The sequence below is a fragment of the Squalius cephalus genome, assembly GCF_949319135.1.
Source record: "Squalius cephalus genome assembly, chromosome: 18".
NCBI classification, from domain to species: Eukaryota; Metazoa; Chordata; class Actinopteri; order Cypriniformes; family Leuciscidae; genus Squalius; species Squalius cephalus.
The window spans coordinates 17,665,276-17,725,443 of record NC_137139.1 but is presented as its reverse complement, the minus strand read 5'-3'; the positions used below and the strand labels follow the sequence as shown (position 1 = coordinate 17,725,443).

At 39.6% G+C, this 60,168-nt stretch overlaps 3 protein-coding genes across 4 annotated transcripts; 1 reads left to right on the top strand and 2 right to left on the bottom strand.

The window, feature by feature from the left end:
* Positions 1–1,112: 1,112 nt before the first annotated feature.
* Positions 1,113–30,695, top strand: pm20d1.2 (peptidase M20 domain containing 1, tandem duplicate 2). Of its 2 annotated transcripts, none has more exons than XM_079849075.1 (13): positions 1,113–1,395; positions 1,587–1,673; positions 3,719–3,957; positions 4,053–4,139; positions 4,208–4,341; positions 4,430–4,549; positions 4,726–4,801; positions 4,895–4,956; positions 5,452–5,530; positions 5,617–5,688; positions 6,039–6,204; positions 6,284–6,383; positions 6,459–6,612. In XM_079849075.1, exons 1-13 carry the CDS (start codon positions 1,176–1,178, stop codon positions 6,586–6,588), a joined length of 1,572 nt encoding a protein of 523 aa, XP_079705201.1. In that variant the 5' UTR covers positions 1,113–1,175; the 3' UTR covers positions 6,589–6,612. The 2 variants fall into 2 exon arrangements, with proteins under 2 accessions (XP_079705201.1, XP_079705202.1); XM_079849076.1 differs by lacking the exons at positions 6,039–6,204; positions 6,284–6,383; positions 6,459–6,612 and adding exons at positions 29,992–30,157; positions 30,275–30,374; positions 30,452–30,695 and having other exon boundaries at positions 1,139–1,395.
* On the bottom strand, positions 21,466–29,551 carry LOC307145684 (acidic mammalian chitinase-like). Its single transcript, XM_079849077.1, has 11 exons — positions 29,427–29,551; positions 29,309–29,335; positions 28,860–29,064; positions 28,663–28,719; positions 28,403–28,568; positions 24,131–24,255; positions 23,867–23,990; positions 23,047–23,229; positions 22,842–22,958; positions 22,626–22,758; positions 21,466–21,731 (listed from the first exon to the last, which is right to left on the bottom strand). Exons 1-11 carry the CDS (start codon positions 29,452–29,454, stop codon positions 21,577–21,579), a joined length of 1,320 nt encoding a protein of 439 aa, XP_079705203.1. The 5' UTR covers positions 29,455–29,551; the 3' UTR covers positions 21,466–21,576.
* A 16,337-nt stretch (positions 30,696–47,032) lies between the features above and the next one.
* On the bottom strand, positions 47,033–51,093 carry LOC307146273 (acidic mammalian chitinase-like; the record flags this gene model as incomplete). The annotated part of the gene is made up of 11 exons (XM_079850171.1): positions 47,033–47,500; positions 48,300–48,432; positions 48,516–48,632; positions 48,733–48,915; positions 49,549–49,672; positions 49,810–49,934; positions 50,039–50,204; positions 50,299–50,355; positions 50,491–50,695; positions 50,950–50,976; positions 51,069–51,093. 11 exons carry the CDS (start codon positions 51,091–51,093, stop codon positions 47,226–47,228), a joined length of 1,437 nt encoding a protein of 478 aa, XP_079706297.1. The 3' UTR covers positions 47,033–47,225.
* Between the last annotated feature and the right edge of the window lie 9,075 nt (positions 51,094–60,168).

Here is a 60,168-nt window from a genome sequence, read left to right as displayed (position 1 = left end):
TAATCTAAACTATGCCTCATTTTAAGTCCTTGTTGTTTTTCACCTGTCTGTCTCCTATTGCCTGTTATCTTGTATTACCTGCCATTTATGATTTTGCCTTGGAGATGGTTCTTATGTAAATGATCACATTAGCCACTTACTGAGTTTTCTAAACTGTAATGCAGAAAAAATAATGTTAATTGTCTCACCAGTGTTGTTATTGTAAACTAAAAATCGTTTTCGTTAATTGAAATAAAGCTGAAATAAAATATAGATATTAGGTAAAAAAACTTTAACTTAAAGTTAGGCTAAATGAAAATTAGAAATATTTATGTATTTTTCTTAACAACAAACTGAAATAAAAATAAAGTTAAACAAATAAAAATTAAAAACACACTAAATTAATACAAATTTAAATATAAATACTATTTTTTTATTATTATGCTTGCATAAAAAAGTGAAAGATAGGATGGTCAATTTACCCCCAGATGGCTCATTTTACCCACTGACTGGGATCAACTTACCCCTAGCCTGGGGTAAGCTGAGTCACATGAACACTTTTTTTTCTGAGGTCATATTTTCAAGGCTCTTTGTCATAGGTGCATTTTTTAATGTTCAGTTTATAGGCAACATCCCAAATTAACAGTGGATGTCTTCATTGTACTTCTGTCTCAATTTCCCTTGCCTTGAGATCCACATAAGTAAAAACTGGCTCATCTTACCCCACTCTCCCCTATAAATTAGAACAATAGGCTATATAAACAAACATGGTAACACTTTACAATAAGGTTCATTAGTTAACATTAGTTAATGTATTAACTAACATTAACTAACAACGAGCAATACATTTGTTACTATATTAGTTAATCTTTGTTAATGTTAGAGCTACATGTTAAATACAGCTGTTCATTGTTTGTTCATGTTATTTCACAGTGCATTAACAAATACAACCTTTGATTTTAATAATGTATTAGTAAATGTTGAAATTAATATTAACTAAGATTATTAAATGCTGAAGAAGTTAACTAAGGTAGTTAACTAATGAACCTTATTGTAAAGTGTTACCACAAACACTCTATGGCTCTTTAACCTGTGATTCTAATCCACAGCAGCAGAGGGCGATCGTACCCTCTAATCACATCAGTGAGGTATTATGAACCCTGGTTATGAAATGACTCTTTCGTACTTCCTGTAACATGACAGGCCATAACACTCGTTGGAAATTATTTAAGTTTCTTAAAGTGCTGCTGTTTAGTTTCATATTTTTGATTACAGTTTTGTTCCTTGTTGCCACAGTTAGGACGTTTACATTTGATGTAGGCGCGGGGCTTCAGCTGGGAAAATGGGAAAATACAACAACCATTTCTCTTCATTTAAGTCCACAACAGAGGAAGAATCTGCTGGCAAACTTCAAAGGTAACAAACAACGTAGAAATATTGAGTCGCAGATCGCGCCGTTTGACATTCAACTCGTCACGTGCCGTAAATAGATTAGGTAGACATATAGATACAGTTAATGGAGATAAGGGATGGGTGCTGCATGTAGATATTACACATGTAATTTTGATGTAATTGATTCAAATGTCTTGTTTTCATCTCTTTCATAGCGGCCATACAGATTCCCACCGTGTCATTTACTGAGACGAATGTGAACACGAGCGCGCTGCAGGAGTTTGACGGGCTGCTGAGGAGGGGTGAGACTGAGACAACATGCGTTACACAACAGCATCAAACAGAGCTGTCAACGCAAGATTACTTAACCTGCCGCTAATTGTGCCCTATTATCTTTTTTAAGCTATTAAATCACAAAAACTTGGTAATAATGATTAAATATGCTTTACAAACTATTATGTGGCAGAAAATAAACTCACCTAAAGGATTATTAGGAACACCTGTTCAATTTCTCATTAATGCAATTATCTAATCAATCAATCACATGGCAGTTGCTTAAATGCATTTAGGGGTGTGGTCCTGGTCAAGACAATCTCCTGAACTCCAAACTGAATGTCAGAATGGGAAAGAAAGGTGATTTAAGCAATTTTGAGCGTGGCATGGTTGTTGGTGCCAGACAGCCGGTCTGAGTATTTCACAATCTGCTCAGTTACTGGGATTTTCACGCACAACCATTTCTAGGGTTTACAAAGAATGGTGTGAAAAGGGAAAAACATCCAGTATGTGGCAGTCCTGTGGGCGAAAATGCCTTGTTGATGCTAGAGGTCAGAGGAGAATGGGCCGACTGATTCAAGCTGATAGAAGAGCAACTTTGACTGAAATAACCACTCGTTACAAGCCACAACACGCACAACCTTGAGGCGGATGGGCTACAACAGCAGAAGACCCCACCGGGTACCACTCATCTCCACTACAAATAGGAAAAAGAGGCTACAATTTGCACGAGCTCACCAAAATTGGACAGTTGAAGACTGGAAAAATGTTGCCTGGTCTGATGAGTCTCGATTTTTGTTGAGACATTCAGATGGTAGAGTCAGAATTTGGCGTAAACAGAATGAGAACATGGATCCATCATGCCTTGTTACCACTGTGCAGGCTGGTGGTGGTGGTGTAATGGTGTGGGGGATGTTTTCTTGGCACACTTTAGGCCCCTTAGTGCCAATTGGGCATCGTTTAAATGCCACGGCCTACCTGAGCATTGTTTCTGACCATGTCCATCCCTTTATGACCACCATGTACCCATCCTCTGATGGCTACTTCCAGCAGGATAATGTCACAAAGCTTGAATCATTTCAAATTGGTTTCTTGAACATGACAATGAGTTCACTGTACTAAAATGGCCCCCACAGTCACCAGATCTCAACCCAATAGAGCATCTTTGGGATGTGGTGGAACGGGAGCTTCGTGCCCTGGATGTGCATCCCACAAATCTCCATCAACTGCAAGATCCTATCCTATCAATATGGGCCAACCTTTCTAAAGAATGCTTTCAGCACCTTGTTGATTCAATGCCACGTAGAATTAAGGCAGTTCTGAAGGCGAAAGGGGGTCAAACACAGTATTAGTATGGTGTTCCTAATAATCCTTTAGGTGAGTGTGTATATATATATATACATATATACATATATACTAAATATTTTAAATGACACAATTGACAGTCTACTGAACTGACAAGTCAAGACAAAATCTTTTAATTATTAACCTATTTTAATAAAAAAAAATTTTTTTACACATATTTTAGATTTGACAAGCACTGTTTATTTAGCTGTTGTGACAAAATAGATCAAATAAATGTTTTTTTTCCCTGAAATTTATGAGAAATGTAAGTTTACCTATAATTACTTTCATTTTATTAGACCTTTTGACCTAGTATTTCATTAATATGTAATGATTTTGTATACTTTAAATATATTAAATACTTTACATGATTAATATAATAAAACATAATTGACATACTCATTAATCATTTAATTTTTGTTTCAATGCTTATTCCTCGAAAACAATATAATCACACAATTTGGCCTTTAAGCTTCAGACATGTCTTACATTTTGGTAGCAGGATAACAAAAATTCCAAACCCCATATAAAATAAATAAAAATACAATGTAAAAAATTAAACAAGCATTTTCTAAAGGTTAAGCACCTCATTTCACTGACACTATCACTATTTGTTAACTGTATTTATGTAGCTACTTTTATTTTAGGTAATTAGGTAATATTAGGTTTTGTATTTAGTGAAACTAAAGTAGTGTAATTTAAGACTTTAAGATTTAAGTTTCTGTCTCAGTTTTCCCAAAGGTCTTCTCATCATCCAGCCTGGTCAAACATGAGTTGGTGGGAAACTACAGCCACTTATTCACGGTTCCTGGGAGAGAGCCTGATCTGGAGCCGTACATGCTGCTGGCTCACATTGATGTAGTGCCGGCCGATGAGGCGGATGGGTGGGACGTTCCTCCTTTCTCTGCTCAAGAGCTCAATGGCTTCATTTATGGACGAGGAACCATCGACAACAAACAGTCTGTGATGGTACAGTGAATCAACGCTGCATCGCTCTTCATTCAAACAATTGCATATCTGTTTTTCCAACCTAAAGCTAACTGTTACAATGTTTGTTCTTGAAGGGGATCCTTCAGGCGCTGGAATACCTGCTCGAACGAGGTTACACCCCTCGCAGAAGCTTCTACATTGGTTTGGGTCATGATGAGGAGGTCAGTCTCAAGTTAACTAACTAGTAGTCACTTGTTTTGATGCATTTATTTATACGGTTATATGTCAGGTGAATGGCTTACATGGCGCAGTCAATATCGTGAAGCTCCTGAAGAGTCGAGGGGTGAAGCTCCAGTATGTTTTAGATGAAGGCCTGGCAGTGCTGGACGGTGTCATAAGTGGCCTGGATGGACCTGCTGCCCTGTGAGACTGTTATTTTGAGCAACTCTACTAGCAGAGTCATTTAATTATTGAATTAGTTTGTAATATTTGCCCTGTGTGTGTTTTGTAGGATAGGTATCAGTGAGAAGGGTCAGACCACGGTAAAGCTGAGTGTCAGCAGCGCTCCAGGACATTCATCCATGCCTCCCAGAGAGAGCAGCATTGGCATCTTGGCTTCAGCTGTCAGAAGGCAAGCAGAAACCCATAAAACGCTTCATTATTGTAAAACATTTGGAAATACTAAAGGATATATTGATCCTTTTTCTTCTTATTAGATGTTTTGTTTAGTGATTTATTTCTTGCTATTAAATTATTCTCAAAACAGCTTTATATTTAAATTATATTTTCGGTAATATCTTTTCCCAGGTTGGAGGAAAATCCGATGCCCAGACTGTTTGGTTATGGTCCTGAGCGTGGCACATTTGAACACCTGGCACATAAGGTAAAAGTGTTTAAGCAGAGGATTTTACTGGTTACATTTAATGAAATATGGACTTGCTTTTCAACAAACCATTTCTCTTATTTTATTTTGCAGTTTGGCTTGCCTCTCAGATTCATCATGTCTAATTTGTGGCTCTTCTCTCCGCTACTCAGCAGGTAGTTCATATTGGTTGTCTTAATGCTCACTACAGTCTCTAATGTCATATCAAAGTATATGGTTTCAAAGAAATTGAAAGAAATTCAAAGAAAATGGTTTCGACCACTGAAGTCAATTTAAGTGGACCTATTATGCTTTTTTACATTTTCAACATTCTTTAGTGTGCAATGCTGCTGTTTGCACATGAAAAAGATCTGCAAAGTTACAAAGTCCACTCCAAAGGGAGTAATTCTCTATATAAGTAAGCACTGTTTCTGAACTCCCTGAAACTCCTTGACTGTAGTCTTCAGAAGACTAGAGAGTGATGAAAATTCCGCTTTGCCATAACAGGATATATGTAAAATATTTAGCATATGATTTACCATATTAATAATGAATTGCATTTGCAACCAACACTAACTTTGTAAATAAACACCAACATAAGCTTTTAAAAACTCAGGAAAACCCTTGTCATTGTAATATAATAATAATACCGGTGTCCTTTTCATATGCAGGGTGTTAGAGAGAAAACCTGACACAAATGCCTTTGTTAGGACCACAACTGCTGTCACAATGTTTAACTCGGGTGTAAAGGTGGGGCACTCTTTTTTTTTTTTTTTTTGTAAGTTCACTAAGTTGTAGCATGAATGGAGTTCTGAATATTTCTCTTTCTCTTACAGATTAACATAATCCCGTCATACGCTGAAGCTTTTGTCAATTTCCGCATCCACTCAGCCCAAACATTACAGGAGGTGAGAGGTCACGCTGCAGCCACAGCTATGACTCATTCAGTTAGCCTTGAAGCACAGTTAGTCCCAGCTAGAGTTAGCTGAACTATTAACTTTTGCTCTTTACACCTTCTCAAACAGTTTCACATGAGTTACTCTGTTACTCTGAATAAATAACTGTAGAAGGATAGTTCACCCAAAAATGACAATTATGTTTGACTGCAAAAACTGTATGTCTGTCTTTCTATGGAACGCAAAATAAGAAGGTCAGGGGGGGTCCAGTGCTGTTTGTAACCCATAGTTTTTCAAAATATCTTCGTATGTGTGTGTTTGGAATGATGTGAAGAACTTTCATTTTTGGGGTCTTCTTTTAGGTTTTGGATTTGGTCAAGTCCACCATATCAGATGAGCGTGTGAAGGTAGAGATGGTCGATGGATTCGACCCGCTGCCCATCAGCTCCTATGATGAGCAGGCTTTTGGGTTCCAGATCATAAAGAAAACAGTGCAAATCATGTTTCCTCAGCTCACAGTGGCTCCTGGTAAGTGAAGTGATGCAGTTCTGCTTAAGTTCCCCTTATGAAGAGACACTTTTAACTGCTCTATGGTTTCCTCTCACAGGTATCTGTGTTGGCAACACTGACAGCCGTCACTACAAGGATATCACCCGAGACATATATCGCTTTGCACCATCGTGGTTCAAACCAGGTGATCCTCAGAGGTAAGCCACAGGAGAATGGCTCTTTGTATTAATGTAGTGGAGTATCCAGCTTGAGGGTACATTTTCCTCTTTTAGATTCCATGGTGTGAACGAGAGAATCTCCATTAAGAACTATGAAGAGATCGTGCTGTTCTACTTCCAGCTCATCCAGAATAATGACATCAGGAAGTTGCCGCCTCCTCACAGTAGCCAGCATGAGCTGTAAATGGTGGGATGTTACTTACACTAATCTCAAAGCACTGAGTGAAATTCTTGAAACAAAGCTCAAGGAGCTCAGATTGAAAATCTGAATAAAATGAATACCGCAGCTTTAGAAAGGAATTGAAGGTTGTGAAACATTTCAAACATAAAGATTAATCCTTGCAGTCCTTACTGAACGATTTAAAAACACATCACACGTTTGCTGTTTGTTAGGTGTTGACAGCAGGGCATGGGTGTAATTTTAATAATAAATATATATATATATATATAAATATAGCTGCGAGCAGCGATTACGGGCCCAAGCCGGTGGCACCGCAACCCCGGTGCCTTTACCTAAAGGCACCGGGGTGGCGGTACCGCCGGCTTTGGCCCTTCATCGCTGCTCGCAGCTATATTATATATATATATATATATATATATATATATATATATATATATATATATATATATATATATATATATATATATATATATATACACACATATATAAATATATAAAAGACAGAAAATATTACTTGACTTACCTTATTCTGATTTTACGATACACTCAAAATATTCCACACCAAATCCTTTAAATTTAATGTAAAAATAAAAATGAAAGTAAGCAGTGTTGGGTTCACGTAACCCTCTCATTAGAATCAAAATGTTTCAACATTTGCCATGTATTTGGATGCTAAACTATTCTTTATTATAGGCTTTGTTCTTCACTCTTGTTCCAATATTGATGGAAAAAATCATCCTCTTCACATGCGCAAAAATGTGCTTGGAAACATCACAGTGGAGCGGTGCTTACTGTGAATGTACGAATTGTACTACTGACTATTTAGAGCAGTGTAATTTTTATATGTTAGGTTGACTATTTTATTATTATATTTTATTAAGGCTATAATGATCAGGCTGCGATGTCAAGATTGCAATGCTGGAATGTGTGTGTGTGTGTGTGTGTGTGTGTGTGTGCGTGTGTGTTTGTGGCGTGGGCGCGATGGAACAGTGGACACATAAAAACATACTCCGTCATTATACAGGACGACATTCAAACTGCAAAGTGTTAACTTATATTTGTGTACAGTCGCAATAAAACACAACATTGTGCTTTTGTAAAATAATTTCAAGCAATCCACCCCCGAAAGGCGCTAATTTTAAAATTAAACTAAAATGCTCATGGCTGCACGGGCATTCATAACGGTGCGCATCCACGGCGAGGAACGAGCAGAACAGAGTGAACGTTTTTCAGTTAATTCCTACTTCCATAGGAATTAATTTGAAACGCTCGCTCAACCACTATCAATGTCAGTGCGGACGAACATATTTTACTTTCGTTTTTATGTTGGCGATTCAAAAGCCCCCAGCGGTGTCACACGTCGATTAACCGGTGGTAAAATATTCTCACCGTCACTAGTATATTTTTATGTAGATACAATAGGCCTACCTGATTTTGAACACAAGAGGGCAGTATAGCCCTATGTATGACTTGACTTTTATGGGACTAAATAGTACAATTACTATTTTTAAACTTATAAATATTTATTAGATTGAAAAAAAAGAATAAAATGGGTTTAGTTGTGATATTTTTATACTTTTATATAGAAATAAATGGTGTTTAATTACATTTTTAGAAGATGAGGCTTTTAGTTTCCTTTTTGTACATTACTTTAGTCCCTCACTATAGAAAAACCGTTTGAGATGTTTAATATCCGTTCACAATTTAGCATCTTTAATGTGTTTTCATCATGTTGAAAAAGTTTGGTGTGAATAAAATAAACCAGTTAGGAAGAGTAGCTAAAAACTCAGAGTCTGAAATATCCAAAAAATCCACATTCAAACCAAAATATCTGACTTCCTTTTGCTCTGAGCTAATAACTGTAAATTAGAAAGTTGTCCGGCTCGGTGAGACCAACATATATTGTGATTTTTTTTTAACTGTTGGTAAAACTAACCCCCCCACTTTTGTCAAAAACATTTTGAAAGTGACACACTTCCTGCTGCCAGTTGGTGGCGCTATAACTTTGACTCACAATAGTTACATCCATCTGATCGGCCTCTTACCACGAACACACTGCTGAAGTTTCATCAAGATCAGTTAATGTATGCAGAAGTTATTCCACTTCGTGTTTCTCTTTTCTCGCCATAAATTCGTTTCCTCGCCACGGCCAAACCGTTCGAAATATCAAAAATCCGTCCGCAATTTAGCATCCTCAATGTCTTGACTTCATGCACACCGAGTTTGGTGGGGATGGGATGAATTCTCTAGGAGGAGTACTTCACATTCCACAGCAAGCGTTTTCCAAACATCCCATAATAGCCGACTTCCTGTTGGGCTGGCGTGAAACTTGACAGAGGGAAAGTTGTTCGGCCTGATGAGATCTATATGTGTACCGAGTTTCATATTAATTCATGCAAGCGTGTTTGATATATGGACCAAGTTTTCAGACCCTGTTCAAGGTGGCGCTGTTGAACCCCCCTGCCACGCCCATTTCTGAAACTTTTCACATGTCTACTGGCTAATAAGTGTTATGTGTCTGTCGAGTTTCATCCAATTTCAAGCATGCGAAGAGTCTGAAAAGCATCCGAAAAGAATATTAAAGTTTGATGCGTTGCCGCGGCAACAGTATCTAAGATATAAATAATCCTTTCACAAGTCTACATCTGCCATGTATTTACATTATACACATAAAGTTTGAAGCAAATCGGGTAAAAATAAGAGGGTGATTTCAAAGCATTTTGAAAATGACAAACTTCCTGCTGCCAGTTGGTGGCGCTATAACTTTGACTCACAAAGGTCACATCCATGTGATCGGCCTCTTACAACGAATACACTGCTGAAGTTTCATCAAGATCAGTCAATGTATGCAGAAGTTATAACACACTTCCTGTGTCCCATTATTCGCCATAAATTCGTTTCCTCGCCACGGCCAAACCGTTCGAGATATCAAAAATCCGTCCGCAATTTAGCATCCTCAATGTCTTGACTTCATTCACACCTAGTTTGGTGGCGATCGGATGAATTCCCTAGGAGGAGTATTTCACATTCCATTGTATGCGTTTTCCAAACAACGTATAATAACCGACTTCCTTTTGGGCTGGTGTAAACTTAGAGCACGAAAGTTGTTCGGCCCGATGAGATCTATATGTGGACTGAGTTTCATATTATTACATGCAAGCGTGTTTGATTTATGGACCAATTTTTCAGACACCATTCCAGGGGGCGCTGTCGAGCCCCTGTGCCACGCCCGGGTACCAGCTTCAGTCCGGCCCTGATGGCCGCAGGTTCTGACGTGTGTGCAAAATTTCAAGAGTTTTTGAGCATGTTAAGGGCCCCAAAAGTGCCCAAGAAGTAGAAAAAAATAATAATAATAATAAACAAATATAGCTGCGAGCAGCGATTGCGGGCCCAAGCCGGTGGCACCGCCAACCTGGTGCCTTTAGTTACACTAAAGGCACCGGGGTGGCGGTGTCACCGGCTTGGGCCCTCCATCGCTGCTCGCAGCTATATTTATATATATATATATATATATATATATATATATATATATATATATATATATATATATCAGACAAGTAATATTCTTTGTCTTGTCACTTAAAAAAAAAAAAAAAAAAATATATATATATATATAATGACCTTTTTTTGGATGCTAAACTATTGTTTATTATATGCTTTGTACTTCACTCACGTTCCAATATCGAAGGGAAAAATGATCCTCTTCACATGCGCAAAAATGTCCTTGGAAAATTCACAGTGGAGCGGTGCTTACTGTGATTGTACGAATTGTACTACTGACTATTTAGAGCAGTGTAATCTTTATATGTTAGGTTGACCATTTTATTATTATATTTTATTAAGTCTATAATGAACAGGCTGCAATGTCAAGATTGCAATGCTAGTGTGTGTGTGTGTGTGTGTGTGTGTGTGTGTGTGTGTGTGTGTGTGTGTGTGTGTGTGTGTGTGTGTGTGTGTGTGTGTGTGTGTGTGTGTGTGCATGTTTTTCTGTCCCGGTGGGGACTTTAACCTGAATGCACACAGACTCATGGGGACTCGTATCACAGTGGGGACCTAAATAGAGGTCCCCATGGGTAAACAAGCTTCATACAGAATGAGTTTTTTTGGAAATGTAAAAATGCAGAAAGTTTTCAGTGATGGGTAGGTTTAGGGGTAGGGTTAGTGTAAGGATATAAAATATACAGTTTGTACAGTATAAAAATCATTAAATCTATGGAGAGTCCCCAAAAAGATAGTAAACCGTGTGTGTGTGGGTGGGTGTGTGTGTGTGGCGTGGGCGCGTTTGAACAGTGGACACATAAAAACATACTCCGTCATTATACAGGACGACATTCAAACTGCAAAGTGTTAACTTATATTTGTGTACAGTCGCAATAAAACACAACATTGTGCTTTTGTAAAATAATTTCAAGCAATCAACCCCCGAAAGGCTCTAATTTTAAAATTAAACTAAAATGCTCATGGCTGCACGGGCATTCATAACGGTGCACATCCACGGCGAGGAACGAGCAGAACAGAGTGAACTTTTTCAGTTAATTCCTACTTCCATAGGAATTAATTTGAAACGCTCGCTCAACCACTATCAATGTCAGTGTGGACGAACATATTTTACTTTCGTTTTTAAGTTGGCGATTCAAAAGCCCCCAGCGGTGTCACACGTCGATTAACCGGTGGTAAAATATTCTCACCGTCACATACCTAGTATATTTTTAAGTAGATACAATAGGCCTACCTGATTTTTAACACAAGAGGGCAGTATAGCCCTATGTATGACTTGACTTTTATGGGACTAAATAGTACAATTACTATTTTTAAACTTATAAATATTTATTAAATTGAAAAAAAAAGAATAAAACGGGTTTAGTTGTGATATTTTTATACTTTTATATAGAAATAAATGGTGTTTAATTACATTTTTAGAAGATGAGGCTTTAAGTGTTACTTTACTTTAGTCCCTCACTATAGCAAAACCGTTTGAGATGTTTAATATCCGTTCACAATTTAGCATCTTTAATGTATCTTTATCATTTTGAAAAAGTTTGGTGTGAATAAAATAAACCAGTTAGGAAGAGTAGCTAAAAACTCAGAGTCTGAAATATCCAAAAAATCCACATTCAAACCAAAATATCTGACTTCCTTTTGCTCTGAGCTAATAACTGTAAATTAGAAAGTTGTCCGGCTCGGTGAGACCAATATATGTACTGATTTTTGTAACTGTTGGTAAAACTAACCCACCCACTTTTGTCAAACGCATGTTGAAAGTGACACACTTCCTGCTGCCAGTTGGTGGCGCTATAACTTTGACTCACGATAGTTACATCCATCTGATCTGCCTCTTACCACGAACACACTGCTAAAGTTTCATCAAGATCAGTTAATGTATGCAGAAGTTATAACACTTCGTCTCCTCTCTTTTCTCGCCATAAATTTGTTTCCTCGCCACGGCCAAACCGTTCGAGATATCAAAAATCCGTCCGCAATTTAGCATTCTCAATGTCTTGACTTCATGCTGACTGAGTTTGGAGGTGATTGAATGAATTCTCTAGGAGGAGTACATCACATTCCACAGCAAGCGTTTTCCAAACAACCCATAATAGCCGACTTCCTGTTGGGCTGGCGTGAAACTTGACAGAGGGAAAGTTGTTCAGCCCGATGAAATCTATATGTGTACCGAGTTTCATATTAATTCATGCAAGCGTGTTTGATATATGGACCAAGTTTTCAGACCCTGTTCAAGAGGGCGCTGTTGAGCCCCCCTGCCACGCCCGTTTCTGAAACTTTTCACATGTCTACTGGCTAATAAGTGTTATGTGTCTGTCGAGTTTCATCCAATTTCAAGCATGCTAAGAGTTTCAAACGCATCCGAAAAGAATATTAAAATTTGATGCGTTGCCACGGCAACAGTATCTAAGATATCAATAATCCTTTCACAGGTCTACATCTGCCGTGTGTTTACATTATACACATAAAGTTTGAAGCAAATCGGGTAAAAGTAAGAGGGTGACTTCAAAGCATTTTGAAAGTGACACACTTCCTGCTGCCAGTTGGTGGCGCTATAACTTTGACTCACAATAGTCACATCCATGTGATCGGCCTCTTACAACGAATACACTGCTGAAGTTTCATCAAGATCAGTCAATGTATGCAGAAGTTATAACACACTTCCTGTGTCCCATTATTCGCCATAAATTAGTTTCCTCGCCACGGCCAAACCGTTCGAGATATCAAAAATCTGTTCGCAAGAATTCATCCTCAATGTCTTGACTTTATTCTCACCGAGTTTGGTGGCGATCGGATGAAATCCCTAGGAGGAGTATTTCACATTCCATTGTATGCGTTTTCCAAACAACGTATAATAACCGACTTCCTGTTGGGCTTTTGTAAAACTTAGAGCACGAAAGTTGTTCGGCCCGATGAGATCTATATGTGTACTGAGTTTCATATTATTACATGCAAGCGTGTTTGATTTATGGACCAAGTTTTCGGACCCCATTCCAGGGGGCGCCGTCGAGCCCCCCTGCCACGCCACGGTACCAGCTTCAGCCCGGCCCTGATGGCCGCGGGTTCTGACGTGTGTGCAAAATTTCAAGAGTTTTTGAGCATGTTAAGGGCCCCAAAAGTGTCAAAAAGGCAAAAAAAAAAATAATGAAGAAAAAAAAAAATAATAATCCTTACGGAAACAATAGGGCCTTCGCCCTTTCAGGGCTTGGGCCCTAATTAACCCTGCACTTAGGTTTACATTACATTCAGGCATTTGGCAGATGCTTTTACCCAAAGTGGCTTGCAGTATACAGTATGAATAGTATAAAGAGTCATGCTACATACATACTGTATGTCACAGGTGTCAAACTCAGTTCCTGGAGGGCCACAGCCTTACAGAGTTTTGTTCCAACCCTGCTTCAACACACACACACCTGCAGTTTTCAAATAAGCCTGAAGGACTTGATTAGCTGATCAGGTGTGTTTAATTAGGGTTGAAGCTAAACTCTGCAGGGCTGTGGCCCTCCAGGAACTGAGTTTGACACCCCTGCTGTATGTATTTCTATTTGAACTATGTTAGTTATAACCCTAAGTAGTGATTTTGTCATTGCATTTGTCATGAGTAACGTCTGACCAAATAATTATAAGTTTGTTGACTAAATGCAAACATAAGAAACCCTGACCAAAAAAAAAAAATTGCTAAGCACAATTACACTTCAACTGAGTTCCTTCACTGAAAAAGAATAAGCTAGCTATGCGAATAAATCAGACAAAATGGGCATTATAATGACGAATGGATCAATATTAAGTGCTGATTAGTTTTCAAGATTAATAGAATTTTCACAATTTTGAGTGTCACTTTTTGTGTTTGAAAGTGTTACTGGTTTCAGGGGACATGATAGAGCTTGGAAAAAAAAACATCTCACTAGTTATCTCTGGTTACGAAAACACACAGTTTATATTTCTGACTTTACATGGTCAGACATGCTGCTTTGGTGTTTTGAACCAACTCTTCTTAACTTTTATTGAAAGTTATTGAGTGATTTTATTGAAAGTTAGTACATTAGTACAATTTCAAAAATTGTAGTATGGGCCAATAGATTATCATTAGATCTTGTGTTAGACTGTGATTGATTATGTCTGTCTCCATAAACATTTGTTTCGGATATCACGTGAATCACAAAGCTGTAGCTCAACACCAGGTTATTGTTATTGTTTGTTAGAATGTTAATTTGAATTCTTAGTTGTTTGCACTGAAATGGTCTGAAAATTACATTGAATGTGTTGCATTGATTTTTTTGATGAAATTTATTTAATTTCATGAACGTTAAGGTTAAATGAATAAATATTTTTGTTAATACAAACATAGATGTGTTTTTTCTTATTCTGTATTTTTTTCTGATAAATATTCTAACATTGTATCTAAAAATATCGTACCTAAAAACGTTTAAAAATTAACCACGTCACAACGGTTACTTTAAGACAGAAGTTTCTGCTAAATATTCTAACATTGTATCTAAACATATCTTATCAAAAAAAAAAAACATATTTAAAAATGAACCATGCTACAATGGTTACTGTAATACCGAAAATCTGTAAGACTAAACACAAGAGCTCTCATAAAAAAACTGACAGCTTGCAACAAAATAATAAATTGCTAATCTGAAGAAAAGATTTCGGTCGTTTTGCGGTTTCTCCCGGAACATGATTTCACCCAAGGTGGGAGACCCGGCCCACATGAGAATGTGCGACATCGTGTCCCTAATGAACAAATAATTGAAAGTATTGGATACCTTGAATAATCAAATATCTAAATTAATACATAACCAATGTTTATGATTAGTTCCTAATAAGTAAAAGTCTAAATTTGATAATACATTAAAATTGGAATCAGATTAAACACAGAGCTAGAATCAAATTAAAACTAAATTAATTGAACTTAAAAGTGCAAGTAAAAACCTGCACACAGAATACCTTCACCCACGCTGCTGAGGTGCAGTCACACTCTAATGTAAAATAAGTGGACAAGTGCTGTTTTTTTAATCAGACAAGTTAGACTGTGCCCCCTTTTTTAGACCCAACAAAATATTTTACGAAAGTAGTATTATATAATTGACTGTCTATGTTAAATTTGAAGACATTAACACAATACTTAAAGATAAAATGTGAAATTATTGCGCCACTAGTGGCCCTGAATAGTGAAACCGTGATAACAGATAATAGATAACGATAACACAATGAAACCAAGTAGCTTAGACTTCTTTTACTGTTTCAATGTTCAAAGTATACATGGTTACACAGCGCCATCTACAGCATAAGAAAACAACTGCAGGATAACCCAGTTACCAACACTAAATACATAACATTTCCTCCCAACTTAAAGGAACACGCCGACTTTTTGGGACTTCAGCTTATTCACCTTATCCCCTAGAGTTAGAGAAGTCCATACATACCTTTTTCATCTCCGTGCGTGCTGTAACTTTGTCTGACGCACCCACCGCTAGCCTAGCTTAGCACAAAGACTGGAGGTAAACAGCTCCAGCTAGCATACTGCTCCCAATAAGTGACAAAATAACGCCAACATTTTCCTATTTACATGTTGTGATTTGTATAGTCACTGCGTGTACAAATAACAAGGTCACATGAGACACAACCATCTTCTAACCGTATACATACTGGGAACTATATTCTCAGAAGACGAAGCACTGCTACTTCTGCGGAGTGATTTACTCCAATTCTGAGCGAACTCTCTGCTCCTCACCACGGGGCTTCTCAGGTGCTGCGAACAAATCACTCCGCCCAAGTAGCAGTGCTTCGCCTTCTGAGAATATGTGACAATGTTATTTGTACACGCTGTGACTATACAAATCACAACATGTAAATAGGAAAATGCTGGCGTTATTTTGTCACTTATTGGGAGCAGTCGGGTCAATTTTTTTACTTTTTTACTATTTAAAAAAAAAAAATTACAGATTGGGCTTTGGTCGGACTCGGGCTCATTTAGCTGTTCTCCTGCATTAGGTGACAGTTGACCAAAAGCTTCATTTTGAAAGAGTTTTGATTTGATTACCGAGCCTGAAGCCTTCAACAGTGGATGCTATTCTTTTTCTTCACAACGATCGCGAATAAACAGTGAATGAGCTTACTCAGTTCAACAGATATTTTTTCTTTATTATATTTTTATTATTATTTAACGTTAGCTAGTTGGCGAAGAGTTCTTTGAAACGTTGTTCTTCAGCAAAGTTACTTGACATCAAAAAAAGGTAGGCCGTAAATCTTTATTTACTGCTGGATCACATTTGGCTATATAATATTCTCTACTGCATGCTTATGCTTCTCTGTAATGGACAGTCTGTATTAATATTTGTGGGCATAATTGTCAGTGGTAGTTGTTATGTTTGAGGCCTATAATAAAATTTTACCTAGTAGTGTGTGTGTGTATGTGTGTGCGTATAGCAGAGACAGTGCGCATCAGAGAGCGCGCGTCAGAGAGAGCTCAAAGTGATATTGATATTGGTCTCGGGTCGGGTTCGGGCTGAAAAATTGCACACGTTTTCGGGCTGGGGCTGGATTAGGGCTTGAACACCACGGGCCAGGTCTCGATTAGGGCTGGATGTTTTGCCCCGTGCAGGGCTCTAGGCAGTATATGCTAGCTGGAGTTGTTTACTTCCAGTCTTTGTGCTAAGCTAGGCTAGCGGTGGGTGCGTCAGACAGAGATACGGCACGCACGGAGATGAAATGGTATGTATGGACTTATCTAACTCTGGGGGATACGGTGAATAAGCCAAAGTCCCAAAAAGTCGGCGTGTTCCTTTAAATCAAGGGTTGTCAAACACAACAAAGGAAATATTTATTTTCTTGAATTCAACTTTTACCACTGCTTAGCAAACACGTCTTAGCGAACAGGTGGTCTAGTGAGACAGGTAGGATATCGCTTAATAGTCTCTCCCGTTTGTACAGTCCCCAGGGGTGATTGTTCAATGTTGCCTGACCCTGGTTTGTCAATCATCACCTCAACAAGATTGTCATGATTTCACTAGATACTCATGTCTTTTCCCCGATGTTCTCCTGAAGCGGATGTGCCTGAAAATTATCAGGACCAGCAGGAACTTCTGGTTCCATCTGGGTTTCAGAGGATTCAGTCCCTTGTTTCAGTAATTGATCTACATGACATTTCCAGATTCCAGAAGCACCCACGTTGACGATGTAGGGGACAGGTTCCGTTTTGGATATCACCACTCCAGGTATCCATTTTTCCCCCTTTCTGTAGTCAAGAGCAAGAACGGACTTTCCAGCACAAAATTCTCTGAACTTAGAGTGTTTTTGATATCGTAACTGTTGGGGATCCTGGGACTGACTCACTGTTTTGGCGAGACTAGGTTTTAGAAGATCCATCCGGGTTCTTATTTTGCGATTGAGGAATAGCATTGCAGGTGACTCCTTTGTGGTAGCATGAGTGTTTCTGTATGTTAATAGGAATCCATCAAGTCTCTGTTGGATTGGAGCTGACCCTTTTGGAGCGTGTTTTAGAGCGTGTTTGAATGTTTGGACACAACATTCAGCTTGCCCATTGCTAGAGGGGTGATATGGGGCAGATCGAATATTATTCTGTCCCTGATGCAAGTATGTTGCACCTCAACAGATAGTTAAACAAGATGAGGGTTGAAGAAAAAGTCGAAACCAAAGAAGTTATTTTTCGGTGTTTTACTTTGAAATCTTCAGTCCCACAACGTACATTTTTGTGAAACTACAATACAAACAGAAAATGTACATTAAGTATTAAGTATGAATAACAGTAAATTGTAAGAAAGATAACAATAATCTTATTTGAAAATGTACAGCAAATGTTTTCTTAAATCCTATGAAATACTCTTTTTTTTATTTTTTTTTTAACATGGATGATATTAAATAAACTTACAGACGATGGCCTCTTTGGCATGAAATAACAGAAGAATATATCTTTTATCAGAGAGACATCTGCTGCTGCATCACTGCTGTGGTGAAGTGAAAACTAAGATGGCCACCACAACCTCTAACCTAAGTCACATGATGCATCTTAACCAATTAAATAAAACAAAAATTAAATGACTACTTAAATAGTCAGAACAAATATGTTGCACCCCATTACCTTCAGGAAAAGTGAAAACTCCTCAGCACAAAACTGTGGGCCGTTGTCACTGACAATGATATTAGGGATGCCATAATGACTGAAAAGTCCTCGTAAGACTTGAATGGTTTTGTTGGTGGTAGTACTGTCCATAATTGAGACTTCTATGGGGCAGTCATGGCCTAGGGAGTTGGACTGGTAACCCAAAGGTTGCTGGTTCGATTCCAGAACTGGTGGGAAATGACTGAGGTGCCCTTGAGCAAGGCACCTAACCCCTAATCGCTCCCCGGGCGCCACACAAAGGCTGCCCGCTGCTCTGGGTGTGTATCCACGTTTGCAGTGTGTGTGTTAACTACTCACTACTCTGCTCCTAATGTGTGTGCATTAACTTGGATGGGTTAAATGCAGAGGTCAAATTCCAAGTATGGGTTACCATACTTGGCCGTCACGTGTCACTTTCACTTTCACTTTCACTTTCTGGCCATTTGGAGTGCGCATCAACAACAATGAAGTACATATGAACTGGCCAAATCCATGGGTGAAGTGGTGCAGGACAGGGAGCATTTTGGATACGCTGACAAGACTGGCATGCTTTGAACTGAGATTCGATCTGTCCATCAATACCCAGCCACCAGACATAGCTACGGGCCAGATGTTTCATCCTTACCACCCCAGGATGGCCCAAATGCAGATCAGCTAACACCCGGTAGCGAAGCTTGATTGGTACCACGACACGACTTGCCCACATTAAACATCCTTGAACAACTGTGAGCTCATGGCGACGTGTTACAAAGGGTAGCAAGTCTTGAGGTACCTCTTCAGATTTTGGGAACCATCCAGTTGAAACCATGTCCAGCACAGGTGACAAAGTGGGATCCTTTAGGGTGTCACGTCTAATTTCAGGACTACTGACAGGCAGGGTGGCTATCTGAGCAGCATAGAACACATCCACCGTGTCCGTTTTCCCATTGTGTGTCACTGGTAATGGCAGCCGTGACAGTCCGTCTGCATTGGCATGTAAGGCTGCTTTCTTATACTCAAGGACATAGTCATGGGCGGCTAATATCAGAGCCCATCGTTGCATTCCAGCTGCTGCCATGGATGGAATGCTCTTGTTGGGACTGACAATAGCCGTTAGAGGTTGATGATCAGTAAAGAGGGTAAACCTTCTTCCGTATAAGTACTGATGGAATTTGCGAATTCCAAAAATTATACTCAGGGCCTCATGCTCAATCTGAGCATAATTTTGTTCTGCTTTACTGAGTGTCCTAGACGCAAAAGCAATTGGCTTTTCCTCCCCATCGGGGCACACGTTATATCACAGCCCCTCCCCATATGGGGAAGCATCACAGGCGAGACGAATAGGTAATTCTGGATTAAATGTGTGAGTACAGCTGAAGTAAGGAGATCCTTCACTTTCTGAAATGGTTGTTCACATGCCACGCTCCAGCACCATTTCTTTTCTTTACATAAAAGAGCATTGAGGGGGTTCAAAATAGATGCCAGATTTGGAATGAAACAGCCATAGTAGTTGATCATCCCAAGAAAACCCAGGGCAATCCCAAAGGGTAAGCGGTTATAGCAGAATAGCCCTTTTTGAGTGAATATGGTGAGTAGTTTTCTTGACTCGTGTGCCACTGGCATTTGCAAGTAAGCGCTTGACAAGTCCAGCTTACTGAATAATTGACCACCAGCCAGAGATGCAAAAAGATCTTCTATGCGTGGAATTGGGTAGTGATCAACACAAATGGCTGGGTTGAGTGTCACTTTAAAATCACCACACAGTCTCACTGAGCCATCTTTTTTTATAACTGCTACCACCGGTGTCGCCCACTCACTGTACTGCATTGGTGAAATCACTCCCATCTCTGTTAAAAGTGTCAATTCAGCCTCCACTTTTGGTCGAATAGCATAAGGCACTACCCGTGGCTGGTAGAATTCTGGAGTATGGTCAGGCTTGAGTGTAATTTTTGCCTCAATTCCTTTCATGATGCCTAGTTCTTTTCCAAAAACTTGGGAGTGTCATTTTAACACACTCTCCATAGTGTCTGTGACTCCATGCTTGACTGTTTTTATGTCAATGCCAATTTAGTTTAGCTCTCAGCCATTAATGGTGGTGCATCACTGTTAACAACATACAGAGGCAATCGTGCCAACTGATTGTTCAACTTCACCGCTACACTGATAACCCCTACTGGCGCTTGTGCTTCACCGGTGTATGTTTTTAAGATTATGTCCGTTGGCTGCAGTGGAATATGCTGCTAGTTACTGTCATATTTTCCTTTTGAAATCAACGATACTGCAGCGCCTGTATCCAATTCCATTTCAATAATTTTCCCTTCAATTTCTGACGTTACACAAATGTGTGCCAGTTGCTCACTTCTAGTCACCATATACAGTGACATTTCCTTTTCGGTGTCTGTAATGGACTCACCACTTTGTTTTCCACCTGTGTCCAAATGATGCACCCGTCTCTTATCAACTTTACTACGTCGATTACTTGACTTAAACTTACTCTCAAAGTTCCGTTTATGTCTGCACAGTCGTCTGATGTGGCCTTTCTTTCCGCATGAATGGCAGGCTTGGTCCTTGTACCAGCAGTCCTCGTCCGTGTGGTTCGTTTTTCCACATCTCTTACAATCATGTCGCTGTTTGGGCGAGGAAACATGCATTGCATTGACTTTAAGGGAACTGCTGAGCTGCTGTGCTTCGCGGGTGACGGTTTCCGCGCAACAGCTATATCTACTGCTTTTTGAAAAGTAAGTGCAGCCTCTGTGAGAAGTCACTTTTGTATCACCTCGTTGTTTAATCCACAATCAAATCTATCTCGAAGGCCATCTTGCAAATGTTTACCGAAGTCACAATCTTCAGAGAGTTGTTTTAACACTACTACGTACTGTGCAACTGCTTCTCCTTCCTGTTGATTGCGTTTGTGGAAACGGAATCGCTTAAGGTGTAACTTAAGGACGACATAGCGTTAAAAAGGTTTCGGGAAACGCAGCCCATAACACTTAACAGCACTGGTACTAGTTTTTCCTCATTGATATAATTTGCCTTTGTGAAGTGGTCAAACCGTTCAATATATGTTGTCCACTGTTCGATGGCCTCGTTAAAAGCATCAATATGCCCTATAGTCGCCATCCTGAATTGGCCCACTGTTCGGTTGTTGCTAGTGTCTTCTGCAACACCGTGCACTCTTCATCTATGTCAGCAAGTACACTCGGTTACGTTAATCTTCTCAATATTAAGGTTAATGTCAATATTTCCACTCCTCGTCGCCAATTTTGTTGTGTTTCTCAGAACATCATTGTGTTCTGAGGAGCTATAGATAACAATAACACAATGAAACCGAGTATTCTTAGAACTGTCTTCTTTTACTGTTTCAATGTTCAAAGTATACATGGTTACACAGCGCCACCTACAGCATAAGAAAACAACAGCAGGATAATCCAGTTACCAACACTAAATACATAACAATGAGGTGTAGAAGAGGTGGTGGATGCTGTTGTTGAGGTCCCAGAGAGCACATCGGTTGTATTTGGAGGGAGAGATGGAAACTCTGGAGGAAGAAATTGGAATTTGATGTTTTATCTTAAGTTTAAGATAAAATCTGGTAAAATTATTAATCTGGTTTATTACACGGCTCCCTGGAATACTGGATTCTGACTGGTTAATCAGTGGTCTGATATTTCCTAATATTTAAGAACATTAACATTAACATGGCTACGGTTAAGCATGCAGGTAATATTATGAACCACTTTCAAATCAATATTTCACCCCCACATATTTATTATATCTTTATTTGGGGAGTAATAAAGGATAATGTACAGTCATTCGGTTATTATTGCAAAATAAACCGTGACAGGGTGAGGCAGAACAGACCATACAATATCTATTCTTTATATAATATAATCATTAGATACAATGTAATAATTATGATATAAAAGTCAAAATGCTGAAATACTATGTCATAATGAGATAAAATGTCAAAATTATGAGAGTTGAAATTATGAAAAAAGTCATGAAAAATTTAAAATTGACTAATTGAAGTATGACAGTCGAAATTTAAGTCTGACAAAGTTGAAATAATGGCATAATTATTAGATCAGAAGTCGAAATTGAACTCAAATTGAAATCACAAAAAGTTTACATGAAATTTTGCACATAATTATGTTAAAAAAATCTAAATTAGATAGTTAAAATTATGAGATTAAAAAAATCTTAATTATGACAAATGGAAATTATAACTAGTTGAAATTATGGAGATAAAAATCATAAGTAGGATATAATCAATTTCCTACTTTTTCCCATTTATGTCATAATTCTGACTTTTTATCTCATAATTATAAATTAGTATCTCATAATTTTTACTTTTCACGTGATAATTATGATTTACCAAAGTATGTTTTTTTTTTTTTGGAATGGGCTTCTATAAATATGAGATGTACTGTACCAGTATCAAGAAGTGTACGGAGTTGCCCAATAAGAGGGTATTTGCCCTGCCCACAGAACTGTCCTGCAAAGTCATCGAGATCCAGAGCCCAGACGAAAGCTCCACCGAACTTGTTCTCTGTCAGGTAGTTCACCTGTAGCAGACCAGATTTAATTATTGAAAGCAGGAGAACTGCATTAAATTGTATGTAATTTCCAACATTTATGACATATTCACCTTAGTCGTAAAGCTTTCCTTGGTGTCAAATCCCACCCAGTTCCCATCCTTGGTTGCATAAGGAACCTTCTGATCATCAATCCATTGCACGGTGGTTCCTTGAAGGAAAGTACAGATCTGATGGGAGATGATCAGTCCATTTTATTTTTCACAGTTAAATATTGTGCTATGATGTAAGTGCATGAGTATAGACTGAAGATAAGACCTCATAATAGGACCAGAATCCATCCTCTGCGGTGAAATTTCCAGCTGAGGCAGGTCCACTAGCTGGAGCTCCAACTCCACTGGCTGCAGACGCCAGACGAAACGTTCTTCCATATGTTGCAAAGCCCATCCTCAGCTTCTCCACAGGAGTACCCTGATCTCTCCAGTATTTCATTGCAAAATCCTACATTGTCATGATGAATCAGTTATTTTCTGTTGCATGTTTCCAGCTGCTTGGTGTTTTCAATGACTCATAGTATAATTCATAAATAATTTATGTTATACATTGTTATACACTGCCCAGCCAAAAAAAAAAAAAAAAAGTTTTGGGATTTAAATAGACAAATGCTTAATAAAAATATATGATTTGATCATTATTGCAGTGATTATTATGTTTCAAGCATGTTATACTGTATGTTAGACAACAGTTCTTCTAACCCTAATTGATGGAGTGTCTAGCTTTTCATTTCTTAAACAACCAGTAGGAATACACATCATGGCCATATTCTAGGATGACAATGTCAAGATTCATCAGGCTAAAATTGTGAAAGAATGGTTGGGAGGGAGCATGAAGAATGATTTTCACACATGAATTGGCACCAGACCTTAAATATATTGAAAGTCTTTGGGATGTGCTGGAGGAGACTTTACAGAGTGCTTGACTCTTGCATTGTCAATACAAGATCTTGACCAACAATTGATGCACCTCTTGATGGAAATAAATGTTGTGATGTTATTTCCATCAATAGGCATTTGACTTTTTTTTTATGACCGGGCAGTGTATTTCAGAAATTTTACAGTAGGATATAAGGCTTTTGTACAGTATTTAAGTAGATATTGTCTCCAGTGTCTCCAGAGCCACGGTACAGAGGACTGTTGTGCCCAGTTACCGACTCATTTGAGCCATGGAAGTCATAGGTCATGACATTAATGAAGTCCAAATATCTGCATTACAAAAGGGAAATAGCGAGTTCATAGTTATCACCCATTTATACATTTGATTGGCATTTTAAGAGATTCTTTCCAAAGCATATTAAACATATTTCATGATTCAAAGTGAACAAAAAAGTGAACAGGAGACATACTTGGCCATTTCTGCAATTTCATAAGCAGCATCAATGATTCCTTTCCCAGCAGCCACTGCAGCGCTGAGCATGAGTATGGGGCGTCCAGTGGCGGCACTCTCTGCCTGGTAAGCTTCCTGGAGTTCCTGTTAGTCACATATTTGCAGTGGATTAATGCCTTTTTTAACTCAATGTAATTATAATACACATTGAAAATCTTGTTTCAAGCTTGTCTGAAGTTTAAAATCATTGGTTACCCGTAAGCCAATCACATAACGTTTGGTTATGGCGTGTGTTATGCGCATGCTCAGCCGCATCTAACTTCCACTGTAAACACATGTATGATGCGAAAACAAAACCACTGAGCGAAATACCAGAGTGAACATGGCTGTGAACGACTTTTGCAGATTATGTGAAGTAAATCTACGCATCCACGGTACAATGTGTCTACGTCACGGCTCTCGGCCCGCCCTCTGTTCGTTGATTGGTCGGCTGTTTTCAGGCCGGAGGAAAACGGAAAGCTATTACGCTGTCTCAGACTGAGTACAGAAGCTAAATGAAATTGAGCGGAAGTAAGAAGTCTGACGTAGTCAGGCTAGAACTGCGCAGCCGAATCATCGGAAGTTCTGCAGGTGAAGAAACAAGCGAGGATCATAGGGAAAAGATCTGTCTATAATCTATCTATCTATCTATCTATCTATGATCGGATACCGCTACAGTTTAATTTGAAGTTGTTAGTTTGCTCTGCCCATTTCACCACGGACTGTTTTTCTAACCTGGAACAATATCAAGCAGCCAGGCTTCTCTCAACGTCTCATACTGACGAAGGGGGCAATTTCAACTAATGTTATATTACCGCAAGCGGTAAGTAGTGATTTTATTAACGATAATTAACTGTGTTATCTAGATCCAGCGCGATATTGTTTTTTCCTCGAGAGACATCATGGCTTGCAAACGAAGCATGGCAGTTGCTCAGTGTTTGGATGTACAAATTAACACAAAAGTATTTTTTTAGTTCCTTCATCCGAGCCTCTGGAGAACCAGTGGGTTATGTGAATTTCTGATGCGTAATTGTTCAAGTTCAGACAGATAATCTTTCTCTCAAAGTCGTTCAATACTGTTTATGCATCAGTAAATCAAGCCAGTGACTAAACGCTCAACTTCTCGTCGTTTCTCGCAGAAACCAACATTATGAAGCTGCAGACTCGGAGCCTGCAGCTACAGTCCCGCACCCAGAGTCCCGCATTCTCAGACCCCTCGTTTTTCGAGACAGCGCCTCCTGCTGTCCGAAAGATCGTATAACACCCTTATACAAATGCCATTGAAAACAATAGGATGCAATATTACGGTCTCGTTTTATTTAAAGTTATCCGAATAAATATTTGCGTTCCCTGCTTAATGCATGTGCCAAAAAAACTCATTGTGTTCTCTGACTAACAAATTACCCAGTAGTTATTTTTTGAGCGTGGGTGTAATTGAAAGAAAATGAATGATGGAAGGGATACAATTACAGATTGAACTATCTTCTGAAAAATATTTTGTGATATTATATTGCTACAATGTTTTTTTTTATTCAAAATCCTATTTTCTTTCAGTTCAACCTATAATGGTCTAATTAACATTATACCATGCTAACATTACAAAACCTGTTTTTTGATATTTTGAATGCGAAGCAAAACTCAAATAAGAATAGACAAAACACCAATAATAAACAATTCTGTACTTTATTTAACGATCACTTAAACTTGATTGACCTAAACGATCATCTTGCTGTAAACAGCAAAAAGGAAGAAAGAATTATGTTAGTGACTTTACTTTTTGTCTTCAATTTATAAGTCGTTTTGGATAAAAGCGTCTGCTAAATGAATAAATGTAAAATAAAATGTAAATGCATAAGGTAAAATAATTACTTTCTGGTAGGCGAATGTTCCTTCTTTTTTCCTTCTTTTTGCAATCGCTCTGTCAAATTCCTCGACGTCACTAAAATAAAAGATGAATGCCGATGAATGCAGATGAATGAAAGTAATTTTAATACTTACGTTTTATAAGAACTAATTTAAGTAGTCTACATAAATTATATAGGCCTAAAGTAAAATAATTACTCCGACATTAATTAGGCTAATTCAATTTATAGTTAAAAAAAAAAACGGTAAATCTGATTAAATAATTAATGATGACATTCTTTGATATTAACACACTTAATGTATTTAATTGGTCTACTTTAATGTCAACTAATTTTCATCAAATTTTTACAACATGCTTGTCTACAAAAAGTCCAAGGTTAAAGGATAACTTTCTAAATATTTTCGGGGAAAAAAGGCGAAAAAACATACATTAACGGCTCAAATTTAACTATCTTTACAAATATTAAATGGACTATTCATATGTTGGTGTATCGATGAGCTATAAAGTAGTTTGATTAAAAAAGAAATCGAATGAGTATGATTCGCTAAATAAAATTAAATTTGATAGGAGGCGCTGTCTCGAAAAACGAGGGGTCTGAGAATGCGGGACTCTGGGTGCGGGACTGTAGATGCAGGCTCCGAGTCTGCAGCTTCATACTACTCGCAGAAACTGCGTTGCAGTGATACGATCTTCATTCACGCGATCAACAGACTGTAATCTGCTCGATGCTCATCACTGCAACCTTTTATGTGATGGGAATAGATCTAAATACTTAAAAAACTTCTCACGATTCGTTAGTCTCGATAGCTGTAATAGTAAATACGTATAAAAGCTGTAATAGTAAAAGTTTTCCAGATAGTTCTACATGTAATGCCAGATATTTCATATGCAAGCATGTCAGCCAATCACAGCAGTGGGCGTTTACTCTGAAGTCTCTCAGCAGACACGCCTGTATTTTTTTGCACACAGTGCTGCGACCAATCAATCACTCCTTTACTTTACGACTGGCTGCCTGCACATTCAGAGTCCTCGCAGCTGCGGCAACTTGCGCTCGCTTATCAATGCATTTAAATTCGCGCCTACGGTATCTTTGTAGAACTTCAAAAAAAGAAAAAAAGATGCCTCCAATGCGCAGCCGGCGGGGGCTGGCTGCAGGACGACTCAACCCCACGGACAGTTTTTTAATGTTTTATCAGAAAATAACAACTCAAGAATTTGCTTTAGTATAATTTTCGGGACAATTAGGGCCGGATTCGGGATTCGGGACAACAGCTTAGATTTCGGGACTGTCCCGAATTTTTCGGGACGTCTGGTCACCCTAGACACGCCCCTTCAAACAGTGTTCAAATCAGAGGATGAAATCAGGCTAGGAAATATGCCTTTTATTTCTAAATTATAACAACTTTAGATCTAAAAAACATACTAACATTATAAGGGCACCCCAGGAAACATTGTAAAATAATAAAACAATCCATTTTAGGGCACCTTTAAATAAATATGCATGATGTTAAACAAAAATAAATATTTCTGATTCTGCACTATTTCCTGGTAACAAATCAAATAAGTGCATTTGTTACACTGATCATGTGACTCTTTACAAAAGGTCAGATGTTCCTCTGGATCATCTCAATCATGCTGGAGAACATGATCATCAGGTTTTACACAAACTTGTGGAGTTCATGAAGCTCAAGTGCTGCTGTCATTAAAGCAAAAGAGGAACAAACCAAATACATCCAAAAAAAATTGTAATTAATTTTCCTCTCAAGTTTTTGTTATGCTCATATTTATTTTTTTATTTACAGTTTTAGGTAACACCAGTGGCGTAGGTTTGATTTTGAAATTGGTAGGGACGGGGACATCAATATAAATATATTTTAAGTTTTGATCGAAATTATTGCTAAGGATATATCAGTGTCACTGGATATTGGTAGGGACACGTCCCTAGCGTCCCTACTAAATTCTACGCCCCTGGGTAACACTTTCCAATAAGGAATTATTTGTCAACATTAGTTAATACATTAAACGAGCAATACATTTTTAAAAAACATTTGTTAATGTTAGTTAATAAAATGTCTATGTTCTTCTTAATTCACAGAGTATTAACTAACTAATGTTAACATATAGAACTTTTGATTTTAAAAATGTAGTAGTTAATGTTGAAGTTAACTAATTGTAACAAATGAAATCTTATTGTAAAGCGTTACCCATTTTTTAAATAGAAAAATGCAAAATAAGCATTTTCACCAGTGTACTTATGGACATGCGTACATGCATATTATTATTTATCATCTTTATTGATTTTTACTCCAACATTCAACCATGTTATCAACTTGTGGTAAAGAGCATTGATTTGTGAGAGAGAATACAAATCTGTAAATAAGGAAGTACCTTACACAGCAGAGTGAATCTCTGCTTGTCTTCTGGAGGACTTCCACGAGCACCGGGATATTCCCAGTCCAGATCCAGACCATCAAAGCCATGGGTCCTCAGAAATGCGATGGAGGACTGAATAAACGTCTGCCTGTTTTCTGATGTGGACACCATGATACTGAACCTAGAGTAAAGCGGGAAATCTCATGAAGATGAAATAAACAGTTCTGTTCTACACACACATCCTTCAATATTCAATGTTTGAGCTGGACTCTTACTGAGCTGAGCCGAAGGTCCATCCTCCGACAGCCAAGAGAGTTTTCAAGCTGGGGTTTCTGTCAAGACAAATATTTGTATCATTATTCGCTGTACAAAAAAAAATAAAAAAAATCATTATTCAAAACTACATTAGATAATGCTTTCTATTCTGTAAACAAATATATTCATAAACAAAACATCCGATGATCGCACATACATTTTCTTTTGTTCATTGAAAGATTTGTAGAGAGCTTCATCATTCACTTCAGTGCTTGTCACTTTATTTTCATGATCAATAATGGAAAAAGCATAAATTAAATGAGTGCACAGATGTGAGTCCACATTAGATGGCAGGTACTTGCCACCGCCAGGTCTGTACTGAGACCAGTTTGTGAAGTAGCATAGCAGTTGGAAGGCCAGTCCTGAAAAAAATTAAATAAAAATAATTACTACACAAATATTTATTACACAAATATTAATAATAATAATAAAAAAACAGAACTAATAATAATATGAATTATTATTATTATTATTTCCACAACCCTACAAAGGACAAGCTGTTTGGATAATGGATAAATTCAAATTGTTATGATTAGTATTATTTAAATGTGGCTTTTGAATATAATATTTAATAATGAAACAACTAATAAATAAATAAAAACTCACCAAAGTGGCACAATGCCAGAGAAAAGCCTGAAAAGAGATACAAATGAAATGTTAACAAATAAAACACTCAAACATTCAAACTCTTAAAAAGCATTCTCTAAGAGCAACAATCACTTACCAGCTAGAAAAATAAATTTGGTCATCATAAAGTGAAGACTTGAAGTCAGTCAAGAAACTGTGTCTGCTATTGCTGAAATGCAGAATTTATCATGTATTTTACTTCCTTTTACCCCCAACACACATGTTTGATTAAACAATGATTAACAGATCAGCTGCTCACTGTTATCTGTCCTGGATGTTGTATCATAAAGTTATAAAGTAAAAAATATCTTTACTCTCTAAATAAACAAACCATTAAGATTTATTTAAGAACTTTTGAACTGAAACAAATGTGAGCTATATAAAGTAGCTAATTATTTCAATTGTTTGTAATATGGCACACAGTCTTAGAGCTCAAACATGAATTGGGGCTCAGGTCAGGAAGCAGACATTACCATTCATTACTTTAAATGAGTCCATTGGGTATGCAAAATAGTTTGATGACTCAATTGCTGTTGGTTACATTTCAAATAATGCAAATTCTATAGTTGTACATCCATGGCATATTTTCATACTTGAATATATTTCATAAAGTTTACTAAAACCAAATGTTAAATAATTAATGCCCCATTCACTTTCTAAAGGTTCTAAAGCTGATTGAATCCACCATATCCGATGAGCGTGTGAAGGTAGAGTTGGTGAGTGGATTCGACCCTCTGCCCATCAGCTCCTATGATGATGATACATTCGGGTACCAGATCATAAAGAAAACGGTGCATGACATTTTCCCTCAGGTCACTGTAACTCCTGGTAAGGCTTTCAGCATTGTCATTATTGACATAAGGGGTTTAAGTGCCCCTTACAGACATCATTGACTCATCAAGAGCTTCTCTCACTCTTAGTTTTGTCTACGGTTTCCTCTCACAGGTATCTGTGTGGGTAACACTGACAGCCGGCACTACACTGAACTGTCTCCGGACATTTACCGCTTTGCCCCATCATGGTACAAACCCGGTGATTCTGCGAGGTAGGACACACAGAAATGGCACTCCTGCTGAAGCTGTAAAAGTAATTAAATATTAAACTGCTTACACTTCCCTTTAGATTCCATGGTGTGAATGAGAGAATCTCCATCCAAAACTATGAAGAGATCGTGCTGTTCTACTTTCAACTCATGCAGAATAGTGACATTAGGAACTTGTCGCCACCTCGCACCTAAAATACACAGATGCCATGCTTTGAAATCTGTGGAATTTATAAGATTTGATCTGTCTAAATGAACTTGAATATGAAAGCTGTACGAAACATGTTTATGTACAGTAGCATTCAAAAGCTTGGTTTTTGGTTGAAAAAAATACATTTATTCTGCAGGGATACATTAATCAGACTTTGATCAAAAGTGAAAGATAGATATATAGAGAGAGAGAGAGAGAGAGAGAGAGAGAGAGAGATCAAAAGTGAAAGTAAAGATATATATATATATATATATACAGTACCAGTCAAAAGTTTGGAAACATTACTATTTTTAATGTTTTTGAAAGAAGTCTCTTATGCTCATCAAGTCTGCAGTTAAAAAACAAAACAAAAAAAACAACAACAGTAATATTATGAAATATTATTACAATTTAAAATAATGGTTCTCTTTTTTAATATACTTTAAAATGTAATTTATTTTTGTGATGCAAAGCTGAATTTTCATCAGCAAGTACTCCAGTCTTTGGTGTCTTATGATCCTTCAGAAATCATTCTAATATGATGATTTATGATCAATGTTGGAAACAGTTGTGCTGCTTAATATTTTTTTTATAACCTGAGATACTTTTTTCAGGATTATTTGATGAATAAAAAGTTAAAAAGAACTGTATTTATTTAGAATAGAAATCTTTTGTAACAATATACACTACCGTTCAAAAGTTTGGGAACAATAACTATTTTTTTTAAAAGAAATTAGTACTTTAATTCAACAAGGATGCGTTAAATTGATAAAAGGTGATGGTAACGATTTATATTGTTAGAAATGTTTTTATTTTGAATAAATGCTGTTTTTATGAATAAATGCTGTTAACGTTTTACTCATCAATGAATCCTGAAAAAAGTATTCCAAAAAAATATATTAAACAGCACAACTGTTTCCATCATTGATAATAACTGAGTATCAAATCATCATATTAGAATGATTTCTGAAGGATCATAAGACACCAAAGACTGGAGTACTTGCTGATGAAAATTCAGCTTTGCATCACAAAAATAAATTACATTTTAAAGTATATTAAAAAAGAGAACCATTATTTTAAATTGTAATAATATTTCATAATATTACTGTTTTTTTTTTTTGTTTTGTGTTTTTTTAACTGCAGGCTTGATGAGCATAAGAGACTTCTTTCAAAAACATTAAAAATAGTAGTTTCCAAACTTTTGACTGGTACTGTATATACACACACACACACACACACACACACACAATTTAACTTAAGATTCTAATCATCACAGTATCCACACAAAAAAATAAAAATATTTTAAGCAGCAGCTAAATCAGCATATTGTAATTATTTTTGAAGGATCATGTGACACTGAAGACTGGAGTAATGATGCTGATGCTCAGCTTTACCTATATAAAATATCTTGCCATTTATGAGGTTTGTCTTCATGCAAAACACAGTGTTTACAAATATTTTTTCAATAGTTATGTTAGATTTAAAAGTTATGCATTGTTTTAAAAGTTATGTATATGCATCTTCTGTCCACGTAAAAATACGCCTTCCAATATTTCTGCTGGTTAACTCAAGGTTAATTCTGCACAGAGTATCTCTGTAAATGAAGGACATGGGATCAGCTGGGTTTGCAGTTTGCACACATTGGGTCTCATTCATGAAACATTCGTAAATATACGAGTAGGCTAAATATGTGAGTGATTTGCGCGTAAAGAGACCTTCCCGAAAACTCTTCTCCTGATTCACAAATACTTCGTAAACGTCAGATGTGATAGTGAAATGTGTGTGTGTGTGTTAATGAATTCCAATCAGTCGTAAATGGGACGCGCGTGCACGCTCATTCTCAATTACCATAAATCCCGCACATTAAATCCGACTGATATGGGCATCATATTATGACACCAAACGAAGGATTTCAACATGTCTTCTCAAAAGCGAATGAAAAAGAGAAATTTCTCAGATGCAGAAATTTAAGTTTTATTATCAGAAGTTCATTCAAAACGCCACATTTTATTTTCAAGCGTACATAGTGGCGTATCAGGTCCTAAAAAAAAGGAAGCTTGGCAGCATATTACAGATGCAGTTAATGGAGTTTCATCTGTTAATCGAACAGTCCCAGAAGTGAAAAGAAAATGGTTCGACATGAAGCTTGACTGCAACACTTGTGACTTGCGGACTTTGTGTTCCGTTTGCAGATGCTATTACTGGCTCTCATAATAAAAGTAAAAAGAAAAACCGTAATTACTATATATAATATTTTTTTCAAAATGCTGTGTAAATATGTACCCGATTAAGGTGAATTAAAATGCAGCCTTATTAATGAGCAAAACGTTCGGATGTTAAACGCACTATTTACGCGTGGCCAGGGCCGGTTCTAGACATTAGGAGGCCCTAGGCAAAATTCATGTTGGAGGCCCCCCCCCCCCCCCCCTGAATTTATTTGATCAAAAATACAGAAAAATAATATAGTGAAATATTATTAAAATTTAAAATAATGGTTTTCTATTTTACTATATATTTCTGTAATGCAAAGCTGAATTTAGTCATTCTGATTTATTATCAAATGTTAGAAATGGTGCTTAATATTTATTTTATAACCTGTGATACTTTTTTTCAGGATTTTTGATTATTAAAAAGTTGTTTTAAAAAAGTCTTCACTATCACTTTTTATATATTTAACACATCCTTGCTGAATATTCCTGTTTGTTTTTTCTGTATTTTTGATCAAATAAATGCAGGCTTGTAGAGCATAATAATAAACTTCTTTCAAAAAACATTAAAAATAGTAATGGGTCCAGACTTTTACCGGTACTGTATGTACATATTAATCAAACTTTATCTAAGGTAATCTCTTTTTTGTTTAATGAAGATGTTATTGTTGTTGTTATTTTGCTGTTTTATTCAATTTATTCACTGTTCTAGAATCCCACTTCAGTAAATGAGCATAAGTGCTTTTATATTGCATTGCTACTTTAAATATGCTATACACAAATCAAGTGGAAGAGAAAGACACGATCGCTACTGAGCAGAAAAAATGGATAAAGTGATATTATTGGCGTAATGTCAGGAATCTAATCATCAGCAGAATTTAGAAGATAGACCCATAGATATGAGATCCTTTATTTGAAACATTTAAAAATGTTGTAGTGTGTTGGCTTTTTAACTTAGAATACAGACGTCTTGTCTTTTAATTTTGTAGCTTTTTTACTAGTCAGCTCCCGACGCGATGTTATTCATTGTACGCGCAAATTCAAAGCGTCGCGTCTGGGCACGTTAATGACGCTCGCGCTCTTTTAAACTCGTAATAAAGCGGTGAATGATTTTTCCAGAAATGACGCTGATCTACAGTACAAGTTTATATTTAGAATACATTGCAATCACTCCAAAATAGATGACGACAACTCACACACCTGCATTTTGAGCTGTGCTTCTTTGTGTGCTTAGGCTTTTGCCTCGCAGCACCTGATGGATGCGTTCGTTACACATACTTTCAGAAGCCGGCACCCGCTTTGTAACGGACACATTGGTTTAACTGCAGTAATGTAACTGTCTATGGTTAAGATAAACATCGTCACTATTTTTAGTTAATTAATAATTAATGCGCGTGGCTGCAGCAGGTGTAGATTTCTTTCGTACCAACTAACATTTGGAAAATACGAACATTTTAATGAATCCGAAAATTTACGCCAGAACCACTTTACACACGATTTACACAAAAATTCGTTCTGCTCGTGTTTCATGAATGAGACCCAATACCTCTGGCTTGTCCACGCAGATTCTGCTCCTATTCACTGTTTCAGGTAATTGCATTTTTATGTAATATTTCACAACTTTACAAGTAGTCTTCTGTATGTCAGAGTTTATATTTTTGACTTTGCTCTGTCACACTGTCAATGATTAATACTTAAGATAATATGTAACACCCGCATTACATAGAAAGGACCAGTACTCAGATGTTTATGGAGCTGGCTGAGAGAATAGATAGTTGCCCAGAACTACTGTAGACTCCTGCAATGACATCAAGATACAGAGAGCAGATAAAGACCTTTTGACACAGTCTTTATAACCTCTGTATTTTACCTTTGTTTCATTGCTCTCATTTGTGCCAAAATCTAGTCAATATTTTCCTTGGTTGCTTCGAAAGTTACCTTGAAAGAAAGTACAGATCTAAAAAGAAATAAGATTACAAATGACTCTGAAATATTTTCACTTCAATGTTACTGCAGGGTAAACAGACTGTGGTTTAAAGTATACGCAGTGCAACTGTTTTATATTATACTATAATTTAATTACATATATGAATAATGAATAATCTAAACTATGCCTCATTTTAAGTCCCTGTTGTTTTTCACCTGTCTGTCTCCTATTGCCTGTTATCTTGTATCACCTGCCATTTATGATTTTGCCATGGAGATGGTTCTTATGTAAATGATCACATTAGTGTCACGAACTGCTCCGAGACACGAAGGTTGAGATCCAAATGCAGCTTTATTATGGGCAATCCAAAGGCGTAATCCAAGGTACAGGCAAAGTCAAACACAGGCAGGCAGTCCGTACATACGTACAAACAAACAAACAAACAAACAATCTGTTGTGATGAGGCAAGGACGAAGCAGAGAGAGAATCCATATGCAAGCACTAATTTAATGAAACAAACAGGAAATCCAGGGCAAACAATGGCATACAGAACGTCTCGGTTACATGTGGTAACCCTCGTTCCCTGAGGGAGGGAACGGAGACGTACGTCGTGGTGAACGACGAATAGGAATCTCGCTAGAGAGGCCAATCTACTTCGAGTGAACTAAAACAAGCCAATGCACATTGGTGTGCAATCATTTGCATCAGCTGTGCAGCCTCGCAGCGCGGGTATTTAACGAGCAGCTGGTGTGATTGCACTTCAGTTTTTTGCTGAGGAGCCAAGCCTGAAAAGCTGGTCGCCCCGGCGGGTAGCGGCAGATGTGGCGACGGGACGTACGTCTCCGTTCCCTCCCTCAGGGAACGAGGGTTACCACATGTAACCAAGACGTTCCCTATCGTTCGGTCACTACGACGTACGTCGTGGTGAACGACGAATAGGAATCCCTACCAAAGTGCCACAGCTGCTGCACCTCATCCAGCGCCCTGGGCAAGCCTCTACACCTTCTTGCCTGGAAGGACGATAGGAGAGGGCTTACACCAAGAGTATCCTTCACTGTTGTTCCGTGATAACCCATACAGTGAGATTATTGGATAACACTGGGAAAGCGTGCCCGAACTGAGGGAGGGGAACGCTGCGGGAACCACATTCTTAAGAAGAGTTATGTGGGAATACACATATGGACTAACCCAAGGGTTGTACTGCATATGAATAATGGGTGACTTAGCCCAAGGGAAAGACACAGGCTTCCGTTTAGGAGCAGCCGTGGAAAATATACACATATGGGATCCCTGTAGGGTCACACATATGGGACCCAGCCTAGACCCGGTTCTCAAGGATTCAGCGGGTAAAGGCCTGGCACTGGACGCTCCGCCACGTCCGGGCCGAGGGTGTTTGGAGGACTCGACAGGTTTTAACTCTGGAGCAATAAGGGTGCACAGTAGGGTGCAGCAAGCCGACAGAGCTGGTACTCACAGTGCTTCTACCCGTTTAGGGTGAGAACACGGGAGGACACGGGCTCTACACGTAGGCTATAGTATCTAGCAAACGTGTTAGGTGTCGCCCAGCCCGCAGCTCTACAGATATCTGTTAGCGAGGAGCCACGTGCCAGCACCCAAGAGGATGCAACGCCTCTCGTGGAGTGTGCATGCAACCTGAGCGGGCAGGGCACGCCTTGAGCTTCGTAAGCCAAGGCGATGGCATCCACTATCCAGTGGGCCATCCTCTGCTTGGAGACAGCCTTTCCCTTCTACTGGCCTCCTTAACAGACAAAGAGCTGGTCTGAGGTCCTGACGCTTTGGGTTCTGTCCACGTACATACGCAGAGCGCGAACGGGACAGAGCAAAGCCAGGACTGGGTCTGCCTCCTCCAGGGGCAGTGCTTGCAGGTTCACTACCTGATCTCTAAAGGGAGTGGTAGGAACCTTGGGCACATAGCCAGGCCGGGGTCTCAGTACAACAAGGTTGTCACCCGGCCCGAACTCTAGGCACGATTCGTCGACCGAAAATGCTTGCAGGTCCCCTACCCTCTTGATCGAGGCCAGTGCAATCAGCAGCAAAGTCTTCAAGGAGAGAAGCTTTAAGTCTGCTGACTGCAAAGGCTCAAAGGGAGCATCCTGAAGTGCTCGGAGCACCAGGGAAAGGTCCCAACATGGTATGGAGGGGGGACGAGGAGGATTTAATCGTCTCGCCCCCCTAAGGAACCTGACGACCAGGTCGTGCTTTCCAACTGTTTTGCCATCTATGTGGTCATGATATGCTGAAATAGCAGCAGCATGTACTTTACGGGTGGAGGGAGACAGCCTTCGCTCCAACCCTTGCTGCAAGAAGGAAATCACTGACCCTATCGAACATCTTCGGGGGTCCTCTCTGCGGGAGGAACACCACTCGACGAACAGGCTCCACTTCAAGGCGTACGCACGTCTCGTAGACGGCGCTAGCGCAGAAGTGATGGTGTTAAGTACCTCTGGGGGTAAGTCACCTAGAACCTCCACGTCCCGTCCAGGGACCAGACATGGAGATTCCAGAGGTCCGGACGCGGGTACCAAAGAGTGCCCCATCTCTGAGTCAGAAGATCCTTCCTCAGAGGAATGGGCCAGGGAGGGACTGTCACGAGGAGCATGAGTTCCGGGAACCAAGTCCAGGTGGGCCAATAGGGAGCCACCAGAAGGACCTGCTCCTCGTCCTCCCTGACTTTGCACAGGGTCTGTGCAAGTAGGCTCACTGGGGGAAATGCATATTTGCGGAGGCCCCGGGGCCAGCTGTGTGCCAGTGCATCCGTGCCGAGAGTTTCCTCGGTCAGGGAGTAAAACAACCGGCAGTGGGAGGTTTCTGAGGAGGCAAACAGGTCTACCTGAGCCTCTCCGAACTCTCTCCAGATCAGCTGAACCACCTGGGGGTGGAGTCGCCATTCTCCCGGGAGCACAGCTCATGATAGCTCGTCGGCCACACGGTTGAGCACACCGGGGACATACATGGCTCGAAGCGACCTCAGATGCTTCTGACTCCAAAGGAGGAGATGGCGGGCGAGTTGCGACATGCGACGGGAGCGTAGACCACCTTGACGGTTGATGTACGCAACGGTCGCAGTGTTGTCCGTACGGACCAGCACGTCTCTGCCCTGTAGCGGCCTTTTTAGGCGGCTCAGAGCGAGACGTACTGCTTGCAACTCGAGGCAGTTGATGTGCCAGTGCAGTTGGGGGCCCGTCCACACCCCTGACACTGCATGCCCGTTGTACGTGGCACCCCAGCCGGTGGCAGAGGCATCTGTGAAAACCACAGCATGCCTGGACACCTGTTCCAAGGGGACTCCAGCCCGGAGGAACGAGGGGTCTGACCACGGACTGAAGGTCTGGCGGCACGCCGGTGTGATTGCCACCCGGTGAGTGCCGTGATGCCACGCCCATCTCGGGACTCGGCCGTGAAGCCAGTGCTGAAGCGGTCTCATATGGAGCAGGCCGAGCGGAGTTACCGCTGCTGCCGCTGCCATATGCCCCAGGAGCCTCTGTACCAGCCTTCAGCACCGACTGAGCGCGTTGCTCTGTGAGGCGCGCTGTCTGTGCGACCGAATCCAACTCCATACCGAGATAAGAGATCCTCTGCATGGGGGCGAGTTTGCTCTTCTCCCAATTGACCTGAAGGCCCAGCTGGCTGAGGTGCCTGAGCACGAGGTCCCTGTGTTCGCATAACTGATCTCGAGAGTGTGCTAGTATGAGCCAGTCGTCGAGATAGTTGAGAATGCGAACGCCCTGTTCTCTCATGAGAACAAGGGCCCCCTCCGTGACTTTCGTGAAGACCCGGGGAGACAGGGCCAGCCCGAAGGGTAGGACCTTGTACTGATATGCTCGACCCTCGAACGCAAAGCGCAGAAACGGCCTGTGTCGAGGAAGAATCGAGACATGAAAGTACGCGTCCTTCAGGTCGATCGCTGCAAACCAATCTTGGGGACGGATGCATTCGAAAATGCGTTTCTGCGTGAGCATTTTGAACGGTAGCCTGTGAAGGCTCCAATTCAAAACTCGCAGGTCCAAGATTGGTCGTAACCCACCACCTTTCTTGGGCACAATGAAGTAGGGACTGTAGTGCCCTGACCTCATATCGGCTGGAGGGACCGGCTCTATCGCGTCCTTCGCCAGTAGGACTGCGATCTCCGCGCGCAAGACATGGGCATCGGCTGCTCTCACTGTAGTGGAGTGGATGGCCCGAAACTTGGGGGGACGCCGGGCGAACTGAATCGCATAGCCGAGCCTGATGGTCCGAATGAGCCAGCGAGACAGACTGGGGAGCACTAGCCAGGCTCGCAGAGACCGTACAAGTGGGACCAAAGGGACCGTAGGCGTACCCGGAGTGGGGCAGCGAGGTGGAACACAGGGGCTCGGCTCGGGAGGCTCTCTCTGGGAGGCGGCCCGTAGCGGAGTCTGAGTGTGCTGCGCAACACTTACCTGGTTCCACGAGGCGGGAGGTGCAGGAGACGGCTTGGTTGCGTTCTCGAACTGCACACTGCTGCCTGCTGGCGATAGAAGAGGCGGATGAGAGTGGTGAGGATTCTCTCCCCCCACTGCTCTCCGGGCCCTCTTCGGACCCAGAGACGGAAGAAACTGCTCTTTTATTGAAAATTTGAGTACCGCTGGTTTTGAGGCCAGCGGCGGAACAAAAAGAAAAGGAAAACAAAGATTTTCCACCCGGCCCTCTTCCGGGGGATGGAGCGATGCAGTCATCGTCTCCTGGAGAGCAGTCCCTGCCATCTCTGGGTCGCCCGTCCTAGGGCCGCTTGCTCCTGGCTTTGCCGCCCTTCTTAGCGGGTCCTGGACGGGCGGGGCGGCCCGCCTGCGACTGGCTCCACGGCGCCGTTTGGATGGAGACTGCTGCTGTGGCGCGGGAGCAGGGGCAGACGCAGGAGGCCGCAGGAGGCCGCCCTCGGCGACGAGCAGACTGAGGAGCCGCAGACGGAGGAGTGGGAGCAGCAGCTGGCCGCCGCGGCAGGATGTGACGGATGGCCTCAGTCTGCTTTTGTACAGCCGAGAACTGCTGGGCGAAGTTCTCGACCGCGTCACTGAAGAGGCCGGTCTGGGACACGGGGGAGTTAAGGAACCGGAGCTTGTCGGTCTCCCGCATGTCCGCCAGACACAGCCAGACCATGGTGGACATCGCACGACCCACCGACCGCACGGTCACCTTCGTCGCACGAAGCGCGATGTCCGTCGCGATACGAAGTTCCTGAAGAACTTGGGGATCATGACCACCCTCGTGCAGGTTCTTCAGTGCCTTGGCCTGATGAACCTGCAGCAACGCCATGGCGTGCACGGCAGAGGCAGCTTCCCCACAGGCCTTGTAAGCCTTGCCGGTTAGATCCGACGAGTACTTACAGGCCCGTGAAGGGAGACACGGTTCTCCGCGCCAAGTGGAGTTAGGGCACAGTTGCATAGCAACGGCCCGTTCCACTGGCGGGATGCGCGTGTATCCCTTAGCTGCCCCGCCATCAAGGGTGGTGAGGGAGGAGGAGCCACCGGAACGGTTTCTGGCAGTAAAAGGTGCCGTCCACGTCCCCGTAAGCTCCTCATGCACTTCCGGGAAGAAAGGCACTGGGGTGGGTTGCAGAGAACCAGCCCGCGCCACCCCGAGATACCAATCATCCAACCTCGAGGGTTCGGGACACGGTGGAGGATTCCACACGAGCCCGACCCCGTTGGCGGCCCGGGAAAGCATGGCCATCATCTCCGGGTCCGTCTCATGCACCGTTGACACACCCGAAGGAGGTATCGGCACCGAGTCGTCATCCGCAGAGAAGTCTGACTGACCCTCCGATGCAGCGATCGACATCTGATCCTCACAGGGAGCCCCAAAGGAGACAACCGGTACACACCGCGAGGATGGTCCAGCTTTCTCCAATGTGGGCTCAACTGGCTGCGGAGCATGAGAGGGGTGAGGGCTCCTAGGGGGTTGGTTCCCCGAAGGAGACACGCTCACAGTGATCCTCAGGTCACCCATGTCACTGCCCGAAGCAACCCTCTGAGGAGGATTGGATCGAGGCAGCGGCACGGGGACGTGAGTCTCGACCGCAGCTCCGCGATGGTCATCTTCCCACAATGGGTACATGACTCATCCACCAACGCTGCCTCAGCGTGTTTAATGCCCAGACACACAAGGCAGCGTTCGTGACCATCCCGTGAGCCCAGGTAACGACCGCATCCAGAAACACACAGATAGAAAGTCATCTTTAAAAAGACGCTCTCTATCTGTGTAAGCTCTTTTAGGGACTGCTCTCACTGGCGCTGAAACACGCAGGGGAACAGTCACTGCGAACACAGACAGAAATGTGCACCTGTCTGTGCGTTGTCTCTCTCTCTCTCGCTGGCAGGTCTTACCAGCTGTAAAAACAGCTTTTAAGCGCTCTGATGGCGCACCTTACCAGCTGTTATAACAGCTTTTTTTGTTTGCTCAGTATGTAACAAAAACAAAAAAGACAGAGAAAAAGAAGAGAGAAGAAAAGAAGACTGCTCGCGCTGCCGTGTTGTTACGCCCGCACCGGGAAGGAGAGGTCCAATAAGGCTCGTCTCGTCAAAGTCACACTCTGTAGAACGCATCGAAGTGCTTGGCTCCGAAGCAAAAAGCTGAAGTGCAATCACACCAGCTGCTCGTTAAATACCCGCGCTGCGAGGCTGCACAGCTGATGCAAATGATTGCACGCCAATGTGCATTGGCTTGTTTTAGTTCACTCGAAGTAGATTGGCCTCTCTAGCGAGATTCCTATTCGTCGTTCACCACGACGTACGTCGTAGTGACCGAACGATAGGGAATTCAGGACTGGAACACTGAACATGGAAACAGCTACAACGACCGACAAACAACAACTGAAGCACAGGGGTTTAAATACAAATGCAAACAAGCTAAACAAGATAACAAAGGGGCGTGGTAAATAAGAAACACCTGGGGAGACTAATCAACATAACAGGGAACTGCTAAACATGGGACAAGACAGAGGAACACAGACATGAATCATTACACAAACAAACAAACAAAACAGGCAGGGAGCAAAGGCAAGAGAGTAATCCACAGAACAGGCAAGAAATCCAAAAACCAAGAGACATGAAACCAGGGAGAATGCTCAGAATTGCAGTGTGACACTAAAACAAAACTTCGCAGTGAGTGAATGAATGAATGAACATGGAATAAATAGGCTGAAACTAACAAGGTAATGAGATACAGGTGAATGCAATCAATGATGATGAGTCCGGGCAGTGAGTTCTGGGAAATGTAGTTTGCGAGTGAAACATGATTTTTGTGGTGTGGAGTGCCCTCTGGTGGCTCTCAAGGGCACTCCAGCTGGTGACCATTACAATTAGCCACATTACTGAATGTTTTCTAAACTGTAATGCAGAAGAAATAAAATAATGTTAATGGTCTCCCCAGTGTTGTTACTGTTAACTAAAAATCGTTTTCGTTAATTGAAATAAAGCTGAAATAAAATATAAATATAAATATTAGGTAAAAAAAACTTTAACTTGTAGTTAGGCTAAATGAAAATTAGAAATATTTACTAAGCAATGAACTGAACTAAAAATAAGTTAAAGTTAAACAAATTAAAAACACACACTAAATTAATAAAAATTAAAACTATAAATACTATATAAAAACTACTATAATAGGCTATATAAACAAACATGGTATCAATAAGGTTCATTAGTTAACATTAGTTAATGTATTAACTAACATTAACTAACAATGAGCAATATATTTGTTACTATATTAGTTCATCTTTGTTAATGTTAGAACTACATGTTAAATACAGCTGTTCATTGTTTGTTCATGTTAGTTCACAGTGCATTAACTAGCCTAATGTTAACAAATACAACCTTTGATTTTAATAATGTATTAGTAAATGTTGAAATTAATATGAACTAAGATTAATAAATGCTGTAGAAGTATTGTTCATTCTTAGTTCATGTTAACTAAGGTAGTTTACTAATGTTAACTAATGAACCTTATTGTAAAGTGTTACCGCTATCTGCTTAGCGCACTGGGAACGAGAATACCCACGCCGCCAAGCTTGGAGGTGTCTGGACCCTTTACGAATGTGTAGGTGTGCTCACAAGAACACAAGAAGGCCTCAGACATTAGCTTGGGATGTCGACTCAAGGACGTGAGAGCCCGGAGTGGCATGAACATCCAAACTATAAAATCTTATGAATGTGTGCGGAGAGGACCAGCCTGCCACATCACAAACAAATTGCAAGGGGGCACCCTTTGCCAGAGCATTAGAGGAGGCGACCCCCCCCCGGTGGAGTGAGCCCTTAGACCCGTTGGCAGAACTTGACCGCGCACCTCATGGGGAAAAGCAACAGCATCCCTGACCCAATGTGACATGGTCTGCTTGGTGGCAGCCGCCCCCCTGTTACTGCCCCCATAACAGACGAACAATTGCTCTGACTTAAACCACTGGCTAGTGCGGTGGACGTAGGCCTGAAGAGCACGGACTGGACACAGTCTGTGAGATCTCTCCTGCTCCAGCGTTATGAACGGTGGAGGGCAGAAGGCCTCAAGGGTGGCCGGATGTACAGTCGAGAAAGGAACCTTAGGCAGGTAGTCAGGATGAGGATGCAAAATCACTTTCACCATACCTGGGGCAAAGTCTAAGCAGGATGACGAGATCGACAGAGCCTGCATATCCCCGATTCTTTTTAAAGAAGTTATAGCCATTAGAAAAACCATATTTAGGGTCAGAAGTTTGTCAGACGCTGACTCTAGAGGTTCAAAGGGGGTCTCAACCAGACCCTCGAGGACTATAGCTAAGTCCCATGAAGGGATCTTGGTTCTAACCGGTGGCCTCAGTCGTCTGGCCCCACGAATGAAGCGAGCGAGCAGAGGATGTCTCCCGAGTGGCGCCCTGTCCACCAAGGCGTGGCAAGCCGAAAGAGTGGCCACATAAACCCTGAGAGTGGAGGGGCATGTGCCTGTCGACAACTTTTCCTGCAAAAAGTCTAGAACTGAAGCAATCTGGAAGTTGACTGGATCTGCATTATGTGCTGTGCACCACCTTTCAAAGACACCCCATTTACTGTCATAAATCTGTCTAGTTGAGGAAGCCCTAGCACTTAGAATGGTCTTGATAACATTACGTGAAAGCCCAGTGTCCCTCAGTTGGTACCCATCAGGGGCCAAACATGAAGGTTCCATAGGTCAGGCCTAGGATGGAATATCGTGCACTCCGCCTGAGACAGAAGGTCCCTCCTCTCCAGAATCGCACATGGCAAGCCGTCAAGTAGAGATATTATCTCTGAGAACAATACTCTGTTCGGCCAGTGCGGCACTATCAGTAAGAGGCAAGACCCTTGTTGGCGAAATCTGGCTAGAACTCCGACTTTTTGCCATTTTGGGCCATGTGTGCGCCATCGCTTCCAGACCCAGGGGGGCTGGGTGACTCAGAGAGAAGTAGAGGGGACTGATAGGAGGCGAAGAGGTCCACCTCTGCTTCGTAAAATCTGGTCCAGATCTGTTTGACTACCTCTGGGTGGAGTTTCCATTCCCCCGTCGGTAATTTCTGTCTGGACTGTAAATCCGCTCCTACATTCAAATGCCCTGGAATGTACACTGCCCTGAGTGACAGGAACTTCTCCTGGGCCCAGAGAAAAATCTGCCTCGTTATTCTGTTCAGATAGCGTGAGCGCAGACCTCCCTGGTGATTTATGTAAGAGACTGCCGCTGTGTTGTCCACCCGCACTAGGACATGACAGCCTCTCAACTGAGGGAGAAAGTATTTCAGGGCCAGAAATACAGCCATCAGCTCGAGGCAATTGATGTGCCAATCGAGGCGACCCAAGGCGAGGAACCGGGGTCTGAGCCACAGAGATAGGGTACGAAGCCCGCGGTGCGTCAACTTTATTTGCCTTTGAGAATTGGCCCTTGGATGAAATCCCCAGGCTTTTAGCCACAACTGAAACGGTCTCATGTGCAACAGCCCCAGAGGAATCACCGTGGATGCTGAAGCCATGAAACCTAAAATTTTTTGGTTCTGACGAACAGTGCGATCTTGGCCTAGCCTGACTTTGCTCATGGTTTGCCGAAGGGTCTCGATTCGAGCGGGAGACAGTTGTGCCCGCATTGTGATAGAATCCTAAACGATCCCGAGATAAGTCATTCTCTGGGCAGGAGAAAGAATGGCGTTTCTTGGCGTTGAGTCTCAACCCTAGAGAAACTAGATGAGCTAACACGATGTCTCTGTGTTGAAGCGCCATCTCTTGCAATTGTGCTAGTATTAACCAATCGTCTATGTAATTTATAAATTTTAACACTTCCTTTTGAGGGTATGTTAGATGTTCCGTGTCCTGGATGACAGCAGGAAGCAACAGAACATCTAACATTTCACTGAAACCGCTGCCCCCTGAAGCACCAGAGGCGGCGGGGATGGAGAGGTTACGTGGGGGTAACGAGGAGGGGCGGTCAGATGTTGTACGCGCCCCATCCCGCTACTCCCACCATGTATTGAGTAACATCTGACCAAATAATTATAAGTTTGTTGACTAAATGCAAACATAAGAAACCCTGACCAAAAACAAAAGCTTTGCTAAGCACAATTACACTTCAACTGAGTTCCTTCACTGAAAAAGAATAAGCTAGCTATGCGAATAAATCAGACAAAATGGGCATTATGATGACGAATGGATCAATAATAAGTGCTGATTAGTTTTTAAGATTAATAGAATTTTCCACAATTTTGAGTGTCACTTTTTGTGTTTGAAAGTGTTACTGTTTTCAGGGGACATGATAGAGCTTGAAAAAAAACATCTCACTAGTTATCTCTGGTTACGAAAACACACAGTTTATATTTCTGACTTAACATTGTCAGACATGCTGCTTTGGTGTTTTGAACCAACTTTCTGAGAAATACAGCTCTCTATATAATTATTCTACTCTTCTTAACTTTTTATTTGAAAGTTATTGATTGATTTTATTGAAAGTTATTGATTGATTTTATTAAAAGTTATTGATTGATTTTATTGAAAGTTAGTACATTAGTACAATTTTAAAAATTGCAGTATGGGCCAATAGATTATCATTAGATCTTGTGTTAGACTATGATTGATTATGTCTGTCTCCATAAACATTTGTTTCGGATATCACGTGAATCACAAAGCTGTAGCTCAACACCAGGTTATTGTTATTGTTTGTTAGAATGTTAATTTGAATTCTTAGTTGTTTGCACTGAAATGGTCTGAAAATTACTGTGAATGTTTTGCATTGATTATTTTTATGAAATTTATTTAATTTCATGAACGTTAAGGTTAAATGAATAAATATTTTTGTTAATACAAACACAGATGTGTTTTTTCTTATTCTGTATTTTTTTCTGATAAATATTCTAACATTGTATCTAAAAATATCGTACCTAAAAACGTTTAAAAATTAACCGCGTCACAACGGTTACTGTAAGACCAAAATTTCTGATAAATGTATCTAAACATATCTTATCTAAAAACGTTTAAAAATTAACCACGTCACAATGGTTACTGTAAGACCAAAATTTCTGATAAATATTCTAACATTGTATCTAAAAATATTTTATCTACAAAAACATTAAAAATTAAAATTAACCACGTTACAATGGTTACCGAAATACTGAAGTACCGATAATCTGTAAGACTGAACACAAGAGATCTCACAAAAAGATGACAGCTTGCAACAAAACAATAAATTGCTAATATGAAGAAAAGGTCATGAAGCAAGGACATAGAAACCCATTTGCCTAATCTTCTCTGCTCACACTTCCAAAAACTCCTTTTCCTTTCACCCCTGCTGAAAGTTCACTAAGAATGTCTTTATACCATATGATGTATCCTGTGCATCTATTGCTTTTTCCCTTTCATGTGTGGTATCATTCATTTTAAATGCCTCAGTGTGGTTGCTAAAATGGTCTCAATTTCACAGCAGTCACTTATATTATGAGAAAGATTGAGAATTCTGTAAAAGTGTGCCTCTCACAAGGTCTCTGGTGAGATTGAGAATGTTTTTCTTGGGTCACGGGACAGTGGCGTGCACAGGGGGGTGAGAGCTTGAGCCCCTGCTCCTTTAACCTCTAATAGTAAAGTGCCCTTTCGGTCGTATTTACATAATCAATGTTTATGATTAGTTCCTAATTAGAAACAATCTAAATTTTATAATACATTGAAATTAGAATCAGATTAAACACAGAGCTAGAATCAAATTGAAACTAAATAATAAATTCGAATAAATTAATTGAACTTAGAAGCGCAAGTAAAAACCTGCACGCAGAATACCTTCACCCACGCTGCTGAGGTGCAGTCACACTCTAATGTAAAATAAGTGGACAAGTGCTGTTTTTTTAATCAGGTTAGTTTTAATCAGACAAGTTAGAATGTGACCCCTTTTTTAAACCCAACAAAATATTTTACGAAAGTAGTATTATATCATTGACTGTCTATGTTAAATTTGAAGACATTAACACAATACTTAAAGATAAAATTTGAAATTATTGCGGCACTAGTGGCCCTGAATAGTGAAACCGTGATAACGTGAGGTTAATTCTTAGGCCAGTCACAGCACAGGCAGTTGGGATTGAAGACGGTCCCTTCAGCGCATCTCTTTACATAGGTCATGCCATTAGCACAATGAATGAAGGTCATCGGGTCAGCTGGGTTTGCATATATTCCCCCCGTCGGTTTGTCTACACAGAACTCTGTTCCTGAGGGAGCTGTCGGCACAACATGAGGTCTAGAAGATAGAGCGGTGGTGGATGCTGTTGTTGAGGTCCCAGAGAGCACATCGGTTGTATTTGGAGGGAGGGATGGAAACTCTGGAGGAGGAAATTGGAATTTGATGTTTTATCTTAAGTTTACCAATTATTAATCTGGTTTATTACACGGCTCCCTGGAATACTGGATTCTGACTGGTTAATCACGGCATCCAGTGGTCTGATATTTCCTGATATTTAGCATCATCCATGGCTACGCTTAAGCATGCGGGTAATATTATGAACCATTTTCAACTCAATTGAAACTCGGATATTACCGCAAAATAAACCGTGACAGGGTGAGGCAGAACAGAATATACATTATCTATTCTTTATATAATATAATCATTATAGAAGTCAAAATGATGAGATGCTATGTCATAATGAGATAAAATGTCAAAAATATGACAGTAGAAATTATGAAAAAAGTCATGACAAATTTAAAACTGAGTAATTGAAGTATGACAAAGTTGAAATTTAAGTCTGACAAAGTTGAAATTATGACATAATTATTAGATCAAAAGTCAAAATTGAACTCAAATTGAAATCACAAAAAGTTGACATGAAATTTTGCACATAAATATGAGATAAAAAATCTTAAGTAGATAGTTATAATAATGAGATTAAAAAAATCTAAATTATGACAAATGGAAATTATAACTAGTTGAAATTATGGAGACAAAAATCATAAGTAGGATTATAAATTTAACCCATTTATGTCATAATTCTGACTGTTTATCTCATAATTATAAATTAGTATCTCATAATTTTGACTTTTCACGTGATAATTATGATTTACCAACGTATGTTTTTTTTTCTTATGTGGCGGAATAGGCTTCTATAAATATGAGATGTACTGTACCAGTATCAAGAAGTGTACGGAGTTGCCCAATAAGAGGGTAGTTGCCCTGTCCACAGAACTGTCCTGCAAAGTCATCGAGATCCAGAGCCCAGACGAAAGCTCCACCGAACTTGTTCTCCTTCAGGTAGTTCACCTGTAGCAGACCAGATTTAATTATTGAAAGCAGGAGAACTGCATTAAATTGTATGTAATTTCCAACATTTATGACATATTCACCTTAGTCGTAAAGCTTTCCTTGGTGTCAAATCCCACCCAGTTCCCATCCTTGGTTGCATAAGGAACCTTCTGATCATCAATCCATTGCACGGTGGTTCCTTGAAGGAAAGTACAGATCTGATGGGAGATGATCAGTCCATGACTCTTCTGATTTTATTTTTCACAATTAAATATTGTGCTATGATGTAAGTGCACGAGTATAGACTGAAGATGAGACCTCATAATAGGACCAGAATCCGTTCTCACTGGTGAAAGGTCCAGCTGAGGCAGGTCCACTAGCTGGAGCTCCAACTCCACTGGCTGCAGACGCCAGACGAAACGTTCTTCCATATGTTGCAAAGCCCATCCTCAGCTTCTCCACAGGAGTACCCTGATCTCTCCAGTATTTCATTGCAAAATCCTACATTGTCATGATGAATCAGTTATTTTCTGTTGCATGTTTCCAGCTGCTTGGTGTTTGCAATGACTCCAGTATAATTCATAAATCATTTATATGTTATACATTGTTATACACTGCCCAGCCAAAAAAAAAAAAAAAAAAGTTTTGGGATTTAAATAGACAAATACTTAATAAAAAACTATGATTTGATCATTATTGCAGTGATTATTATGTTTCAAGCATGTTATACTGTATGATTGACAACAGTTCTTCTAACCCTAATTGATGGAGTGTCTAGCTTTTCATTTCTTAAACAACCAGTAGGAAGACACATCATGGCCATATTCCAAGAAGACAATGTCAAGATTCATCAGGCTAAAATTGTGAAAGAATGGTTGGGAGGGATCATGAAGAATGATTTTCACACATGAATTGGCACCAGACCTTAAATACATTGAAAGTCTTTGGGATGTGCTGGAGGAGACTTTACAGAGTGCTTGACTCTTGCATTGTCAATACAAGATCTTGACCAACAATTGATGCACCTCTTGATGGAAATAAATGTTGTGATGTTATTTCCATCAATAGGCATTTGACTTTTTTTATGACCGGGCAGTGTATTTCAGAAATTTTACAGATATAAGGCTTTTGTACAGTATTTAAGTAGATATTGTCTCCAGTGTCTCCAGAGCCACGGTACAGAGGACTGTTGTGCCCAGTTACCGACTCCCATGAGCCATGGAGGTCAAAGGTCATGACATTAATGAAGTCCAAATATCTGCATTACAAAAGGGAAATAGCGAGTTCATAGTTATCACCCATTTATACATTTGATTGGCATTTTAAGAGATTCTATCCAAAGCATAATCATATTTCATGATTCAAAGTGAACAAAAAAGTGAACAGGAGACATACTTGGCCATTACTGCAATTTCATAAGCAGCATCAATGTTTCCTTTCCCAGCAGCCACTGCAGCGCTGAGCATTAGTATGGGGTGTCCAGTGGTGGCACTCTCTGCCTGGTAAGCTTCCTGGAGTTCCTGTTAGAGTCACATATTTGCAGTAATATTCAACCATGTTATCAAGTTGTTGTAAAGAGCATTGATTTGTGTGAGAGAATACAAATCTGTAAATAAGGAAGTACCTTACACAGCAGAGTGAATCTCTGCTTGTCTTCTGGAGGACTTCCACGAGCACCAGGATACTCCCAGTCCAGAACCAAACCATCAAAGCCATGGGTCCTCAGAAATGCGATGGAGGACTGAATAAACGTCCGCCTGTTTTCTGATGTGGACACCATGATACTGAACCTAGAGTAAAGCGGGAAATCCCATGAAGATGAAATAAACAGTTCTGTTCTACACACACATCCTTCAATATTCAATGTTTGAGCTGGACTCTTACTGAGCTGAGCCGAAGTTCCATCCTCCGACAGCCAAGAGAGTTTTCAAGCTGGGGTTTCTGTCAAGACAAATATTTGTATCATTATTCGCTGTAAAAAAATTAATAAATCATTATTCAAAACTAAATTACATAATGCATTCTATTCTGTAAACAAATATATTTATAAACAAAACATCACATAATATCACATACATTTTCTTTAGTCCATTGAAAGATTTGTAGAGAGTTTCATCATTCCATTCAAAGGTTGTCAATTTATTTTCCTGATTAATAATGGAAAAAGCATAAATTAAATGAGTGCACAGATGTGGGTCCACATTAGATGGCAGATACTTGCCACCGCCAGGTCTGTACTGAGAAAAGTTTGTGAAGTAGCATAGCAGTTGGAAGGCCAATCCTGTAAAAAAAAAATTAAAAAAAATTACTACACAAATATTTATTACACAAACATTAATAATAATATAAAACAGAACTAATAATATTATTAATTATTATTATTATTATTATTATTATTATTATTTCCACAACCCTACAAAGGACAAGCTGTTTGGATAATGGATACATTTGAATTGTTATTATTAGTATTATTTAAATGTGGCTTTTGAATATAATATTTAATAATGAAACAACAAATACATTTTTTTTTTTTACCAAAGTGGCACAACGCCAGAGAAAAGCCTGAAAAGAGATACAAATTGAAATGTTAATAAATAAAACACTCAAACATTCAAACTCTTAAAAAGCATTCTCTAAGAGCAACAATCACTTACCAGCTAGAAAAATAAATTTGGTCATCATAAAGTGAAGACTTGAAGTCAGTCAAGAAACTGTGTCTGCTATTGCTGAAATGCAGAATTTATCATGTATTTTACTTCCTTTTATCCCCAACACACAGAACTTCTGCATGAAAACAATTATTAACCAAAACAGAAATTCCAAAAAAGGAATTTCGCCATAAAAGCTGCTCACTGTTATCTGTCCTGGATGTTGCCATACATCACAAACTACTGTATCATAAAGTTATGAATACTGTATCATAAAGTTATAAAGTAAAAAATCTCTTTACTCTCTAAATAAAGAAACCATTAAGACTTTTAAACTGAATTTAAGAACTTTTGAACTGAAACAAATGTGAGCTATATAAAGTAGCTAATTATTTCAATTGTTTGTAATATGGCACATAGTCTTAGAGGTCAAACATGAATTGGGGCTCAGGTCAGGAAGCAGACAGACTGGCTAAACCGACCGTCTGCTAGCTGTCTCACGTCACTGAGGTCAGATAAATCCCATCACATAGAGCCTCTTTCACCAAGATATCATCATATACAGACTGTGTCTGTTCCCCCGAATTAGGACATACAAAAAACTTCCCAATCCATCTAAGGGTAAAATTTTTATTGATGTTCAACAAATAAAAAACAGATATAATACAAATGAGCAAATGATAAAGCTTGGGTTGCTGAATATTCGATCCCTTACTACAAAAGCACTCATTGTTAATGATATGATTACAGACTATAATCTATGTGTTTGACAGAAACCTGGCTAAAACCAAACGATTTCATTACTTTAAATGAGTCCATCCCCCAAGATTACTGTTATAAACATGAACCTCGTCTGAAAGGCAAAGGGGGAGGTGTTTGCATTTCTAGTAATATTTTCAGAATTACTAAGAAGTCTAGTTTCAAATATAATTCTTTTGTATAAAAAAATATAAAAAGTGTTGGTGCTTAATGTAACAATATATAGTGTAAATGATAAATCACATTTGAGATTTGTGCTGGCTACTGTCTACAGGCCACCATACAGACTTTATCAAAGAATTTGCTGGTTTTCTATCAGAGTTAGTACTGGCTGCAGATAAAGTCCTAATTGTTGGTGATTTTAATATACAAGTAGATAACGAAAAAGATGCATTGGGATTGGCATTTAAAGACATTCTGAACTCTATTGGAGTTAGACAACACATGTCAGGACCTACTCATTCTCATAATCATACTCTAGATCTAATATTATCACATGGAATCAATGTTGATGCCGTTGAAATTCTACAGCAGAGCGATGACATCTCAGATCATTATTTAGTCTTGTGTAAACTTCATTTAGCCAAGGCTGCAAAGCCGACTCCGTGTTATAAATATGTTAGACCTATCACTTCTGCCACTAAAGATTGCTTTATTAATAATCTTCCTGATCAGTTTCATCATCTCAGCATCCCAGAGAGCTTAGAAGAACTCGATATTGCGACATAAACTTTTAACTCTCTTTTCCAGCACTTTAGACACAGTTGCTCCATTGCGCTTAAAGAAGATTAAAGAAAATAGTCCAACGCCGCGGTACAACGAGCACACTCGGGCCCTTAACCTCTTAAGTGTCACCGGCCCACCGGTGGGCCCAAAATCATTACATATTTAAAACAGTAATATCCTATAATAAACATAAACTAATCTTGACAAACTATATATCATTTGAAAGCTTACAAACTCTAGTTTTCATATTTGGTGAATGATTTCCAAAATAAATTAGAGAGGAGCTGTAATTTATTAATTTGCAACAAGAATATTTTCATATTTATAAGGCGTGTTCAGACCTTTATTTTGAAATAGCAATGAACATGAAAAATCATGAAAGAATGGATGAAACCTCAGTTTGTTTTCATGCCAAGAGTTCAAAAGATATCATCCATTCAATTATTTTAGAAAAAAATATATTAATATGTTTTTAATAACACATATAGAAATGAAGGCGCCCTTATATGGACAGTAATGGAGTCTGGTTGTCACCTAGTGAAAATGTTTGGTACTGCGCCCAAACAAAATCTCACTGAAAGCTCATTTTTTGAGATATCAACCTAAAATTTGAAACACAACTTATTCAGATTTTTGGCTTTGATTTTCTAGCAGTTTTAGAGTCGGCCAGGTTTTAAAAATATATATTTTATATAAAATATGAATAATTAAATTTTTTAAATTGTACATTTTCATAAACACAAACTTATATAACTTTTTTTTTGTTTCACTTTCTTAATTTATTTCACTTCAACAAAAATCTGCCAAATGTCTTCTTTAAAACAAGACCAATTTTACGTCTATACTCCAAAGCATTCTTTAATTACAACCATTTAAAGTCGAAATGTGCATTTTCATGTATATTTTAAAAAAGGGGGGTGACACTTAAAGGGTTAAGAGAGCAGCCAGAAAAATGGAGCGCAACTGAGAAAACAAAACTAGAGGTATTCCACATTTCATGGAAAGAGAGCTTGGTTGCATACAGAGAGGCCTTAAAAGCTGCTAGATTTGCTTATTTTTCAACCCTATTAGAAAAAAATAAACAAAACCCCCTAGGTATTTATTTGAAACAGTGGCTAAACTAACGAAAAATAAATCTTCAACCCCAGTCATTTCCAAGCAGCACAGCAGTAATGACTTTATGAACTTCTTCACTTATAAGTTTGATAATATCAGGGAGAAAATTATAACCGTCTACTACAGTATTGCATCAGGCAGTGCATTGTAGTCTCCCTAAGGAAAAATTCAATTCATTCATTATTATAGGAGAGGAAGAATTTTCTAAACTCGTTAAATCATCTAAATCAACAACATGTATGTTAGACCCTATACCGACTAAGCTACTAAAAGAGATGCTTCCAGAGGTCATAGATCATCTTCTAAATATCATTAATTCATCTTTGTCCTTAGGATGCGTACCAAAAACTTTGAAGCTGGCTATGATTAAACCGCTTGTTAAAAAACGCAACTTGAATTTCCTACAGAATTAGTCAATTACAGGCCGATCTCGAATCTACCTTTTCTGTCAAAGATATTAGAAAAAGCAGTGTCTTCACAACTATGTTACTTTTTTAGAAAGAAATGATATCTGCGAGACAGCTCTTATTAGAGTCACAAATGATTTGTTTTTATCATCCGATTGTGGTTGTATCTCTCTATTAGTGTTACTGGATCTTTGTGCTGCATTTGACACTATCGACCACAACATTCTTTTAAAAAGACTCAAAAATGATGTTGGCATTAGTGGAATTGCATTAGCATGGTTTAAATCATACTTATCTGGGCCCGGTTTCCCGATAACGCTCACTCTTAGCGCGCTAAGAAAGCCCGAAAGATATATCTTACCAAAGTTGTTTATGTTCCTAAGTGTGTTCCCCAAACCATACCTTAGGAAGCTGCTTAAGATATACCTTCTTAAGTGCGACGTTACCCGGTGCTGTCCGTGGCGATGGTGCTGAATTGTTTGATATCGATGGCTCGAGAATCAATTATTCTCTCGTGCAGGGGCTGTTTATGTGAGAAAGCGGTGATCTTTATAAATGAAGCACTTCAGAAATAGTTGAAATTGCAATTTATTATGATTATTGGATATTATAAAAAATAATCCAAACTACAGTATAATAGCCTATAATAGCCTAGCCTACATATTTTAAAATTGTAACATATATTGCTGCCACAATAACCTTTTCAAAAATTTACGTGCCTTCTTCTCTTTCCCATTTTTGTTCGCTGAGGTGGAGCTGCAATGAAATATTGTTCTTGTAAATACTTTCCAGCATTTCAGTAATAAAAGTTTACATCTTGTGGATTGTGGATGTGGATTCAGACGGCAATTAAATTACCACACGACCTGTTTGTCAAAAAACAGAAGGTACTAATTTGGCCAGGGATTTTTACGCGGGTTGGGTGAGAAAAACACTGATATTATGGATTCGGACGGCACTAAAATCACCGACTTACCCCTGTAAATGTTTAAAATACCATACAAGCCCATGAGAAACAATATTAGCGTCCGAATAGGACTTAACTGACAGTAGCCTGTGCTTTCACTGGCCTTCAAAAGAGCGTTTTAATTAAATTAATAATATTGTATAATAATATAATTAAAAATCTAACAACAATCAGTGTAATGACAATTTTATTCTTTGCATGAAAACACTTGAATTAGCCTAATTTAATACTGTCTGGGTGTATTAAAACTTCAGAATTATATTCATATAGACCTGCAACAGTGATAAGGTAAAGCTAAGAGTGGTCCAGACCAACCTTACAAAAGTGTGACTTACAGAAGATATACTTAGCGAACGAACGTTTCGGGAATCGTGCCATAAGGTTAAGAGAGAGGTTAAGGAATAGGTTAAGAACTACTTAGAGATAAGAACGCTTTGGGAAACCGGGCCCTGACCGTTATCAGTTTGTAGCAGTAAATGAAGAGATGTCTTATCGATCACAAGTTCAGTATGGTGTACCACAAGGCTCAGTACTAGGACCGTTGCTGTTCACTCTGTACATGCTACCCTTGGGAAAAATCATTAGGAAGCATGGCATTAGTTTTTATTGTTATGCTGATGATACTCAGCTGTATATTTCTTCATAACCTGACAAAACTTACCAATTCACAAAATTAACGGAATGCATAGCTGATCCAAAAAAGTGGATCACTAGCAACTTCCTTCTACTTAATTCTGAAAAAACAGAGATTCTAATTATTGGACAAAAAAACTTCCTCACATAATAACCTAGAATACTGTAGGTTATAACCATAAATCCAACTTGATGGCTGCTCTGTCAAGTCCTTGTCGTCGGTTAGGAACCTGGGTGTGCTCTTTGATACCAATCTTTTATTTGAAAGTCACGTGTCAAGCATCGGTAAAACCGCATTTTTTCATCTTAAAAATATATCTAAATTACGTCATTATGCTCTCACTGAAAAATGCTGAACAATTAGTTCATGCGTTCATGACTTCAAGGCTGGATTATTGTAATGCTATTATGGGTGGTTGCCCTGCACGCTTAATAAATAAACTACAGTTGGTCCAAAATGCAGTAGCTAGAGTTCTTACCAGAACCAGGAAGAATGACCATATTAGCCTGGTTCTGTCAACACTGCATCCCTATTAAACGTCGTATAAATTTTAAAATATTGCTGATCACTTATAAAGCACTAAATGGTTTAGCTCCGCAGTACTTGAGCAAGCTCTTAACGCATTATAGTCCTTCACGTCTATTGCGATCTCAAAATTCCGGCCAGTTGATAATACCTAGAATATCAAAATCGACTGCTGGCGGTAGATCCTTTTCCTATTTAGCACCAAAACTTTGGAACAATCTTCCTAACATTGTCCGGGAAGCAGACACACTCTGTCAGTTCAAATCTAGACTAAAAACACATCTCTTTGGCCTAGCATACTCATAAACACATTATAGACTTATAATTATAATTACGTATAATTCAATGTTAGGCTGCATAGATTAGGTCAGCCGGAACCGGGAACACTTCCCATAAATCCTGATGTACTTGTTACATCATAAGAAGGATGGCGTCTACGCTAATATTAGTCTCTCTGTTTATCCGAGGTTTACCACAGTCCGCCGGATCCAGGCCGTATCCAGATCACATGATGGACCTGCACCTGGACCCATCCATAACGCAGCCCTGAAGTGCCAGCCTCATCAGCCCTGCGAAGGCCTCATCAACACGACAGTCATCGGCACTGATCCTCAACAAACTAGTCTCCATAACGGCGTGATGACTCCGACTTCCAACCAGATGGAACTGGATAAATATTCTGAATGTTCTGATCCAATCTGACTTCTGACCTGTAATGCTGCCTGGATCATAATCAGAGGAGAACTGGCCCCCGACTGAGCCTGGGTTCTCCCAAGGTTTTTTTCTCCATTCTGTCACCTGATTCACATCTGAAATGCGTGTTAATGTCTTCCATAGAGGCTGCTTCATATGTTGTTGATGTATGTGACGTTGTGCCGTAAAGCAAAATGTGATACTCGCGAGATTTGTTGGGGCGCCACCTCTCAAACTTGCATTGCTGGTTTTGCATTGCTGGTCGAAGCTGTTATATTAAGGTACTAATCTTGCATAGTGTGCCTTTAAGTATAGTTTTATACCCATCTTTTTGTATAATTTTTTATTTAGGTAGGAAAGATAACCAATCAGTATTGAGTATGCAAATATTTTGATGACTCAATTGCTGTTGGTTACATTTTGAATTATGCAAATTCTATAGTTGTACGACCATGGCATATTTTCATACTTGAATATATTTCATAAAGTTTACTAAAACCAAATGTTAAATAATTAATGCCCCATTCACTTTCTAAAGGTTCTAAAGCTGATTGAATCCACCATATCCGATGAGCGTGTGAAGGTAGAGTTGGTGAGTGGATTCGACCCTCTGCCCATCAGATGATGATACATTCGGGTACCAGATCATAAAGAAAACGGTGCATGACATTTTCCCTCAGGTCACTGTAACTCCTGGTAAGGCTTTCAGCATTGTCATTATTGACATAAGGGGTTTAAGTGCCCCTTACAGACATCATTGACTCATCAAGAGCTTCTCTCACTCTTAGTTTTGTCTACGGTTTCCTCTCACAGGTATCTGTGTGGGTAACACTGACAGCCGGCACTACACTGAACTGTCTCCGGACATTTACCGCTTTGCCCCATCATGGTACAAACCCGGTGATTCTGCGAGGTAGGACACACAAAAATGGTACTCCTGCTGAAGCTGTAAAAGTAATTAAATATTAAACTGCTTACACTTCCCTTTAGATTCCATGGTGTGAATGAGAGAATCTCCATCCAAAACTATGAAGAGATCGTGCTGTTCTACTTTCAACTCATGCATTAGGAACTTGTCGCAACCTCGCACCTAAAATACACAGATGTCATGCTTTGAAATCTGTGGAATTTATAAGATTTGTTCTGTCTAAATGAACTTGAATATAAAAGCTGTACGAAACATGTTTATGTACAGTACCATTCAAAAGTTTGTTTTTTGGTTGAAAAAAATAATTTTATTCTGCAGAGATACATTAATCAGACTTTGATCAAAAGTGAAAGCAAATATATATAAATAAATAAATAAATATATATATATATATATATATATATATATATATATATATATATATACAGTACTGTGCAAAAGTCTTAGGCATGTTAATACCCCCCCCCCCCCCCCCAAAAAAAATGGTTTTAAGTCAGTTATTTATTTATTTTGCTGTAGTGTGTCAGTAGGAAATATCAGTTTACATTTCCAAACATTCTTTTTGCCTTAATTGTAATAATCCAGTGACATTTCTGTATGCACAAGGAATCTGACAACAGCCAGGATGATCTGATCTCACCATCATCGAGTCCGTCTGTGTATTTTTCCAATAGTTATGTTTGATTTAAAAGTTATGCATTAGTTTTAAAAGTTATGTATATGCATCTTCTGTCCACGTAAAAATACGCCTTCCAATATTTCTGTTATCTTAAGATTTACTTGTTATTGAAAAACCTATAAAAAAAATTGAAAATGTTGTTTACTAGCTGTTGTGTTAGTGCTACTGGGTAACTCAAGGTTAATTTTGTACATACAGAGTATCTCTGTGAATGAAGGACATGGGATTAGCTGGGTTTTGCAGTTTGCACACAGTTATGCATAACCTCTGGCTTGTCCACACAGATTCTGCTCCTATTCACTGAACAGAATATCTTAGGTTTCAGGTTATTGCATTTTTATGTAATATTTCACAACTTTACAAGTAGTCTTTTGTATGTCAGAGTTTGCTCTTTGCTCTGTCACACTGTCAATGATTAATACTTAAGGTGTTAATACGTAACACCCGCATTACATCAAAAGGACCAGTACTCAGATGTTTATGGAGCTGGCTGAGAGAATATATAGTTGCCCAGAACTACTGTAGACTCTTGCAACGTCATCAAGATACAGAGAGCAGATAAAGACCTTTTGACACAGTCTTTATAACCTCTGTATTTTACCTTTGTTTCATTGCTCTCATTTGTGCCAAAATCTAGTAAAAATTTTCCCTGGTTGCTTTGAAAATAACCTTGAAAGAAAGTACAGATCTAAAAAGAAACGATAAGATTACAAATAACTCTGAAATATTTTCACTTCAATGTTACTGCAGAATAAACAGACTGTGGTTTAAAGTAGTATGCAGTGCAACTGTTTCATATTATACTATAATTTAATTACATATGAATAATGAATAACCTAAACTATGCCTCATTTTAAGTCCCTGTTGTTTTTCACCTGTCTGTCTCCTATTGTCTGTTATCTTGTATCACCTGCCACTTATGATTTTGCCATGGAGATGGTTCATATGTAAATGATCACATTAGCCACATTACTGAACGTTTTCTAAACTGTAATGCAGAAGAAATAATGTTAATGGTCTCACCAGTGTTGTTATTGTTAACTAAAAATCATTTTCGTTAATTTAAATAAAGCTGAAAAAAATATAAATCTAAATATTAGGTAAAAAACTTTAACTTGTAGTTAGGCTAAATGAAAATTAGAAATATTTCCTTAGCAACAAACTGAAATAAAAATCCATCCATCCATCCATTTTCTACCGCTTATCCGGGGCCGGGTCGCGGGGGCAGCAGTCTAAGCAGGGATGCCCAGACTTCCCTCTCCCTCGACACTTCCTCCAGCTCTTCCGGGGGGACACCGAGGCGTTCCCAGGCCAGCCGGGAGACATAGTCTCTCCAGCGAGTCCTAGGTCTTCCCCGGGGTCTCCTCCCGGTGGGACATGCCCGGAACGCCTTCCCAGGAAGGCGTCCAGAAGGCATCCGGAAAAGATGCCCGAGCCACCTCAACTGACCCCTCTCGATGTGGAGGAGCAGCGGCTCTACTCTGAGCTCCTCCCGAGTGACCGAGCTTCTCACCCTATCTCTAAGGGAGCGCCCAGCCACCCTGCGGAGAAAGCTCATTTCGGCCGCTTGTATCCGGGATCTTGTCCTTTCGGTCATGACCCAAAGCTCATGACCATAGGTGAGAGTAGGAACGTAGATTGACCGGTAAATCGAGAGCTTCGCCTTGCGGCT

Excerpts from the sequence above, each read along its gene's own strand:
- pm20d1.2 (XM_079849075.1), top strand. The coding sequence starts at position 1,176 with ATGACAGGCCATAACACTCGTTGGAAATTATTTAAGTTTCTTAAAGTG. Across the intron at positions 1,396-1,586 it reads TCTGCTGGCAAACTTCAAAG|CGGCCATACAGATTCCCACC; the intron begins GTAACAAACAAC and ends TCTCTTTCATAG. Across the intron at positions 6,384-6,458 it reads AAACCAGGTGATCCTCAGAG|ATTCCATGGTGTGAACGAGA; the intron begins GTAAGCCACAGG and ends TTCCTCTTTTAG.
- LOC307145684 (XM_079849077.1), bottom strand. The coding sequence starts at position 29,454 with ATGATGACCAAATTTATTTTTCTAGCTG. Across the intron at positions 28,720-28,859 it reads TTCAATGAACAAAAGAAAAT|AAACCCCAGCTTGAAAACTC; the intron begins GTATGTGCGATC and ends TTGTCTTGACAG. Across the intron at positions 23,991-24,130 it reads GAAATTGCAGAAATGGCCAA|ATATTTGGACTTCATTAATG; the intron begins GTATGTCTCCTG and ends TTTGTAATGCAG.